The 69,065-nt window shown below is 46.9% G+C and overlaps 1 protein-coding gene and 1 long non-coding RNA gene across 2 annotated transcripts; one reads left to right on the top strand and one right to left on the bottom strand.

The window, feature by feature from the left end:
* The first annotated feature begins 17,963 nt into the window (after positions 1 to 17,963).
* LOC309515077 lies at positions 17,964 to 22,506 on the top strand. Its single transcript, XR_014212237.1, has 2 exons — positions 17,964 to 18,714; positions 19,346 to 22,506. It is a non-coding gene; the product is annotated as an uncharacterized lncRNA (long non-coding RNA).
* On the bottom strand, positions 21,339 to 55,970 carry AQP1 (aquaporin 1 (Colton blood group)). The gene is made up of 5 exons (XM_082192626.1): positions 55,953 to 55,970; positions 55,403 to 55,855; positions 25,509 to 25,673; positions 23,655 to 23,735; positions 21,339 to 22,795 (listed from the first exon to the last, which is right to left on the bottom strand). The coding sequence occupies exons 2-5, from the start codon at positions 55,793 to 55,795 to the stop codon at positions 22,622 to 22,624; spliced, it is 813 nt and encodes a 270-aa protein (XP_082048752.1). The 5' UTR covers positions 55,796 to 55,855; positions 55,953 to 55,970; the 3' UTR covers positions 21,339 to 22,621.
* Positions 55,971 to 69,065: the final 13,095 nt, after the last annotated feature.

Raw genomic sequence — 69,065 nt, 5'->3', positions numbered from 1 at the left:
AGGACTCTTCACCGGACACCAGCGGGGAGAGCACGGGTCCTCCGCTACCCACGCCCACCCTGCGCAGAAGACTTCCGCACAGAGAGAGTAGGAGGAGACTGGGTGTCAAGCAACTTTTATGTTGGAAAAGATTTAAGAAACGCCCACTGACGGATTCTGCTAGCGACTAAGGCAGCCACGAATTGAAGGGCTGTCCAGACAGAAAGGTTTAACAAGGCAACATAACCAGGAGAGGCGGCAACTTACGCATGAGCAACCCCATACCCATTACAGTTTCCCTTCTTTTTTTAAAAAAAAATCTTTTTATTAATTTCCGTTAACCAGTCAAACACAAACAACAACAAAATGAAACGAAATCACCACAAAAAAGAAAAAGAACAGCAAAGAGCACCAAACAAATAATTGACTTCCCTCCACCTCGGTTTTGGATTATATAACAAATAATTTTTCCCCACAGTTTCGATTTATAACATCTGCGCGTCGAAGGGTTATATTGAACCTACTGTGATATTTAAATTTCTTACTTCTACTTCAATATATGTTAGAAATTTATTCCATTCCTTAATAAACTTTGTATCTTTCTGGTCTCTAATTTTTTGTGTCATTTTTGCCAATTCTATGTATTCAAATAATTTACTTTGCTACTTTTTAACAGTTGGTATGTTTGTTGTCTTCCAGTTTCGTGCTATCAGTATTCTAGCAGCTGTTGTTGCATATTGAAATAATATCTGATCCTCTTTCTTAATTTCGCCTCCAATCATCCCCAAAAGAAAAGCTTCAGGTTTTTTAACAAATGTGTATTTAAATATTTTTTTTAGTTCGTTGTAAATAAGTTCCCAAAACTTTTTTTCACAAGTACACCACATATGGTAGAAATTTCCTTCCTTATTTTTGCATTTCCAACACCCTTTATCTCCAGTCTTGTATCCAAGTCCTTTTTGATTTCTTTCCAGGTATTTGTGTAATTGTTCCCTTCAAAGTCCACAATTCTATGATTCATAAGACCAGCTTAACTCAACAGGCCTGTGTTCTTCAGCCTTGGTTCCCTGCACAGACACTCCAGGCAGCCTCCTCGAGTGGCAGAAACACCATGATAATCACCTTGAATGCAGCAGCCAGACTGGTGACTGGGAGCAGCCTCCGAGACCATATCACACCGCTCCTCAAAGACCTACACTGGCTCCCAGTATGTTTCCGAGCACAATTCAAAGTGTTGGTACTGACCTTGAAGGCCCTAAATGGCCTTGGTCCTGTATATCCAAAGGAGCATCTCCACACCTATCATTCAGCTCAGACATTCAGGTCCCGCTCTGAGGGCCTTCTGGTGGTTTCCTCTCTGCGAGAAGTGAGGTTACAGGGAACCAGACAGATGGCCTTCTTGGTAGTGGCGCCTGCCCTGTGGAATGCTCTCCCTTCAGATGTGAAGGAAATAAGCAGCTATCTTCTCTTTAAAAGACATCTGAAGGCAGCCCTGTTTAGGGAAGTTTTTAATATTTGATGCTGTATTGTTTTTAACACTTGATTAGAAGCTGCCCAGAGTGGCTGGGGAAACTCAGCCAGATGGGCGGGGTATAAATGTGGAGATGCTCCTTCAGGTATACTGGGCTGAGGCCATTCAGGGCTTTAAAGGTCAGCACCAACACTTTGAATTGTGCTCGGAAAGGTTAACCATATTGATTCATATGCTGTTAGTGGATTCTTGCTGTTGTCTTGTTGGGCTGTGAAAGGGAGCCATACCAGGGTGAAGGCGTCTTCTATTTGTCCCCATGTCAGTTTCAGTTTATTGCTTATTTTTTCTAATAAGGCTGTTTCCCATACTCTTTGGTACCATTGGCCCATGCTTACTCCGGACAGGTTTCTCCAGTGTCTGGCTATGACGTTTCTGGCTGCTCATTTGAGAGACTAAGGTCTGTTACTCTTAGCACAGAAACGTTTGTTGGCCACGACCTACTTTATCAGGTGCACAAAGATGGAATCAGTAGATCAATTCTGGGGACGGATGGAGCGTGAGCTTGCAGGGCACAAATTCATCCAGATATTTGTTTGTCTGGCTGACATGATTAGAGGGTTCTTCTTCTGTCAAAAGCACACATCCCCAGAGTTTAGCTCATGTCGTCTACTAGCAGTAACTTTCAGGAGTCTCATCTTTCGTGCTTTTCAGTGAGGGTCAACATCTGCTAGCTCATAGGCCAATGGCTGCTGTCTTCTTACACTGAGTTAGGCCATTAATCTAGCTAGCTCAGTACTGCAGGCACTGACTGGCAGAGTATCAGGAAGTGGACGATTTTCAGTCCTACTCAGGAGATGCCAGACATGGAACCTGGGACCTTCTCCACACAGAGAAAAAGCTCCTTGGAGAAAAAAGGTGTGATGTAGATGCAGTAAATAAAATATATATACAAATACAGTCGTACCTTGGATCCCGAACACCTTGCGACTTGAACGTTTGGCTCCCGAACTCCGCAAACCCAGAGGTGAGTGTTCCAGTTCGCGAATGTTCTTTGGAACCCAAACGTCCTGATGAGGCTTCTGCAGCTTCCGATCGGCTGCAGGAGTTTCCTGCAGCCAATCGGAAGCTGCACCTTGGTTTTCGAACATTCTGGAACGGATTCCGACTTCTGAAACGGATTCCGTTCGACTTACAAGGTACCACTGTACACACAAATGCGAACACATGTATTTGATAGAATTTCCGCTCCGTAATTGCAGTCATGGGATTGTTGTCTTTCACATGACGGTGTATGTTTTGACTCCACAGAGTGGGAAGTGACGGAGACAGGATGTTTGTGTTACTGCGTTCCGTGAAGTGGGACTATTCTCCTTTGTTCTTTTCCTCTTTGCTGTCTGATGCTAGAGAGAGAGGGAGCCATGTTGCAGTGCTCCGTGTGTGTTTATATGTAAATAAAGTAGATTAGCCAAAATGCTGAGTTGCTGAGGTGTGTTACACAAATTGCGCAAACTCTGTGGATCCCCAAGTGTGCCGGTGTCTGCTGGCATCGGTCGCTGTGATGTTCGGGCTGAAGAAAGCTTTAGAAGCTCCCGAACGAACGACCAGGAGGGAGGGAACATCCCAGTCGGACATTTGTCTCTACCAGGTCCTACTCGAGTGTAGGCTGAGCTCCTGACAGTATTGCCTACTAATCGTACAGTTAAAGAATTGCTCAATAAATTACAAGTGTAAATAATGTTGTCAGAGAGGCGTGCCACAGACCTGTACCGCTGAGAGAAGCCTGCTTTTGCATTCGGATATGAACTCCATGGGATGCAGGTGGCGCTGTGGGTTAAACCACAGAGCCTAGGACTTGCTGATCAGAAGGTCAGTGGTTCGAATCCCCACGGCGGGGTGAGCTCCCGTTGCTCAGTCCCTGCTCCTGCCAACCTAGCAGTTCGAAAGCACGTCAAAGTGCAAGTAGATAAATAGGTACAGCTGCAGCAGGAAGGTACACGGTGTTTTCGTGTGCTGCGCTGGTTCACCAGAAGCGGCTTAGTCATGCTGGCCACATGACCTGGAAGCTGTCTGCAGACAAATGCCAGCTCCCTTGGCCAGTAAAGCGAGATGAGCGCCGCAACCCCAGAGTCGGTCACGACTGGACCTAATGGTCAGGGGTCTCTTTACCTTTACCTTTATGAACTCTGCAAGACAAGCTTTGGAAAGCTTCTGGAACGCTGACTCCATTCATATCCTCCTTGTTGGTTCGTGCTATGAAAGTACAGCTTGGTGTTCCGGCTAATTTGTCCCTAACTGGAGAAGCATGAATATTGCTCTTCCTAGAAAATAGAAGCCTGTGGCCAGGCAATTTATTTTATTAAGCCTTAATTAACCAGACTCGAACTACGTTGGAAACTTGGTGCATGAAATCTCCAGCTAACCATCGAGTTCCATTTCTGTTTTTCAAAAGAAAAGAAAAATGGGGGAGAGAGGAAGGAGAAAAACAAAAGGCTAACGCTACCTCCAGGAAATCCTAATATGGCTTGAATCATTTCATTATTCCTAATGATACTTGGGAGTGATGACTTGGTGCTTAGCGGAAATGTACAGATCTTGTTTTCAGCTTGGGAGATGAACAACAATATCAAAGGTCCAGGCATTTCTGGCTGGGGACTGAAAAGCCCCATGTCAAGAAACACTGCCTATTTCCCCCCTCAAATCTGGAGCAAGTACGCAAGACAAGGTTGTGGAGTAAATAAAAGCCAGTTTTTATTATAATTCTTAGAGGGCTGGTGCCAGCCCTGGATTCCCCTGGATTCATACCCTTCAAGTGTCCCTATTTTCCAGGGATAGTCCCGGAATTATAGAAGCCGCCCCAGTTTCTGATTTGATCCTGGAATGTCCCAGTTTTCCTTTTTCCTCTCTTCCACATCTCGGAGCACAATTCAAAGTGGTGCGTGGGTGTAGGTGCAAAAACGGAGTCCTGTTTCTCCTGAAAAATAACATTCCTGCACCAAATGAAGGAAACGGTGAAGCCCTTCCTATAATTTTGAAGGAAAATGTCACCAATCCACCTTGTATTCTTTAATTGCAATGCTTCAACAGCCAGTCGTTTTTAGGAAACCCATGGAGTGTCTATTCCTTTCTTGTAAATGGAGCCTTACACTGACTACCGAGAAGTTCCACTGTATTCAATGGAGCTTACTCCCAGGTAACTGAGTAAAGACTGAGCAGCCTTACACCGCAATCCTAAACATCTTGACTCGGAACTGAGTCCCACTGAGTTCAATAGGATTTACTCTCTGGTACAGGCACCCCCAAAGTCGGCCCTCCAGATGTTTTGGGATTACAATTCCCATCATCCCTGACCACTGGTCCTGTTAGCTAGGGATGATGGGAGTTGTAGTCCCAAAACAGCTGGAGGACTGAGTTTGGGGATGCCTGCTCTGGTATGTTCCTGATCTCACAGTTTCTGTTGTTGTTGTATCCCGCCTTTTCCCCTGACAGGGACTCAAGGCATCTTACTGCTCAATTCCCCCCCTTCCATATAACTGTTGAAGGTATTGTACATGATCCCCTCCCTCACACATTTTTTCTTTACAACAACCCTGTGAGGTACGTTCGGTGGAGTGGTTGCTATTGGCTCAAGGGGACCGATGTCAATGTGTATATGACGTCCATGTGAGATCAAACACGCGAGAAGCTTCCCGATAGAAGAACAGGATGTCCCTATTTTCATTGGAGAAATGATAGAGTGCAATCTGCACTGTTTGCAAGCCATCCACCAGTTTAATTACAGTCGTACCTTAGTTGCCGAATGCCTTGGAATCTGTACGCTTCGGCTCCTAAACAATTGAAAACCGGAAGTGAGTGTTCCGGTTTTCGAACTATTTCCTGAAGCCGAATGTCCGGTGCGGCTTCTAATTGGCTGAAGGAGCTTCCTGCAGCCAATCAGAAGCTGCGCTTTGGTTTCTGAAGGTTTTGGAAGTCGAACAGACTTCCAGAACAGATTCCATTCAACTTTCAAGGTATGGCTGTACCTGAAATTCCTCCAACATAATACTGCTGTGAGTGAGTAGTCAACACCTCAAAAGATTCCATAAACGGTGTCTCTGGGAATTTTTACACATCACTTGGGAAGACAGGCGAACTAATACCAGTTTACTGGAAGAAGCAAAGATCACCAGTATAAAAGCAATGATTCTTCAACATCAACTTCGTTGGACTGGTCATGTTGTGCAGATGCCTGATGATCATTTTCCAAAGCAACTACTCTATTCCAAACTTAAAAATGGAAAGTGTAATGCTGGTGGTCAACAAAAGAGGTTTAAAGACTTTCTCAAGGCAAATCTAAAAAAATGTAGTATAAACACCAACAATTGGGAAACACTTGCCTGCGAGCGCTCCAATTGGAGAACAGCCTTTCCCAAAGGGGTCATGGGCTTTGAAGACCCTCCAACTCAGGATTTAAGGGAGAAATGTGCTAGGAGGAAGGCACACTTGGCAAATCCACACCATGATCAACTCCCACCCGGAAACCAATGTCCCCACTGTGGAAGGACATGTGGATCAAGAATTGGCCTCCACAGTCATTTACGGACTCACTGTTAAAACCATGTTTATGGAAGACAATCTTACTCGGCTACGAGGGATTGCCAAAGAAGAAGAAAGAGGAGCTGTGGGTGAGAAATTATAATGACCTGGTCTCGTGTCCCCTGCCACTGCCACCAACGCTGCCATTAGCACTTTGGAGGGGGCACTTTGACAAGGAGGATCCCCTTGCAGGAGAGCTGTAGCTCAGAGGTAGAGCCTCTGTCTTGCATGGAGAAGTTTCCAGGTTCAGTCCCCAGGAAGGACTGGTGATTTTCCCTGCCTGAGATCGTAGAGCACCTCTGCCAGTTAGTGCTGGCAGTGCCTCTATTCCAACCATGGAAGGCTTAAAAATGGTATTCCATTTTCAAATGCTGCCTTCACCCACCGCTGCCACATAGAAATCCTCTGCAAGAAGAAATCTAGTTCCTCAGGAACAAAGATTCGATTGTGGCTCTCAAGGAATTGCCGCACTCCTTCTTTGTGCTACACCAGAGGCAGGAGGCATCATTCTTGTTTTCTAGTGTAGCAGGGCTTTCAGAACTGCATTTCCGCACCTTTCTAAGAAGCCCTACCATTTTGGTGTATGGGTTGTCCCTCACCCAGCTGCATGCAAAGGTAAAGGGACCCCTGACCATTAGGTCCAGTTGTGACAGACTCTGGGGTTGCGGCGCTCATCTTGCTTTATTGGCTGAGGGAGCCGGCGTACAGCTTCCGGGTCATGTGGCCAGCTTGACTAAGCCGCTTCTGGCGAACCAGAGCAGCGCACGGAAACACCGTTTACCTTCCCACTGGAGTGGTACCTATTTATCTACTTGCACTTTGACGTGCTTTCGAACTGCTAGGTTGGCAGAAGCAAGGACTGAGCAATGGGAGCTCACCCCGTCGTGGGGATTTGAACCGCCAACCTTTCTGATTGGCAAGTCCTAGGCTCTGTGGTTTAACCCACAGCACCACCCACGTCCCTCTAGCTGCATGCAAAGGACTGGCCTATTTCTTCTCTCTGTAGCCCAGCTCTATTGCATGGAGTGGTATCTTGCCAGGTGTTGTTTCCCCAGAAAAACTGGGGTTCTTACCCAAGCACCTTGCAGGCTGTGCTGCTGAATGAACACCATTTCTGCAGGCCTAGCCACGGCCCTGGTAATCTCTCAAGCAGCATTGTTTGGCTTAGACAAAACAACTGGTTCATTTTCGCCTCTCTCTACTTTCACTGCAGCTGGAGCTGATCTGATTATTCCGTAACAGATGCCCGTCTAGCCTTGCATATTTTTGCTCTGGGACTGATTCATTTCCTTTCCTGGCAGGCTGGATCCATTGCTTAATGTGCTCAGTTCTTGCAGAATTATGATGGGCCTCTCTCTCTCTCAGACGTCTGCTCTGATTTCTCCCTGCTGCCTTGTAAAGCCGTTGCTCAGACTTCTCTTATCGACACCAGCGATTCATTGATTCCGTCCCTTCCTGGGTGCTCTTATATTAACAACTGGCGTCAGCACCGTGCCAGAAAAAACCATCTCCAGCCTTTTTCTTCCACTCATTACTTTTACGGAGAGCTGCCTTACACTGAATCAGACCCACTGATCCTTCCAACTCAGTTTGGTCTACAATGACTGGCAGTGCCTTTCTGGGTCACATGGAGCCCAAATGGAGGCGCTGTGGAAAGAGGAGCAACCAATTTTCAGGCCTAAAAGTGATGGATAAGGGGGATCACTGGTGCAGCTCAAATTAAGGAGGCGCATTTGAAGATGGGAAGCTCCTGAGTAACAACCTAGAAGCTCCTGAGCCGACTGCCTGGCTATTGTTGACTCCACCCCCTATTTATGCAACTGGCTTCACCTCCCAGCAGTGTAAATTGACTAACTGAGGCTGGACGTGAACCTCCAAAGAATAACACTGAGAGGCAGACTAGCCCATACAACAGGTAAGTTCCCTGGGATCTGGAGTGCCACACGTGACCCCGCAAAGGGCACTGTCAGCGCTGCCTCAGGTCCTAGCTCACAGAGGACCGACGCCAGTTGCTCTTTATAAACAAACGTCTTTATTGTGGTTCATTGTTGGTTTGACATCCGTGGCGCGCAGCGCTACGTCTGAGTCCTTAGACCGGCGAAGCTCCGTCTGACTCCTCCCCGCTCATACACCAGTTCAAGACCCGAGCTTTGCCCCACCTTTTCCTCTCCTCTTTCTGCTCCTTTCTCCTCCGGGTCCTCCTGCCCTCTGGGGTTACCTCCTTCCTACTTTCTTCGGAAGCGGATTCTTCTGACTCCTCCCCACCCTTCCGGCGGGCTTTAGGACCTGGCTCCCAATCCTGGTTTTCTGCTGGCCCGCGCGCCTCCACATTTGAACTTGGCGCGCGCGCCCAGCTGCCTACTTTCCTCCTAACGGCTACACTGCTCCCCCCACTGCTTTCTCCTTCAGGGAGGCTGGCCGGACCTGCTCTTCCCTCCGCCCCTCCACTCTCTGACGGAGGCGTGGTCAGTCCAGCCTCTCTCTCTCCTCCTGCAGGAGGCTCTTGTGTTAACCCTTGGGATTCTTCCCCCCCCCCCCGCTACGCTCTGGTGGGGAAGCTACTCCTGATTTCCAGCTGCCGCTTGGAGACTCCCCACTGGCCCCCCTTGCCCTGCCTTTGGGGGCCCCCTTCTGGGAATCCTCTGATTCGCTGGAGAGACTCATGGAATCTCTCTGATCGCTGGCATACCCTCCTGAACTCCCCTCAGATTGTTCCCCTTCGCTCTCCATCTCCTCCTTCCCCTGTGGCTCAGCCCCTGAGCCCATGACAGGCACCCACAGTGCAAAGTGTGAGTGCTCATTACTGGACTGCCTAGGTTATTGAATGGACCTCAGAGCAAGGTCTCTTACCTTTGTACAGAATAATAATAATAATAATAATAATAATAATAATAATAATAATAATAATATTATTTTTTAATTTATACCCCGCCCTTCCCAGTTCAGAAAACTGGGCTCAGGGTGGCTAACAACAGATTTAAAACACTTAATTGATGCAACAATAAACAGCATAAAATACAGTATAAAACGTGAATAATGAATTCAGAATTCAAAAATCTATTTAGGGGGGGCTAGCTGGCTAAATTAGTCCTATTTGGGCTATTTGGGCTAGCGGGGAAACCAGGGATCCAGAGCAGGTAATCTTCATAAAAAGGGGGGGAAGGACGGGGGATAAAAGATCAGGCTTAGTTCAAATTGAAAGCCAAGCAGAATAGCTCTGTCTTACAGGCTGTACAGAAGGAAGTTAAATCCTGCAGGGCCTGGTCTCATGGGAGAGAGCATTCCACCAGGTCGGAGCCACCACTGAGAAGGCCCTGGCCCTGCTGGGGGATAATCTGACTTCCTTAGGGCCCGGGACCTCTAAACTATGATTATTCATGGACCTTAAGGTCCTCTGCAGGGCATACCAGGAGAGGCGGTCCTGTAAAGAAGGCAAGCTTCTGCCCACAATCACATAGCCATCTCTCTATCCTGATAAGCAAGGGACGTTATCAGAGTTCAAGGGCACCTTGCCAGTGAGGGGAGGGTTCTGAGGGCCAGATACAGAGATGTGGAGGGCCACAATGAGATCCTGGGCCAGAGGTTTCCCACTCATGGTCCAAAGGTAGGGTAGAATTGCTGCAATTGTTACAAGGCACAAGGAGGAGGTGTTTCACAGCTCCGGGAAGAGTCTGAAAAGCAATTTGCAGATAAGTTCTCTCCCGCCTGCTTGTTCACATGCTGAAGAATGCAGAGGATAGACTTGGACGGCCGAGAGAAACACGGTTAGCTCCATTTCTGGTAACGGAAGCATCCCAGCTCTGAGGAGGTGTTTTCCCATGTGAGACATGGCCTGATGGATGAAGGCAAAATATTATTTATCTGCGTTAGCCTCTACCTTACAATGGCATCTTCCTCCTTCAATGAACCAAATACTGCAAAGTTTTCCAGTGCAGGGGCAGGAATCATCGAAGTGCAATACATTTTTCACAACAAGAGGATCCTTACAAACAAATTTCAGGCTCTCATTTGGCTAATCTTAAGTAGTGCAAAGATTTTGCACGGTTGGTCTTTCTATTTAAATGCTTTGAAAGCTATGGACGGCATCCAACTAGGTTTTGCTCAGAGTAGAACCATTGGGCTAGGATCTCCATTACAAGGCGTCTACTTTGAATGAAACTTAGTTGAGGCACCACCCAACGTTTCCGAGTGAGCAACGTAGATATCAAAGAGCAGGGAAGAATCTCAGAACAACAACAATAACCCCCCTCTCTTTGGATATTGGCATCTAGAAAGGTGTGTGGGCATAATATGGGCACTCTTGAACTTCTGTTCCGTTGAGTCTTTGAAATGTCAAGTGACCGAGTCAAATTCTTCATCCGTTTGGCTTTCCCTTCTTGTGTCTGAGGTGATTTTTCCCCCCTACGAAGAAGGAAAATAAGTTTTCTGTACGGATTAGGAACCAACCCCACAGACCGCCTCTCGAAACAGACGCCAAAGAAAGATTTCAGAAATGGCAGGGATTGGCAACAATTTCTGCCTGGAAGAGAAAAGGGAGCCAAAGGGATTGTTTTTGTCTTGTTTTGTTTCGAAGGCACCAAGATCTCCCTAGGAAGCGTTGAGCTTTTTCTACTCCAGAGGAAAGTCAAGGCTGCTTGGTTATTCACACTCTTAGGCCTCAAAAGGGACCTTTTGTGCGGTTTTTGGGTTTTTTTGTTTGCTTTTTTAGAGAAGTTTCTTTCCCAAAGAATTTCCCTTCCACAAAGTAACTGTGCTGATTTCAGTTTGGGTAAGTCCCAGAGAAATTAGGCCACAGTCTGGCAGCCGGCCCATGTCTTGGCACACTCTGCCATCCACTCTCCAGCGTTCAGTAAGAGAGGCAAATATTTGGTTGCTGGGGCTTCCTATTACCTTGTACCTGGTTAAAGTTTGTGTGCATTAACTTCAGAATAAGTTAATAAGAATAAGTTAATAAGTAAATAAATAAATAAGTAAATAAATAAGCCAGTGTGGTGTAGTGGTTAAGAGTGGTAGACTCGTAATCTGGGGACCTGGGTTTGCGTCTCCGCTCCTCCACATGCAGCTGCTGGGTGACCTTGGGCCAGTCACACTTCTCTGAAGTCTCTCAGCCCCACTCACCTCACAGAGTGTTTGTTGTGGGGGAGGGAGGGAAAGGAGATTGTTAGCCGCTTTGAGATTCCTTCGGGTAGTGATAAAGCGGGATATCAAATCCAAACTCTTCTTCAATAAGACGCTGGCATGTCGGTCAGATTGCTACAGTTCGTAATACAACAGGTACTGCGCTGTGAAAGGAACAACAAAAAACAGGACAGAAGCACTAGCATTATAATTTGTTTGTTGATTATGAAAATATTGATATACCCCTGTATCGTGTATATATATATATATATATATATATATATATATATATATATATCTCACAGTGCTTTGAAACAATATAAAAACGTAAAGCCAAGCAATGATATCATACAAAGTTAAAAACAAGTTAAAAGCAAAAGTATATATTTTTAATTACTTTTTTATTCAAAATTAAAACAAAACATATTATCCAGAAACATATCATGCTTATTTCCCCCCTCCATTTTTCCTCCCTCCCCCCACAGAACCGACCCACCCCCACCCCCCGACTTCCCTCAGTTCCAGTCTTTGATTTCTCTAAAAATGCTGTTTTCTGCATGTTACTCAGTTGTATGGATCCTCAAACTATTTAGCTGTTAATTATCAATGAAAAGTTTGTGAATGTTTATTCAAAACCAGCCAAGGAGTCCAGTTCGCTTTGTTGCGTCTTCAAATACTTTGTAAAGGGGTTCCCATTCATCTTTAAAGTCATAGTTATCCTTGTCCCGTAGATTGTACGTCAGTTTTGCCAGTTCTGCAAAAAGATATTTTAAAGTAAACATCAATAAGCCATGTTGGGGGATGCATTCACAGGGCTGGCAGAATGGAAAGGTTTTCAGCAGGCATTTAAAAGTTGGCATAGAAGGCACCTGTTGAATATCTAGTGGCAGAGAGTTCCACAGGACTGGGCCAATGACGCTAAAGGCGCCATTTCTCATTGTTGTCTAGCAAGCCTCCACAACCAAAGACACTCCTGCAGATGATCTCAGAGACTTGAGCTGAGGTGTAAGGGTTCAGGTGGTCGCTGAGGCACCCTGGACATAAGTTGTTTGGTTTATTAATTAATACAATTAATACCTTGAGCCTGGCTCAATAGTAAACGGGCAGCCGGTTCAGCTGTTTTAACAAAGGGGTCCCACGTTCTCAACCCGAAGCAGTCTGGCTGCAAAATTCTGTGCCCGTTGGACTTTGCAAACTAGACTCAAGGGCAGCCCCACAAATAGTGCATTACAGTAATCTAGCATCAAGGTTCGATCAGGAAAACTAATGCAGTATTCCTCACATCTGAATGTACCTGAAAACATCATTAATCAGCCTGGGAGGGAAGTTTTAAGAAAAACAAACCCTGAGCTTCCTCTGATACTCCATTTGAGCCAAATTTTCACTACCGCCTCAGTCCTTCATTCTACACCCTTCCCAATTGTACGTGGCCAAAAGATGCATTTTCGGCAGACAGCAGTCAGTGTTCTGCAGTAGTCAGTTCTAAGCAGAGAGTTGCAAACACTTCCCAGAAATAGCCTTGAAAAACTCCACATCTCTGCCAAGCATGTTTTCCTCCATTTTCCCTGTGCCGTGAGGGAGCTTTTTGTCTTCCAAATGGCAAAGAGAATGAATAAATCCTTCCTTGTTCCATCTGCATGCATTATAGAAGCTGGTCAGCAAGTATTAAAAAGCCTGTGTGTGTGTGTGTGTGTGTGTGTGTGTGTGTGTGTGTGTGTCAAGTTAGCAACAAACAGGAATGGAGCAAGAATTCTCTTTGGTCCACATGTTAATGTGAACTTGCCTAATTCATGCCGCATGAAACATATACAGTGGTACCTCGGGTTAAGTACTTAATTCGTTCCGGAGGTCCGTATTTAACCTGAAACTCTTCTTAACCTGAAGCACCAATTTAGCTAATGGGGCCTCCTGCTGCGCCACCGGAGTACGATTTCTGTTCTCATCCTGAAGCAAAGTTCTTAACCTGAAGCACTATTTCTGGGTTAGCGGAGTCTGTAACCTGAAGCGTATGTAACCCAAGGTACCACTGTATGTGAATTCAAAAATATTGAGGGTTTGGCTTGTGCCTGACCTCTAGTGGGTGTTATACGAACCCACTCCCCGTCTCTGCTTAAAGTGAAACATGGGGAAGGATGCAAAATATTATGATTTGAAGGGTTTTGGGGAGAGAGCCAGAGTTTTGTTGATTATAGTTAATAATTGCCAAAAGGTTAGAAAAATAAAAAGGGGAAAGAAAGGAAATGGGAGAGAATGAATCGATGACAAGGACATGCGGGGAACAGAAGAGAACAAAAATAGGCAGATCCATCTATTCCCTGCTGAGAACTTGTTTCTTAAGGTTTTTAAGATCCTGTCTTTAAAATGGCTTCATTTTAAAGTACAGTGGTACCTCGGTTTTCGAGAGCCTCTCTAGTTGGACGTTTCGGAACTCGAACGCCAAAAACCGGGAAGTAAATGCCTTGGTTTTCGAACAGGCCTTGGAAATTGAATAGGAAACGCAGCTTCTGTTTTGAGTTTTCCATATTGAGGCTTCAATTTTGAGGCTTCTGCTTTCAGTTTTTGGTTTTCAAACATTTTGGAACTCGAACGGACTTCTGGAATGGATTATGTTCAAAAATTGAGGTACCACTGTAGCCCTAATTAAACATAAAGTCCTGTCTGCATGATCTCCTACTCCCCATTCGTTGCTGTGCTGGTCCTGGGGGTAACCCGTGAAATGCAGTCCAGGACCGGAACAGAATCTGAAGGATCTGCTGGGAGTCAGTCACAGGGCCAAGGCAGGATACGAGGCAGGAAACCAGGCAAGGACAGGTACAGGGTCTAGCATACAGCAGTGTTACTCCCGCAACCTGGGGCAAGGTCCGACAGCCTTTTATCTTTGTCGGGGTAATGGCCGGTCCTGATCTCTCAGCGACTCACCTCCCTGTCTCGCCCGAAGGCGAGCACTCCTCCTGCGAGTACTCAGGTCTCTCCTTCTCTCAGACCTCAGTCTCTGCAGCTCAGGAGATGTTGGTGGGTTACTAGACCCAGAGGCCACCTCAGCCTCCCCTGACCAAACCGGTAGTGGAGCAGCTGTAAGTGATGGCCTGGCTGAAGGCAACGAGGTCATCCCCGCATCTGGAGCCAGGGCAGGCTCAGGCCCCTGACTCGGCCCAGCTGGTGTTTGTTGCAGGGGAACCTGTGTAGACTGGGACTCTTCAGGATCAGGCCCCAGACTTGGTTCAGATGATGCCTGCGGCAAAGGATCTGATGCAGACTGAGTCTCCTCTGGTTCTGAGTCCGAGCCCAAGTCCCAGGCCATCACAGTTGCTGACCTATTCTAGGGCAATCCATGGCCCCTGACTCGGTTCAGGGCACAGGTTGGGCTGGGGCTAGAGTGATCCAGCCTGAACCAGGGCCCAACCAGTGACACATGTCTGCCCAGTCGTGCTTCCACACCAGTCACGTGATGTGTGCGAGATCACGGAGTCCCAAAGACACTATTTTTTTTCAGGGCGAGCATGGTGCCCCAAAACACACATTTTGGGGCACCTCATGAGATCACAGCCTCGAAGAAACAGCTTTTTCAAGGCGAGATCTCGTTGTGAAATTCCATGAGATCACAGTGCCCAAAATGGCCACCATGCTTTCGTGCGATAAGAACAAGCTGTCCCAGTTTTCCCAGGCCACTTGCGGGGTAGGGAGGTCACTTTGCCCTTTGCCATTGTTGGGTCCCATCTGCCCTGTAAACTGGAAGCACAGTGATGGTTCAAGCCCAAATCAGCTACGATTCGTAGTCCCAAATTCTGCGCTAACATCGGCATGTATTGTGGTGCTCTGGCCTGTCACAAAATCCACCAGTTGCTTGGAGTTCCACAATATCCTGTGTAGCCTGCCAGAGATGTGTCTGTGTGTGTTCCCCATGGAGGGACAATTTGGAGATCATTGCACGGCCCAAGATTTCAGAAGAGCGAGCTGAAATTGGAACTGTGCTGGCCTTTCCCTTCCCATGTTTATAGACTGGAAATTTATCAGAAATACATTTTTCAGACACCATTTCCTGCTTTTCATCTATTCTGGCTGGCAACCGCGTTTATTCGTTGCAATTGCGGAAAGCACAGCTTTGTCTTGTCCTTAGCTGGAAATGATATCAGAAACAAGAATGATAGCAGGTCAAACCAGTACAAAATTTGCAAGACAATCTTCCCAAGAATATAAGGAACTGCTTTATATATTCTCAGACTAGCTACTAGCTTCTCCAGCTGCATAAGCAGGAACTCTCCAAGGTCTTAGCCAGCCAGAGGCACTGTCCCAAAGGCCTTCAATATAAGCCAGATCCAGCCATTCCTTTTTGCAGCATCAAGCAAGTTGGGGAAAAAACATTTTTTTTCCCCAACTCCACCTGGGAGCAATACACTACCCACAGAGTGCATTCGTCTTGGTGGGTCATGAATAGGGATCTGTCCATTTTGGTTTCCCTCCATTGCACCTTTATCCTCATCTTAAATTCAGTTTTTCACCTTTCCACATCTGTTGGTGCATTTTTTTTCGTAAGGGTCTCCCCATTTGCAGAATGCTTTCCCCTACCTTAGGACGAAAATGTTTCTGTCAATTTTTTGCTTGTTCTTATTTTCTAATTTCCCCCTTCATGGATCACTGCCTTGTCGTGGTGAAGGGGCTTGAATAACTCAGAGAAGCTCTGAGCTTTGCCATGCAGGGCCACCCAAGACAGACAGGTAATAGCCGAGAGTTTAGACTAAATGTGATCCACCTGGAGAAGGAACTAGCAAATCACTCCAGCATTTTGCAGAGAAAACTCCAAGGACATAAAAAAAGGAGAAGCTTTGAGAAGGAAGTGAGAGTTTCCAAGGCATGCTCTGGTTCATGGGGTCACGCAGAGTCAAACACTACTAAGACGACTAAACAATTTTTTTTGTAACTTTATCCTGTGAACTGCCCTGGGATCTTTGGATGAAGGATTGGAGGAGGAGGAGGAGGAGGAGGAGGAGGAGGAGGAGGAGGAGGAGATGGATGAACTTGCCCATGTGAAGACCACCTGGTGGAAACCCTTACACATATGGTTCTCAATTGTAAACTATATGCTGATCTCCGTCAGCAATTTCTAGATCAACTCTGTATCCCCAAATGGAAACCAGATTTGGAGGTCATACATTTTCTATTACTGGGGAATGATCAGGAGCTCACCAAGTTAGTGGCTAAATATCTCTATTTGGTTTTTTGTCGTCGAAATACACTGCAGACATCTGATCTCCCTGGAGACCTAGAGATGTGACGATAGACTGCCTTGCCTTCTTTCTTTTAGCAAATGTTTTGTACCACTGGGAAGTGGTAATTCTGCATTGATTTGTTTTGGATGTATGTATGTGATGCCAATAAAAGGTTTGATGATGATGATGATGATGATGATAGTCCACACTGTCTACTCTGACTGGAAGTGGATCTCCAAGGTCTCTGGAAGAGGACTTGTCATATCTGCCAACTGATCATTTTAGCTGGAGTTATCAGGGACTGAAAACTGTGACCCTCTGCATGCACAGCACGTGTCCTGCCAACGTACCCCATAGAATCATAGAACTTCAGGAATCTCAGTTAAAACATCCATGACAGATTGCCACCCAACCTCTGCTTCAAAACCTCCAAGGAGGTCTACAATGTCCCAAGAGAGTCCAATCCAACAGCTCTTAACATCAGATAGTCCTTCTTGATATTTAGTCAGAATCTCCTTTTTTGTAACTTGGATCCATGCGTTCGGGTCCTACCTTCTTCATGTGTTTAATGAATTCTTAATTTGGTTCTGTTCTGATGAGACCCACGCTGGGATTTATATGCAAATCTTGGAGAACCAAACCAAAGGCCATTCTCTCCCCCCTCCCTTTCTTTTCAGTGTCACAATTGTCTTTGTTTCCTCACTTCCTGGTTTTATCTGAGTCCAACACGCAAGGCTGCCAGAGGACAAAGAGAAACATAAGCCCCTTTCCCCCAAGCGGCAGTGTTATGAAAGATGATGTTTCATTTCAACAAAAGAACCGGTGGGCAGCTGTTGCGTATCAGGAAGACAATGGGAACTTCCTGCCTAGTGGGATTCATTAACACTGTTGTTTTCAGGGCACGCAAGGCTATTATTAGCGCTGTCAAGCCACCATGAAGCTGTTGGGGGGAGACCTGCGCCATCTTACCTACAAAATCAAGCTCAATTCTGCTGCGTTTCCAACAAAAGCCACCTGCGCACAGCTCTGATTAGCTAGCCTCTGTGACATCATAGCGCCATTTCCCCCACTCCCCTGAGTAAGTTGTCTTTTTTTTATATTAAAAAAACCTCTTTGAAAAGTTGTAGCTGCGCAACAAACTTTACTTGGACTTTTCAATGGTGCCCCCCCCCGTGTGTGGAATGCTGTCTCTAGGGAAATGTGCCCTCCCCCCACGACAACGTTGAGACATCTTAGTACACTAAGGCCTTTGGTAGTTAAGGTACCCAATTCTGTGTTGCCCATCTTTTGGTGGGATTGGGTTAGAGCTAGCTGTTGGCTGTCTTATTGTGGCATTGAACTTTTTAGGAATAATAATAATAATAATAATGAATTTTATTTATACCCCGCCCTCCCCAGCCAGAGCTGGGCTCAGGGCGGCTAACACCAATAAAATCACAGTAAAAACATAATAGGGGGGGAGGGGGGATTAAAATTCAGGTTAAAATGCAATTTAAAATGCAGCCTCATTTTAAAGTAGCCAATAAATCAAGGCCATAAGGGGAGGGAAACATAAGGGTCAGACCGAGTCAAAACCAAAGGCCAGGCAGAACAGCAGGCCCTGCGGAAAGATGTCAAGTCCCGCAGGGCCCTAGTGTCTTGTGACAGAGCGTTCCACCATGTCGGGGCCAGTGCTGAAAAGGCCCTGGCCCTAGTTGAAACCAATCTAACCTCCTTGAGGCTCGGGACCTCCAAAGTGTTGTTATTGGTGGACCTCAAGGTCCTCCGCGGGGCATACCAGGAGAGGCGGTCCCGTAGGTACTTGGGTCCTAGGTCTTGTATTGTACTTTCCGATTTTTGTAAAAAAAGGCTTTGTATTTTATAAGTTGCTCTGTGGCAGGTCTGGTTCAGCTGCAGGTCAGCACGGAGACTGAGAGACGATCAGTAAAGTTGATTCTTTATTCAAGGAAACAGAATACAAACAGAGAAACTTATGGGCAAGACCGGCAGGTGCCATAACCTGCTTCCCCCTATCTCTTCTTGGTAGACGTCCCCACTTTGTATGCAATCCTGCCTGTGTGTGCTGATTCCTGGATGTAAAGAAGACTGCTTTATGGGGATGCAAGACAGCAATTGGAATGAAGCCCTACTTAACAAACAGTTTGACTCCTGAGGGCTTCCGTACATCGCAACAATGCGATTCAGCATCTGGTCCAGCATATTGTTCTCAATGCGGCCAACCAGATGTCTGTGGGAAACTAAGAAACTGGACATGAATGCAAGGATGCTTTGACCACCTGCGATTCCCAGAAACTGATACTCAGAGGCATATTGTCTCTGACAGTGGAGGTAATATATATATATATATATATATATATATATATGCAGGTTTTGGTGTCTTCGGGTGTCTTCCCGTGTAAGAGTCGGGGTGTCTGTGCGACGTTTCGACGAGGTCTCACTCGTCATCTTCAGGCTGGTGCTTTCGGCTTCTTGTTACTGGAACAGAGCAGAATCTGGTGTTTGAGTTCCTATAAATACTGTTGAGGGGTGTGGTGTATAGCCTCCAACGTTCTGGGCAGAGAGGAAGTTCCTAGATTAGTGTGCCTTTTCTTCTTTTGTTCCTTAATTACTTGAGGGATATCTTGAGTGATTTCATGAGTGATATTCTGAATACCACTGGGTGGGTCATGAAATCACTCAAGATATCCCTCAAGTAATTAAGGAACAAAAGAAGAAAAGGCACACTAATCTAGGAACTTCCTCTCTGCCCAGAACGTTGGAGGCTATACACCACACCCCTCAACAGTATTTATAGGAACTCAAACACCAGATTCTGCTCTGTTCCAGTAACAAGAAGCCGAAAGCACCAGCCTGAAGATGACGAGTGAGACCTCGTCGAAACGTCGCACAGACACCCCGACTCTTACACGGGAAGACACCCGAAGACACCAAAACCTGCATTCCTGTACCCGTGAAAATCTACGAAAGCATATATATATATATATATATATATATAGAGAGAGAGAGAGAGAGAGAGAGAGAACTATTAACAGCCTTGTCCTCCATACATTTGTTGAATTCTCTTTTCAAGTCTCTTTCAAAGTACGGCATCCTGTGGCAGCGAGTTCCAAAGTTTAATTATATTCTGCATGAAGACGTACTTCCTTTTATCTGTACTGAATCTACCAACATTCAGTTTCATTGCATGTCTGAGAGTTCTAGTGTTGTGTGTGTGAGAGAGAAATATATCTATCCATTTTCTCCATGCGTAATTTTATTAAATTCTACCATGGTTGGCAATCCATCTGTCTTGGGAGACAGTGGAAGTGTGGGGCTTCAGAGATGAAGTCAAGCCATTGGAGAGTTAGCATGTTGGAGAGTTAATAATAATAATAATTTATTATTTATACCCCCCCCAATCTGACTGGGTCTCCCCAGCCACTCTGGGCGGCTTCCAACCAAATATCAAAAACAATACAGCATCAGACATTAAAAACTTCCCTAAACAGGGTCGTCTTCAGGTGTCTTTTAAAAGTAAAATAGTTGTTTATTGCCTTGACATCTGGTGAGAGGGCGTTCTACAGGGCAGGTGCCAGTACCGAGAAGGCCCTCTGCCTGGTTCCCTGTAACCTCATTTCTCGCAGGGAGGGAACCGCCAGAAGGCCCTCGGAGCTGGACCTCAGTGTCCGCGCTGAACGATGGGGGTGGAGATGCTCCTTCAGGTATACTGGACCGAGGCTGTTTAGGGCTTGAAAGGTCAGCACCAACACTTTGAATTGTGCTCAGAAACATACTGGGAGCCAATATATATGTGTTGTCTTCTACTATCCCATCTCTTAGTCACCTTTTCTCTGAACTAAAAAAAATCCCCAAGGCCACCATCTTTCCTCCTAGGGGAGCGACCTCCCGATATGGGTGTTGTGACGGTTATGAAGATTTGAGTGTTTGCTAAACTGAGCCAGAAAGGTCAAGTAAAATAGTGCCAGAGTTAAACTACAGAGAGTTTGAATCAAATTCCCGCTTTGCCATATAGCTCAGCTCACTGGGTGACCTCGGAACAGTCCCTATCACTCCATCTCGCCTATCTAACAGGGCTGTTGTGAGAACTGAACTACTCCAGAATACCTTGGGAAATGGATGTTGCTCTTGAAAGAGAGATAAAGGAAAAATTATCACCGTATCTTTTTCCTGGTTACTGCTGTACTGCTGTTTATTGAGGATTTAAGACTGAAGTGTGTTTTTTTCTGGGAGGAAGAATCTCCAGTACATTCTTCTAATTTAAATTCATTTGTAGAAAACCAGTTCAGATTATCCCCATTTATTTTTTCCTCCAATATTCCTAATCCGGGATAGGATTGCATTTTTCGTTGCTGGTGGGATGTCAGCATGGGGGAGAAAGGTTTCACAGGTCCTTATAATATCAATGGAAACAATTGGTCCTTTTGAGTATTAATCACTTTCAATTTTAACCTGAGGATTGTCATTTGTCCAGTTTTAATTTTAATTAATTTTAATTAATTTTGGGATGCATTTTAATCAATCGACTGCTTGTTTTTATGCATATTGTATTATTTATATGATTTTAGCCACTCTGAGCCCAGCTCCAGCCGGGGAGGGTGGGGTACAAATAAAAATTTATTATTATTATTAAAGAAACTTGCAAATCTAATGAGTTCAAGCTAATGCACAACATCGTTACTATAAAATCCGCCCACAAAATTTTGATACTTTACGTTAAGTATCCCTCAAAGCAAACTTTTGAACAATAAAAGAATTTGGAAGTTTTTCCTGATTTGAAATTTGTGAAAAATTGTGAAAATATTTGATTTATTCTTTAGACATGTATTCTCTGGCCCCATTCTGATGTTTTGGACTACAAATCCCATCATCCGCTGCCATGTTGATTGGAGTTGATGACTGATGTCATCCCAAAGCAGGTTGGTGGGGGCGCGGCGGGGAGCTGATTTATAATATGGGTATATACAGATACAGTTTACATACATGCAAAACTATAAGGTGTAAACATTTATTGGGAGTCGGTAGCGTTTTTACATGCGGCAGAATTAATGGTGCGTCATGAAGAGGAATGCGTGTTAACAGACATGAATAAACCTGGGCTGACATTAATTACATACAATAATGTTTACTGGCACAGACCACCGGGCGATTATCCTGCACAAACCTCATTGGGAATATAGGGGAGCTTTGAAAAACCAATTGCATTAACCCCCACTAATTTCATTAACGCTTGACTTGGGAATTTCCTGGTAGCTGGTATGCTAGCCTTTGATCTCCAGGGCAATCGGTGGGCCAGGTGACAAAAATTATACCTGGCCCCTGCCAACTTTCCGTTAAGGTGTGGCTTTGAAAATAAATAAATTGCCAACAGATGTCTACAAAGGGGAAGAGAAGTCCTTTCAAGTTGTAAGAAATAAGAGATATTCCATACTTTAGCCTTATGCCTCTCTTTTGGATTTTGTATGCAGCGACATGCATATAATATATAAACGCATATTATTTGTAAGTAAGATTATGCACCTAAGTAACACCAGGGCTTTTTTTCAGCTGGAACTCACCAGAACTCAGGTGGGTGCCATTGCCATTATAAGAAAAGAAGGGAGGTGTTCATGAGTTCATGAGTTCCAGCACCTCTTTTTCTGGAAAAATAGCACTAAATAAAGCAACTTCCTTCTGGAGCCTGTTCTTAAATGGGTCTGCATGAGATTTTTAGAAAACAACAAACCACTTCTGGTGCCTCAGAGACACTTTCTAGAGATAGGCACAATCTGCAGCATAAAAAAATTGGCCCTCCGTATTCAAAATCTTCTTACCAGGCACTTCCATTTACTTTTTTTTTTCATTTCTAGAATTTGGCAGGTGAAATCTCTTCAGATATCCTTTTCTGACTGCCTGTAGGCTGTTTGTGTGGGCTTCATTGCAATATGCCCATCAAACTGCAGGAGAAGCCAGTCCCTTTGGATTAAGAAATCTAAACTTGGACTTCCAGAATCATTACTGCAAATCTTCTCCCTAGCTCTTTCACACATATATAGTACAAAATATAGTCATCTCCTTCCCACCCACCCGCCCCATCAATTTTGTTTTGTCTCACTGTGCAGCCACAGATCTAAAAGTCTGGAAAGAGTAGGCACGAAATAAGAGAAGGAAAACTCTAATGACTTATAAAATTTTTGGGAAGAATCGCTTGTTGCTTTACAAAGAGTCTATAATACTGATAAAAATCTTCAGAGATTGGTTTTGTTTGTCTTCTTTTTCTTCCTGTCTCGGTTCGCCTCTATTTTGGTTTCATCTCCACCCTGGAGTCATCAGCATCGAGATCGTATTCTTCCACCTGGCCACTGGTCCAGACCTTCATGCGATCGGTTACATCGCTGCTCCTAGGAGCCAGGATGAAGTCATAGATGAGGGCGGCGCTGGCCCCTCCAATCAGCGGGCCAACCCAGAAAATCTGAAATGCAAGGCCAACGGAAGACGCGTTTGACAGAGCAGTTCACAAAGAAACATTGCCATTTTGCCAGCAGTTATTTCAGAGGCATAAGCAATTGTCACATTTCCACCCCCTCCCAGTTCATCATTTCCTAGCAGTGAAGAGAGGTCCTCAAACTGTCTCCACCCAAGAGAAGATTTTTAGAGAAGAAGATGAATAGTGCTGTAGTCAATAGGCGGTGTAATGTGAGCAGGAACTAAAGTGATTTAGAACTGGTTGTATACAGGTGATTAGTTCTGGGTGAAACTAGCAGGGTAAAGAAGCTAAGAAGATCTGATTAGTTTTAGTTTTGCCCATAGCTTGGTAACAGCACCCTGCTAAGTTATTTGCTTCCCTTTTTAATCCACTCTGTGTTGTTGTTGTTGTTGTTGTTGTAATATTGCAAACGAACAAACAGGTGTGTCTATTCCAACTCTCCTCAAATGCAGAAATCACAGATAAATAATCCCTGAGAGATGGCCTTCTAACCTCTCTTTTAAACTGCAATGAAGCTTTCCAAGGCTGTCCATTCTACCGTCTAACAGCCAGAACGTTCTTCCTAATGTTTAGTCAGAATCTCCTTGCAATTTTAATCCACTGGTTCTGGTCTCATCCTCTGGAGAAGCAGAGAGCAAGTCTGCTCCACCTTCAGTGTGAAAGCCCTTCAGATATTTGAAGATGGGTATCATATCTCCTATATGGGCAACCCACAAACAGTAGGCGGAAATGGCAACTGACAGTCGTAGCAGAACTCTCCTCTGCTTGCAGCACATACCACAAGTAGCATATACGGTACCTCTGCAAACGGGCACCCATTTCAGTGTTAAGACCTGAAACTTACCCAGTGATTGGTGAAGTTAGTGGTAATCAAAGCGGACCCGAAAGATCTTGCAGGGTTGATTCCACAACCAGTATAGTCAATCTAAGGTGAGTGAAGAGAGAGTGACAATCACAAGAAGGCAGGTTTTCTATCAGGTATTGGCAGTCTGTTGAGGGACCCTGTCTACCTCCCAAATGCAAGTGGGTAGCTAATTCATATCCAGTTGCATGTTGAAACTACTTTCCCACATTTCCAGTGAAAAAGATCTCAGGAAGCATCCCTCGAAGAGAGCATCTGTCAGGCTTCGGGGAATCGACTTCCTCCCCCATGGCCATAAATGAGCAGATCAAACAAAAGGGACTTCTTACCAGTTAATTTCTTTAATAAAAAGCGAATGACAAAGGAAAGCATCTCACCAGAATGGCAGTGCTCCCAGTTAAGGTCACTCCTCCCTCCGTCCCTATTAATCTGCGTCACTCCTACATCTTGTAATCTGAGTTTGTAGCCTCTGTGCTTTCTGTTCTGACACTTTCTGAGCTCTCCGGGAGTTTGGGGAAGGGGGGTGGATACTACCCAGAGACTGTGAATCTGTTAACTCTCTCTCTCTTCCAGTGTTTCTTCTGCTAGCTGTTCCCCATCCAGTATTTCCCAACTTCTGCCTTCTGAACTATGCCCCTCTGCAAACCACTTTTCCAAATCTATACTGTCCTCCTGCTCCTGGGAAGATTCAGGATCAGGATCAGAAGGAGGGGGGTGGCTCCCACCATTCTTCCTCAGTGCAGCCCTCCTCAGCACGGTTCCTGACAGCATCCATTGTGGAGGCAGTATACCTCTCTACACCCAATTCTAGGAATCACAGGTGGGGAGAACACTGTTGTATTCAAGTCCTGCTTATCAACTTTCATGGGCATCTGACTGGCGGCTGTGAGAAGAGGATAATGGTCTAAGTGGGATCCTCTTATGTGTTTAAGTTTGTCAGGACTCGGATATGGATCAGCAAGAGGTGGGCATCACAGTGTTCTTCAGACCAATAGGTACCTTCTATGCCATTTTATAACTAAACCCAGAGCAGAAGAGTTGTGTGTAGGTGGCAGCACCCATGAGCAAAAGGCCATTCTGGGGGAAGAGACCTTTGGATCACCACCTCCATCCCTGCTGATCCTGGTTCTATATTCTTTACTGCATCCTTTTTTGAATCCAACTCAAGATGAACCTGTGTCCTGCTTTGCAGAGGACCTCTCATTTGTTAAGTATGATTGTTTAACTGCACACTGAAGTGGGAAACAGCTCTGTATAACTCTGTATTTTGTGCTGCTAAATAAACAGCATGGAAACTTCCACTGTAGCTGAACAAAGGAGAATCTAACAGGCAAATGATGAACTGTTGATGTATCTCTGCTACTCTCTCACGTGGTGTTTAACTTAGATCACACACGAGGGGTATTCAGTTGCAAATCTCCATTTTGTGTGAGTTCGTCTTGGTTCTCTCTCAAGCCACCAAAGAGGATGGTGTGCTAAATATCTCTCTTCAGGAGGAAAAAGGCTTGAATGCAGGCTGTGTGTGGAGAGACCTAGTTTTGTTTTCAGCTCTGTTTGAAGTAACTGAAGTCATCTATCCAAAGCACCTGGCAGCAGACTAAGTTGGCACAGAAGTCCCCGGCAACTTCCCCTATAGCAAGATGCAGTTCATTTCTAAAATCGTGTCTATATGCACAACTTAGCATATGCAGGCTTTATGCAAATGGGCAGCTTCTTCTGCCTGTGTGTGTGTGTGTTATGCATTTGCTAATCCTCGGCAGTTCACAAGCAGATACCCTAATGTGCTTTGCAGTCCCAGAGACTGCAAAGCGTTCCCTGATTCAAGTTTATACTCACAGCAAGAAGATGCCCCAGGGCCACTGAGAGGCCAATGGCCAAGGGTGCCGATCCAGTGACGTCGGTCCTCCTCCTATCTGTCGTTGCAAGCACACAGAGCACCAACTGCAAGGTAGCAATGATCTCGATGCCAAGGCCTTGTCCAGGATTGATTCCATTTGCCAGCTGTGAAAGGGCAAAGCCAAGAGAAGGAGAAGTTATTTCTTACATGCTGAAGGAGGCAATATTCTACCTGCGAATCCTGTATCTGAGATGGAGAATTTCACACAAACAACTGTTCAGTATTAGGGTCTCCTTCACAAAAGCATTTTGCCACTTGATGACTCAGAACCCAGAACTCCTCTGTGTGAGCAGGGCCAGTCCAAAGTTTAGGAGAAATATAATAGATCTTACGGACAATGGATATTATAGGTTAGAACCTAACAAGGAGAACCTGAAACAAACAAACAAAGTTTATGTGCAGGCTGTCCAAGCCAACATAATTAAATAAGTCTGCCACCAACATTTCCAAATTGCCTGTCCTTGACTGAAGAATCTATCAGCTACCCAGCCATGGCTGTTTGGGTAGGAAATGCAAGGATATGCAAACAGACCTGGGCAGATAAACAGTGGACAGACTAAATTAAAATGATGTAATTTAAAACTCGCAGCACATCATTGTGCCCTTATTTTAATGGCAGTCGCTAGAAACGTTAGTGTGCTTCTGAACCAATGACTGCATTTAGAAATCTGAAGAAGCACAGATTCCAAAGGACAGTCTGAGTTCGAAACTCAAGAAAGCATTCACTCCCTACTTAGGTTTCTCACTCCCTCACTCTGTAGACCAGACCAACAATTAGGGATGGGGAAATCTGTTTTGGCTTCTATTGGTTTCTCATTTTCCCTCTCTTAATTTCAGTTTTCCACATTAGTTTGCTTTAAAGAGAGAGAGAGAACCCTCATGAAAATTCATCAGTATTTTAGGGCGAATTTTTCCTATCGTGCACTTTTTTTTGCGTGAGATACACTGTGATGGGTTTAGGGGTTGCTCGTGCGTAAGTTGCCGCCACTGCTGGCGAGATTACCTGGTTGAACCCTTTCTGACTGAACAGCCTCTAGCATTGTGACTGTCTCAGTCGCTGGCAGAATCCGTCAGTGGGCGTTTCTTGAATTTCTTCCAGCACAAAAATTCTTTGACGCCTAGTCTCCGCCTAGTCTCCCTGCACGGAAGCCTTCTGCGCAGGGAGGGTGTGGGCAGCAGAGGACCCGTACTCTCTCCGCTGGTCTCCGATGAGGAGTCTTGGAGCCTCCTCTCCGATTCCCCCATCTGCCCCCCTTCTCCACTGGTGTTATGCTGATTTCCTTCCCCAGCAAATGGGCTGCCCCTCTCCCTACTGGGACCCTCTCCGGCATCCCTCTGGAGCCTTCCCTCCGCCTCTAGCTCCGATGGCAGTTCCCTGACATACACATATATATTTTTGCAATACACAATCCCCTAATGCAATGCAATTTATGTATGCTGTTTTCACAGACAGGTGCACACTTCAGCTCAGTGTATGCACGTTTGTAAACCTTACTTGGCTGGAGGACTGCATTGCAAAATTCAGAGAAGCGTTTTACTTTGTGTGTTGCTTCCAGAACTGTGAATTAGGTAGGGTCACATTTAAATGAAAACCAAAACAAATTTCCCATCTCTACTTGCAACAAGTGGTGTGGATTGGCATGAACCTACAGTTTGCACTGTCCAAAGAGGAAAAGTAACAAGTTCACAGTCCCAGTTGTTGAGAACAGCATCCTGATCAAAACAGAATTGGGTGATACAAGATAGAAGCATGAACCCAGCCAACCAGATATGAATTGCTGCTGTTGTGGCTTGCACCAACTTGTCCAAGTGGTACCTTTTCCTAGGGAAGGTGTTAATTGGAACTAGACATCTGCTCTCTGATATAAAAGGTCATCTGTATCTGAGAGGATAAAAGTCAGCAGCAAACATCTAGCCTTCATTTTTCAAAGGGAGGGAATGCCTTCAATGTTCTGGATACACTAAAGCTATTTCTTGGAAATTTTCAGACTATGCAAACTTATATTCAATGCACTTTTCTAGATAAATGAGCCCCCACTTTGTTAGTACATTAATGTCAATTTTTCCCGCATCTGAGGATAAACACCCTGCTTCTGGTACTCCTTGATTTACTTCGGGAATGATCTCAAACTCAACAAATCAACTATGGAAAATGCGATGTGGCAAAGCTTGAGAATGCACAGCTGTGAATGTGTGCATTTCACTTCGAGAAGTGAGGACAGCAGATGTTCACTGTGTTACGAAGCAATTCTACACATGCAGATTCTTGGAAACAGCAGCAGCCCTGTTCTCATGCAAAAAAATGGCATTGTGTGAATCTGAGAAGCTGTATAGGAGCTTCCTAGGAGATTTGGAGGAGACACCGTAAAGTTATTATTAGGAAACCGCCCATTTCGTTCCCCTCTTTCTTCTCCAAATTTTCATGGCACAGCAAAGGCCACAACCAGTTACACAATAAGACAATAAGAAGTGGGAAACGGCTCAAGATATTATTGAAACAAGCTGATAGCACAGTCTATCGCTACATCCAGGATTTTATTTTACAAAGCCATACATTACAACAACATGTTGAACTCATCTTGTGCCCAGTCTGGGATAGGAAAAGCACAGGAAATCGTGCTCAGAAAAACTTGAAAGTAATCTGTTCTCCAAAATTTGAAGCGCAATTTCCTGGAGATAAGTATTTGCTGTGGCTTCAGAGAAGACTTTAATGCATGGCTTTTGGGTAGAATGCTTTGCCTTTCAACATTTGCTGGTTTCTTTCATGTTTTCGGATCCACTCATATCTAGAGCCATCCTCGTCTCCCGCTGCCTCGCTAACGATACCCATACACGCGCTTAGCGGAGCCAACACATTTGGCCATCATTTGCAGTCTGCTCACAGAAAGCTAGCCTCTCAGAGAAAACACTAAGGTAGAATCTCTCTCCTGAACATCTAGTTTTTGGTTGTTTTAATACAGAGAAGCACCCCGAGATGTCAGCCTCTAATATGGTATAGAACAGACCCAGGTTTACCACATCATAGAAAACTAGGTCATAAAGTCCTGGACAGAGGATATTATCTCCTAATGAAAACTTTGAAATGGCACCCTTTATCTGTCTGTCTGTCTGTCTGTCTCCCAAAACGACTTACAAAAACGGTCTAAACATTAAAGTCAATTAGAACGGACAAAATCAATAAACACCTAAAACCCAATTTATACAGGTTCTACAGATCCTGGTGCCCTTCAAATTAAGGACAAAGGGCCTGGATAAAAGGGAAAGCTTTTAACCTGTCACCTAAAAATAGTTGAGGATGGTGTCAGGTGTGCCTCCCTGGAAGGAGAGCATTCCACAAGTGGGGAGCCACCACAGAAAAGGCCCATTCTCATGTTGCCACTCTCAGGACCTGCCATGGAAGGGGCATATGGAGAAGAGCCTCAGTTGATCATCTCAGGATCACATTCAATTCATGTGGAGTGAGGTGGTCCTGGAGTTATTGGGGTCCTTAGCCACCTAAGGCTTTATAGGCCAAAGCCATGAGTTTGAATTCTGCTCAGAAACTAACCTGACCTTTGTGTTATGGTTGCATAAACCAGCTCTGGCACATGTTGCTTCCATAACAGGAGACCCACTTCCAGAATTTTAAGGAAGCGTGAGAGTAATGAAGAGAGAATGTTTCATATCCATTGCTATCTCGCTTATATAAAAAGAAAGAAACAGGAAATTGAACTGGATCAAGGTAAACCAGCCGACATTCTTTCCCAGCAGCTAGATATCCTCTGCCCCTGTTAGATTATCATTGTTATTTTTACAAAGGGTAGCAAATGGGACGGGGAAGATTGTTGAACACGGCAGGAAAAATGATGCTATTTGTTTGTTATGCAAGAGGATGCCATAGTGTGCAAAGCACGGTCCCTTACGATCAAAACAGCCTTTCATTAGGTAACAGGATATCTGCGATTAAATTCGTTTTTGTATAAACTGGGATTGGCTGGTTCATCACACGCACACAACCGATGGAGAAAACACTATGAAAATCTGCATCAAGAATCTATAACAGAAAGCCCACCCCGGCAATAATTTCAATTGCATGCAAAATATGGCCATGGTGCATTAAAAACTTTGAGTGTACTCATAAAACTTCAGTAAACCAGAATGTAAAAGGTCGCAAAAGGAAATGTTTGGACAGGGTTATTAAACGTCTATAAAACTGAGCTCTAGCAGATGTTAAAATCTCCCTCGGCTTGCAAAGCTAGCACGCCACGGAGAAGCTTCTTCTTCCTTTGACGGGTTGCACGTGCAGGAAGGATTTAAGGATGGATAAGGCTGGCCTAAGACATTTTGGCGTCCGAGGTGAGCCCTAAAATGGCATCCCCACCTTTCCTCACCAGGGAAGAAGGGGTCATGGAAGATCTACATCAGGAACAGGGGCAGGGGAGAGGGTTTGACACCGGGATCTGCTGTCCTATTGGATCCTGTTGCCTGAAGCAGCCACCTCACCTTGCCTTATGGCTCTGGCCTTACGAATTTGCAATTCCCACATGCAAATCAGAGGTCAAACCACCCCACTAGGACAGTACTACCAACCTTACTGTATGCTTGTGAAACATGGATCACTTATGAACGCCCTCTACAACTCCTCAAAAGATTCCATCAACGGTGTCTCCAAAAAACACTTGGGAAGACAGGCGAACTAATATCAGTGTACTAAAAGAAGCAAAGATCACCAGTGTGGAAGCAATGGTTCTTCAACTTCAACTTCGTTGGACTGGCCATGTTGTGTGGATGCCTGATTATTGTCTTCCAAAGCAACTACCGTATTTTTTGCTCTATAAGACTCACTTTTTCCCTCCTAAAAACTAAGGGGAAATGTGTGTGCGTCTTATGGAGCGAATGCAGGCTGCGCAGCTATCACAGAAGCCAGAACAGCAAGAGGGATTGCTGCTTTCGCTGCGCAGCGATCCCTCTTGCTGTCCTGGCTTCTGAGATTCAGAATTTTTTTTTCTTGTTTTCCTCCTCCAAAAACTAGGTGCATCTTGTGGTCTGGTGCGTCTTATGGAGCGAAAAATATGGTGTACTCTATTCCAAACTTAGAAATGGAAAGTGTAGTGCTGGTGGTCAACAAAAGAGGTATAAAGACTCTCTCAAGGCAAATCTTAAAAAATGTAGTATAAACACCAACAATTGGGAAAAACTTGCCTGTGAGCCCTCCAACTGGAGAACAGCCTTTACCAAAGGTGTCATGAGCTTTGAAGACACTCGAACTCAGGACGCAAGGGAGAAACATGCTAAGAGGAAGGCATGCTTGGCAAATCCACACCATGGTCAACTCCTGCCCAGAAACCAATGTCCCCACTGTGGAAGGACATGTGGATCCAGAATTGGCCTCCACAGTCACTTATGGACTCACTGTTAAAACAGTGTTTATGGAAGACAATTTTACTTGGCTAGGAATGATCACCCAAAAAAAAGAAGGGGGAAGAAGAAGAGGAACAGGGTCATCTGGGCCCCATGAATTCCATACCATCGGTTGGCCCTTTCTTACATACCATTTTGCGAGGACCAATCATCAGAATCAAGGAATCAAACATTTCATGGCCTGTACCACTCCAGGCTTGAGGTGGGTGGGACTGGGTGACAGTCCGCATGGAATCTATTGCTCTGTTTCTGAAGTTGAGCTGTGATTCCCACATTGCAGGGGGCAATCTGGAGTAGATAACCCTTTGGGTCCCTCCCAAATCTGCAATTCTATGATTCTACAAATGCCACAGTTTCTGCAGCAGAAACAGCAGATGTGTCAGCAGACTCAAGCAAACTCTAAAGTTTGCAGAAGTTCAAAATACTTTTGGGAGGGGAACTGGGGGAGGGGTGTCTAAAAACAGCCTAATGAGAACGGAGCATATTCAGGACATACCAAGTGCTGATCGTTTAGGGACAGGGGTGGAGAAAAGTATATTGAACTGGAGACCACCCCAAAATCCATCGCAGCAGGTGCCCCCTTGTTTTGCCCCCAGGGAAAATTTGAAATGCGTTTTGACATTCTTCCAAACCCAGAAGTAGCGACGTTTCTAATTGGGGTTCTGTAAAAGCTTGGAAGGACTTCTCTATTTCAAACTGACACTCCTAACTGCATTCCCCAGTAGAGCCCAGTTCGTGCCATCAGCAACAGCAGGAGGTAGAGCTTTCTCTCCAAGTTTGCACCACTTCTGGGACTTCTTTGCCTATGCCCCGCAGAGGACCTTAAAGTCCACAAATAACAACACTTTGGAGGTCCCGAGCTGCAAGGTGGTTAGATTGGTCTCAGCTAGGGCCTTATCAGCACTGGCCCCGACTTGGTGGAACGCTCTGTCACAAGAGACTAGGGCCCTGCGGGACTTGACATCTTTCCGCAGGGCCTGCAAGACAGAGCTGTTCCACCTGGCCTTTGGTTTGGACTCAGTCTGACCCTTATGTTTCCCTCCCCTTATGGTTTTAATCTATGGGCTATTATTAAAATGAGGCTGCATTTTAAATTGCATTTTAACCTGTATTTTAAATTGGGGGTTTTCCTATTATGTTTTTACTGTAATTTTACTGGTGTTAGCCGCCCTGAGCCCGGCTCTGGCCGGGGAGGGGAGGGTATAAATAAAATGTATTATTATTATTATTATTATTATTATTATTATTATTATTATTTAGCAACTAGCATGTCCGGGGTGGGGCTTCTTGGGGGGGGGGGCAAGCAAGCAGCCCCTCACTTTCAGCCTCAGGTGGTCCAGTCCTTGTCAGAAGAGAGAGCATGTCTCATTCCTCAGCCAACCTCAACTGACAACAAACCGGCAGATCCCCCATAATTCTAGAGCATGGCAAGAAACCAGGAATCATTTTTGTGTGCCTTAGTTGCAGGTGGGGGTAACAGACTGTAAAGAGAAGAATTATGGTCCCCTTTAGCTTCAAGGTATATAAAAAGAAGAGTATTATGAGCCTAGCAGACAGACAGCAACTCTCTGTATTTCTTTGGGTCTCTCATTCATGGTTGCCAGCGCAGAACCATTCCGTTTGCTGAGTTGTCTCGTTTAGAGGATGCCATTGTCTCATCCCTGTGGGAATGCTTTTCATGGAGGGAGGCGAAAGACAGATGGGAATAAATCAGAAAGGCTTTGGACATGGCAAACTAAAGGGTGTGAGTGGGTAGGTTTAGCAAGACAGTTTTCAATAGGATGGGTTACAATAAATAAACCATACTTTAGAAGTTTACAGTGGAAAAACACAACCACAAAAGGAAAAGTGTTCAAGAAACCAGCTGAACTGCATCTCAGGAGAACAATGCAAGGAGTTTGATTCTCGAGAGAAGCTGTAAGACGAAGGAAACTTAAAGTGTGGTCTGTGAATTTTGTGGGCTAGCAGTTCCAGCTCGATCCTCCTTAAATTTTCTCTGCAAGGCAGATGTTACACTGACAACTCGCCCTGCACAAACACAGGAAACAGCAGCAAAGTTTACCACAAGCGGTTCATTGTTTATATCATGGGTAGGCAAACTAAGGCCCGGGGGCCGGATCCAGCCCAATCGCCTTCTAAATCCAGCCTGCAGACAGTCCGGGTATCAGCGTGTTTTTACATGAGTAGAATGTATCCTTTTATTTAAAATGCATCTCTGGGTTATTTGTGGGGAATAGGAATTTGTTCATTTCTTTCCCCTGAAATATAGTCCTGCCCCCCACAAGGTCTGAGGGACAGTGGACCGGCCCCCTCCTGAAAACGTTTGCTGACCCCTGGTTTATATGTACCAAGAGGTGATGCACCATCTGTGTGGCAAGCTGAGTTGGGGATCATTATGGATCCCAGAATGCTATTGGGGAAAGCAAATGTGTTGCATGGGGTTTTGCCTCAACTGAATTAATAGTTGGATCATGGAACAAGCTTCTGTCAAGAAACAGGGCCCTGTGTGGCTGTTATTGGAGAGGATGTTCAAATCACTTGCAGCCACCCTGGAGGGGGTCATGCAAATGAAGTCATTTGCAATGACTTCAGATCGTTGTGAGCAAGTTTAGCCCTCTGCCCAAAAGGATCCAATTGACGTCTCCCAAATAAACAAATGGTTGCCATGGGCAACACTATGTTGGGGAAATAGAGGAGGAGGAGGAGGGAGGGAAGGAAGGAAGAAACACAAGAAGAGTCTTGCTGTAATGGGCTGAAAAGAGATTGAGTCCACCATCTTTAGGACCATAAGAAAACTGCCTTCAACTGGGTCAAGCCATTTGTCTACCTAAGTCAGGGACACGGGTGGCGCCGTGGTCTAAACCACCGAGCCTCTTGGGCTTGCCGATCAGAAGGTCGGCAGTTCAAATCCCCACGACGGTGGGGTGAGCTCCTGTTGCTCTGTCCCAGCTTCTGCCAACTCAGCAGTTCGAAAGCACGCCAGCACGAGTAGGTAAATAGGTACCACTGCAGCAGGAAGGTAAATGGAGTTTCCGTGCGCTCTGGTTTCCGTCACGGTGTCCCGTTGAACCAGAAGCGGTTTAGTCATGCTGGCCACATGACCTGGAAAAGCTGTCTGTGGACAAACGCCGGCTCCCTCAGCCTGAAAGCAGAGATGAGCGCTGCACCCCATAGTCAAATTTGACTGGGCTTAACCATCCAGGGGTCCTTTTACCTTGTCTATCTAGCTCACTATTGTCTATGCAAACAAGCAACAGCTTTCTCCCCAGGGGTTTAGAGAAGTGCTGGAGATTGAAACTGAGATCTCATGCATGCAAGGCAGAGATGCTAAACCAGTGCCAGAGCGTGTCCTCATGGTTCCCAGGGTGTTTGTGCACCAACATGGCAGTGGGGTGGGGTACAGGGGACGATATGAGGAGGGGGCAGTGGGGCAAGCACTTGCCCTTTCAATCTGTCCAGATCAGACAGAATCAGTCCAGATCACGCTGCTTTGCGAGGCTGAGATGTGGTGTTGGATTTGCAAGGCAGTGTGGGGCTGGCATGTGGAGCAAAATGCATCCTTGAAGAAATTTCACCTGGGGCAATGGCCCCCCATTGCTTAATCCATGCTTAATTAAGTGCCATTTTCGCTCTATAGGAACCACCAGACCACAAGACGCACCTAGTTTTTGGAGGAGGAAAACAAGAAAAAAAATACTCTGAATCTCAGAAGCCAGAACAGCAAGAGGGATCGCTGTACAGTGAAAGCAGCAATCCCTCTTGCTGTTCTGGCTTCTGAGATAGCTGCACAGCCTGCATTCGCTCCATAAGACGCACACTCATTTCCCCTTACTTTTTAGGAGGGAAAAGGTGAGTCTTATAGAGCAAAAAATACAGTAAGTATTTCTATTGGCCCAGGCTGAATCTCCTGCCAGTGTGTGTGTGTGTTTGGGTGACCCAAAGTTTTACTATTATGAAAGAGGGGAAAGGGGGAAAGTAGTAGCTGATGAAGCTGGAAGCCGAAGCGTTTTGCCACGGGGAGAAATAAATTAAAACTCCGCTGATCTCAGCAAGATAGGTAAAGATGCAAATACTAAAATAGGCACTTACTCAGAAAGCGATTTAAGAACAGCAAAGGGGGAATATGAACCGCTCTCCACCCCCAACTTTTCCTTTTTTGAAACAGAACCACAATGGATTGCTACCAAACCAATGTTAGGAGAATAAATGTCATCACCAAGGACACGGGTGTGGCAAGCGAAGAAACGAAGGGGAATGTATCCAGGGAACCTGCAGATGGAGAAGCCCCATCAATCAGGCTGAACACCCTTGTTTGTCCCAAATTTGCCATGGCACCCTAAGTGACCACAACTGTGTGTGTCATCCGAACGATGGATTTCAGCTTGCTGCATAAACAATCTTCCTAACATAGCAACGCTTGCCGGGGTTTCCTGTGGCTCTGTGCTGCATTCAAGTTGCTACATCAGTGGCTCATGCTTATCAACAGGGGGGCTTGTCCATTCTTCTGTTTGCCCTGCTGTTTCCCCTGGGAAAACCCACAGATCAGTGCCGAACCAGAACAAATAGCAATCAGGTTTTCCGTGAATTGCTGTTTCTTCCAATTTAGCACTAAAGAGTGGGTTCTCCGGGGGAAAGTGGTGAGGCAAAGGCAAAACACTCAGCCCCGTGCTTTCATACCCTCCAACATTTCTCCAATGAAAATAGGGGTGTCCTATTCAATAATAATGACGTTGATAATAATAATAATACAGTGATACTTCAGGTTAAGTACTTAATTCGTTCCAGAGGTCCATATTTAACCTGAAACTGTTCTTAACCTGAAGCACCACTTTAGCTAATGGGGCCTCCTGCTGCTGCCACGCCGCTGGAGCACGATTTCTGTTCTCATCCTGAAGCAAAGTTCTGAACCCAAGGTACTATTTCTGGGTTAGTGGAGTCTGTAACCTGAAGCGTATGTAACCTGAAGCGTATGTAACCCGAGGTACCACTGTAATAATCTTTATACCCCATCCATCTGACTGGGTTGCCTCAGCCATGCTGGCCAGCTTCCGACATATATAAAAACATAATTAAACATTCAAAAGCTTCCCTATACAGGCCTGCCTTCAGATGTCTTCTAAAGGTTGTCTAGTTACACATGTCCTTGGCTCAGGGGTTGCATAACTCCATATACGCCAATATTTCTCCGATGAAAATAGGGATGTCCTAAGGAAAAGCCAGACATTCCTGGATCAAGTGAGAAACCAGGGCAGCTTCTGTAAATCTGGGACTGTCCCTGGAAAATAGGGACACTTGGAGGGTCTGTGTTTTCTAGGCACGGTCCAATTGTGGCCTTAGCCTGCTTTTCCCCACCCCACCCCAAACAACAACAAAATCCCTCATACTATTAGCGTTTCCTAATAGTTGAAGGAGTTTCCCAAGCCTGTCAGGGCATCCTCAGGGCTGGAAATACACACCATATATTTACATAGCTGTCAACTGTCCCTTATTTGGAGGGAAAGTCCCTTATCCCAGCGCTGTGTCCCGCTGCTGTCCCTTATTGATGATGTCCCTTAAATTTCCCAGGTTTCAAAGGAAGCAGCTCCTCTCCCTCCCTCCCTGCCAGCCAGGGAGGAGGGAGGCTCCAACTGTGTTGTTTGGCTGCGTTGCTCACCCAATAAGGAGTCTAAGAACGACTGGGGGGTAGAGCTTGCATGCCTTGTGCCGATCAAATCGGTCGCGTTGCCTGGGGACTCGCCTTTGCTCAGCGCTTCCCAGCGGAGAGGTGACGGTGGTTTTCCTTGCTGCATCCCCTTTGCCGGGTTGCTGCGCTGTGGGAACCACCGCTTGAGGCTTCGTTTGGCTGCTGGTTGGGCTTTCTGCCTTTGGCTTGGAGGGGCTCAGAAGTTGAACATACCCGTGCCTGGAAAATCCCTTATTTTGGCTGCTGATCCCTTATTTTTGAGGCTGCTGGTCCCTTATTTTCAAATCTGTAAGTTGACAGCTATGTACATTTAAAGCACATGACTTGCCACAAAGAATCCTGGGAACTGTAGTTTTTTTAAGAGAGCTGGGATTGTTGCAAACTACACTTCCCAGGCTTCTCCCCCATGTGTTTTAAATGGGCTTTAAGTGTTGGGTGTGCACTTTCCCTACCTCTTGGCACCTCCCGCTGCGACCTTTTCTCACAAAAGCATTTGAAGTGGGGTGGATGGGTGGGAGACCCAACTCTAAGAGGCCAGTTGGAAGAGAGACTTAGCTGGAAGAGGAAACAAGTAGTTTTACTCCATTAACCGTGTTTGCCAGCTTAGGCATCTCAAGGAGCCAAGCCTTTTAAGTGTTGACACATTCCCCGACTTTTAGCTGCTGGCTGAGAACCAGACGCTTTTGCCACTCAGTTCGCTGAGATCTGGATCAAGGCATTTTTAAAAATGCAGTCATTCCAGTAGTAATCCTGCCTTGATATCAAACACTTAGGGAAACACTTAGGGACGGATCCGTTCACCTTTCCCTTGGCCTCTCCATCATCCCTGGCCCAGATTGCTAAGTTAAAACCCTTCCGCTGGCACTTTCAAAGGCTTCCTCTCCTGTTTCAGTCTGGAAGGCAAAGTTTCGTTTGGCAAGCAAGAGTCTCAAGAAGCTTGTCCAGTCCTCCATCACCATCCCTGACAAATCTTTAGCCAGGATCCCAGCTGTGCACGGTTACCTGTTTGGTGGGAGAAAGGTGCTCCTGATCTGTTTAAAATTATAGAATTGTACCTTTGGAAGGGACTCCAACGGTTATCTAGTCCAGCCCCCTGCGATGCTGGAATCTCAGGTCAAGCATCCATGACAGATGGCCACCCAACCTCTGCTTAAAGACCTCCAAGGAAGGACAGTCCCTCCTAAAGGTAAAAAAGGTAAAGGACCCCTGGACGGTTAAGTCCACTCAAAGGCGACTATGGGGTTGTTGTACTCATCTTGCCTTCAGGTTGAGGGGGCCAGCGTTCATCCACAGACAGCTTTCCTGGTCATGTGGTCAGCATGACTAAACCACTTCTGGCACAATGGGACACCGTGATGGAAACCAGAGCGCACGGAAACACCATTTACCTTCCCGCCGAAATGGTACCTATTTATCTACTTGCACTAGTGTGCTTTCATACTGCTAGGTTGGCAGGAGCTGGGACTGAGCAACGGGAGCTCACTCTGTCATGGGGATTCGAACTGCCGACCTTCTGATCAGCAAGCCCAAGAGGCCCGCAACCAGGACCATCTATTAAGATAATCCCATTTATCTGCTTGCACTAGTGTGCTTTCGAACTGCTAGGTTGGCAGGAGCTGGGACTGAGCAACCAGAGCTCACTCCGCCGCAGGGATTCGAACCGCCGACCTTCTGATCAGCAAGCCCAAGAGGCTCAGTGGTTTAGACCACAGCGCCACCCGTGTCCTACCTAGTCTAGCATCCTGTTCTCATAGTGGCTAAGCAGATGCCTGTGGTATTCAGAAGCTTTGCTCCCTCTGTCCATGGAAGCCCAGCCCAACCATCAAGGCAAGCAGCCACCTGCATCCCTATGACAGTCCCCAACCTCTCAAGGAATACCATTCCACTGTCAAACAGCTCTTGCAGGAGTTACTCTTTATTTGTTACTGCCACAATTGTTTCAGAACAGGATCATACTAATTCTCCTTTATTGGAGGATTTAAAATAGAGGTTGGATGGCCATCTGCAGAGGTAGAGTTAAGACCAGTTCTGCCAACTGGACCCCAAGACAGGGTGTTGTTCTTTCTTGTATCCAAAAATGCAAGAAGGGCTTTTACACTCGCCAGAATCTCGGCTCTGCCCTAGCTGGCAGTGGCGTAGCGTGGGGGGTGCAGGGGGGCCGGCCGCACTGGGCGCAACATCTGGGGGGGGGCGCACTTGCACTCGCAGCTCTCTGCCCCTACCTGGCTCATTCACTCTCTCTCAGTTAGGGGGCGCAAATTACTTGCCTTGCCCCGGGTGCTGACAACCCATGCTACGCCACTGCTAGCCGGTCCTGGAAGTATCCTTTAAAAACGTCTCTGAAGCTCAGAGACTTTGCGCTTGTTTATTGGGGGAGATAGGAAGCCCAGAGCACTTGTTCTTTAGATGTCCCTTTTATGAAGTGGCACGTAGTGAGACCATTGATCCCCTGCTGGTGAGGCTTACTGACCTCCCAGAAAAGCAAAAAAAATGACCTTCTCCTGTTAGGCAAAGATCATAAGACGACCCGGATGGTCGCCACATTCTGTGTACAGATCTGTAGGCACAGACCATCCCCCAACCTAAACTAAATCTCTGCCCCAAGGATCCTACAATCAATATTTAGCGCAGAGGAAGCAACAGGTGAAGAGAAGAGAATCAGAGCCAGGGCTGCAGAGGGGGAGAATTTATATATTTGTTTGTTTTCTTGCATTTACATTCCACCTTTTCTTCCAAGGGTGCACACATGGTTCTTCCTCCTCATTTTTAATTCTCACAACAACCCTGTGAGGTTGGTGAGGCTGAGAGGCAGTGACCGGCCCAAGCATCACGGCCAAGCGGGGATTTGAACCCGTGCCTCCCAGGTCTTAGTCCGACTCTCTAACCACTACACCACCACTGCCTCTCATGTGTGGTTATTTCAGCTAAATGCCCTTAGGCTTGGTTACAAGTATGGATGCTTGAGGGATTTGATCCTTGCTGAGTCCGTTCTGAGTGATATGATCAACACCTCCCAGACTCCGAACTGAGACTCTTCCAGCCTTTGCTTCTCCAGATTTCTACATCAGATGGTGATTGTTCTTTTTGAATGTCGTCTTGAGAATTCACCAACAAATCTTTCCTAATATACCCATTTCCCCCCTATGCAATTTCATCTGAGATCTTCGCTTCTACAAACCAGTTCCCCCTAATATACCGTATTTTTCGCTCTATAAGATGCACCAGACCACAAGACGCACCTAGTTTTTGGAGGAGGAAAACAAGAAAAAAAATATTCTGAATTTCAGAAGCCAGAACAGCAAGAGGGATCGCTGCGCAGTGAAAGCAGCAATCCCTCTTGCTGTTCTGGCTTCTGGGATGCTGCGCAGCCTGCATTCGCTCCATAAGACGCACACACATTTCCCCTTACTTTTTAGGAGGGGAAAAGTGATTCTTATACAGCAAAAAATATGGTAATGCATTTCTATATGTTGCTTTTGCTATGATATGCATATCTATGGACAATTTGCCCCACTTTTTGGGTACACATTATTTGGGTGGGGAACTGATCACAACATTTGCAGAAGTGCAAATTCCCAAGGCAAGCTGCTTTGCCGGTCAAATACTGCTTCGGAAAGGCAGAATTAGTAGGCTTGCACTGAAATGCAAACATAGCAGATTTCTCTCCCTTCTCAGCTGGGATGTATCAAAGCAGGAGAGCCGAGATAAAAAGCCTTGGATGTAAGAATGGAGAGTATATAGTAGATCCAAGACTGAACTGGAAGTCAAGGCCCACGTGGTGCATGCAATGAGAGGGGATGGGGGAGATTTTGCCAGCACAGTCCTGGATAGATGTGTGGGAAGACAATGGAAGGCCACAGCGGAGAAGATTTCAGTGGCCCATGTGCCAGACAGGATGAGAGAAAACTGCTGGGTTTTGCATCGGCATGCACCGCAGACCAAGGTGGGTGAGGATTTATAGATATGAGGTTCCACAGTGCCATAATCCGCTGCTGAGATCTCAGGAGGCCTCCTTCCTTTGCAGTTTTGGCAGAGATTGGAGCACGGCAGGCGTTTCCCATCACTGTACCTCCCTGCCAGGAAAAACTTGAATTATTGCGTTCCTGCCCATCATGCATCAATTAAAGGTGCAATGGTTAGAGCAGAAGGGAACTACCCTGCTGAAAATGAACTAGGCTTCTCCTTCTGCAGTAAGGGTACACTGTTGGGCGGGGTAGAAATAATGAAATTATTATTATTATTATTATTATTATTATTATTATTATTATTATTATTACTTTCTTACTGAGTCACCCTGCAAGGCCAAGATTTCTATTACATGCCTACCAATGAACTGACAGGATCCTGGCACTTGGCATCAACCTCACAGAACTTCACAAAGCTCGATCTGTCCCTAGATCCTGTGTGAGGCTCCCTCGCCTATTATAGGCATCAGCTCTCAACACTCCCTGCGTCTCCCTCCAGCCTCAGCACTTGGAATGTTTGTGAAGATTCCGTAGCATCACAGCTGCTTAGGCAATGGCTACAGGAGACAGCTTTGGGTTTTTAAATCACACACCCTTTCTACTTCTCTCTCTCTCTCTCTCTCTCTCTCTCTCTCTCTCTCTCTGTGTGTGTGTGTGTGTGTGTGTGTGTGTGAGAGAGAGAGAGAGAGAGAGAGAGAGAGAGAGAGAGAGAGAGAGAGTCTTTCTCTTTCTCTCTTGGTGCTGCCTTCAAGCAGAGTTCCGGAAAATCTACTTCCAGCCTGCTCTGCTATTGTTGCATTTCTTTCCCATGCAGACATTCGCTTCCTCCTATCCCTCCCTTTCCTACAGCACCAGTTCTAGGCTTCGTAAACTTCCTCCCCTTTTGCTCTTGCTGAAAAACAACAGCTGCCGCCCTACCCATTTCCATGGAGACCCCTTGCATTTTCCCACCTCTAATGCAAAGCATATGTCAGAGGGAAAGGGAGTATCTCTCTGTGTGTGCTCATTAGACAGTGCATTTATTTTTCCAACCTGGCTGCTGAGAACAGAGGTATATTGCCATTCTAGAAAAAGTGGCTTCATTTTATCTGAGACCTGCTGCATCCACTTAGTGCTGCGTCAAACAGCTCAGCCGTGCATAATGAGCATGTACCATGGTAAAAAGGTAAAGGTAAAGGGCCCCTGGAGTGGGATGCGGGTGGCGCTGTGGGTTAAACCACAGAGCCTAGGGCTTGCCAATCAGAAGGTTGGCAGTTCGAATCCCCGTGATGGGGTGAGCTCCCGTTGCTCGGTCCCTGCTCCTGCCAACCTAGCAGTTCGAAAAGACGTCAAAGTGCAAGTAGATAAATAGGTACCGCTCCGGCAGGAAGGTAAACAGCGTTTCTGTGCACTGCTCTGGTTCGTCAGAAGCAGCTTAGTCATGCTGGCCACATGACCCGGAAGCTGTACGCCGGCTCCCTCGGCCAATAAAACAAGATGAGTGCCGCAACCCCAGAGTCGGTCGCGACTGGACCTAATGGTCAGGGGTCGCTTTACCTTTAAAGGGCTCCTGGACAGTTAAGTCCAGTCAAAGGCAACTATGGGGTTGCAGCGCTCATCTCACTTTCAGGTCAAGGGAGCCAGCGTTTGTCCACAGACAGCTTTCCAGGTCATGTGGCCAGCAGGACTAAACCGCTTCTGGTACAACAGAACACCATGACAGAAACCAGAGCACATGGAAACGCTGTTTACCTTCCCACCGCAGTGGTACCTATTTATCTACTTGTGCTGATGTGCTTTCAAACTGCTAGGTTGGCAGGAGCTGGGACAGAGCAACGGGTGCTCACACCATTGCGGGAATTCGAACCGCCGACCTTCCAATCGGCAAGCCCAAGAGACTCAGTGGTTTAGACCACAGCACCCCCCACGTCCTACCATGCACCAAGAACCTCGTTGGGTTGCCATATGTCCTCTTTTCCAGGACACGTCCTTTTTTTCACGGGTAGAGTCACCACAGTTAAAAAGCAGAAGCTGGCAAATGTGTCCTCTTTTTTCCCTCTTCAAAATATGGCAACCCTAACTTATGGAACTCACTGGCATTGGATGCTGTAAAGGCCTGCAGCTGCTGAAACGCTAATTCGTGAAAAATACATCTGTGCCCCCTGGACGATTGCCCAGGAGCGAAGGCAACTGCTGGCGGCTGCTGATAATTGAGGCATCCGCCCCACTGGGCTAGTTGTAACTAAGATGGGAGGCCGATGGAGGCTAGCTGAGACAGTGGCGTAGCATGGGTTCTCAGCACCCAGGGCAAGGCAAGTAATTTGCGCCCCCTAACCCGTGGATTTTAGCACTCGAGTCTCTCTTCCGCGCGCCCCCGGTGTTGCGCCAGGTGCAGCAGGCCCCCCTGCACCCCCCACGCTACGCCACTGCTCCCACCACAAGTCTTCAGGACAGCCATCCGAAGGCTGGCCCGGGGAGAAGGTCTCTCCGCCCCACCGCCAGGCTTCGGAGCAGCCTTCCGAAGTCTGGCGCAGGGAGAAGGTCTCTCCGCCCCACCGCCAGGCTTTGGAGCAGCCATCCGAAGGCTGGCACGGGGAGAAGGTCTCTCCGCCCCACCGCCAGGCTTCGGAGCAGCCTTCCGAAGGCTGGCGCGGGGAGAAGGTCTCTCCACCCCACCGCCTGGCTTCGGAGGAGGTCCGAGGACAGTGGGGTTCCTGCTTCCTCGAGGAGGGCCGGCCAAACGCGCCCCCCCAAATGTTGCGCCCGGTGCGGCCGGCACCCCTGGCACCCCCCACGCTACGCCACTGAGCTGAGAGCACACTGATTAGTAGGCCAGCAACCCATTTTCCCTAATAAGGTTTTCTTCATTGCCTGCAATGGAGACAATATAATAATAATAATAATAATAATAATAATAATAATAATAATAATAAACCTTGCCCATATCAAAGTATTTGCACTCCCTGGGAAGAACAGTTGGCTTTCGAACCGCTCTGGGAACTGTAACTCCCTGAGGAGAATTTGGGGTCTTCTAACAGATCTCAGAGGGATGCGGGTGGCGCTGTGGGTTAAACCACAGAGCCTAGGACTTGCCAATCAGAAGGTTGGCGGTTCGAATCCCCGTGACGGGGTGAGCTCCCATTGCTCGGTCCCTGCTCCTGCCCACCTAGCAGTTCAAAAGCACGTCAAAGTGCAAGTAGATAAATAGGTACCGCTCCAGCGGGAAGGTAAACGGTGTTTCCGTGCGCTGCTCTGGTTCATCAGAAGCGGCTTAGTCATGCTGGCCACATGACCCGGAAGCTGTATGCCGGTTCCCTCGGCCAATAAAGCGAGATGAGCGCCGCAACCCCAGAGTCAGTCACAACTGGACCTAATGGTCAGGGGTCCCTTTACCTTTATGCTTCTCCCAGAAGACCACTCCCCACCAAAGATGGTGATCCCTAGGAAAGATCCTATCCTGTATACAGCCTCCCAATGAGGCAAGATCTGTTGGATCTGTTGGATGGTGGCATCCTTGGTTTTGAAATGTCTTCCTTTGAATGATCGACGGAAACCCTCATTTAGCTGTTTCTCAAAGGCATGTCAAAACTCATTTGTTCCAAGCCAGTGTTGACGTGAGTTCATGGATGAATGGATGCATTTATGTTTTAAGATGCCCTAGATCAGCCATCACAGATACTAATACTAAGCTCTGTTCTCTGAGTCTGAATCCTTATGCAGCAAAAAGAGGTGCCTTGCGTACACAAGACGAAGGGATCAGAAAGTTTAAGGGATCCTAAGCTTTGCAGGAAAAACAAAGAAACACGCCAATGAAATATGAGTGGCTCAGTGGCCACAGAATGGTGGGTGTCTGTTGGGTGGAGCTGCAAGAATAGAAAACCAGGGAAGCATGGAATAGGGTGGCTTGAACCCTGAACAGAAGCACTTCAGGCTGCAACATTTTGTTGCAGCGGGTTATACAGATTCAAAGGCTTTACTGCTTCTGTTCATTAGTTGCTAAGGCTTTTAGAGAAGCATCCTCTGTGAGGTGGAAGGGGTGGAAAGAAAAGTATAATTCAAAGTACATTATATTACATAATCTATAACATTTTTTAAAAAAGTTGAAAGAGCTAAAACATAGAAATTCCATTTCAGAGACACTGTAACTCCAGTGCCTGAATGCTTGCAGATTCTACAAACTTGGGAATATCCACATCTTCCCCCGCCTTGGATTTTTCTTGAGACATCTGGCTGGCTCATTTTGGCCAGATCCACTCCAGCAGTTCTTATATTTTTAAGTTCTTGCAAGTCTGTGGAAACTTTAAGGCTCCGGGGACAGTTAATAATATAGTTCGAAACCGTATAAATATAGAGTGGGTTGCAGGATTGCAGGCGGAGGTCTGTAGAGACCTAGGAGGGAGGGAGAGGATGGGGGATGGGGGAAGCTGGACCTTTCATATTCAGGTAAAGAGCTGACAGCTTGATGCCGCGAGATAATTGGGCATGTATTTTTTCTCCCCGGAGAACCACTTTTAGCACTTCTGTCCGTCCCTTCATGCGGGGATAATGCAGTTGGAGAGATTCCTTTGCCCTTCCCCTAAAGCAAATGCGCAGGGTAATTTTTGTTGAGACCCAGCAGAGTTTCAGCTCCTACAGTCGTTTTAACATGTCACATTTGCAATTTTTATGATGTTCTTTCTAAACCATTTGAAGCCGTAGCCATAGCTACCATTCCCCAAGGTCCCTGGGAAGAGCGGTTGGTTTTCGAACCGTTCTGGGAACTGTAGCTCCCTGAGGAGAATTTGGGGTCTCCTGACAGATCTCAGCACCCTTAATAAACTACAGTTCCCAGAAGACTTTGTGGGGGAGCCAGCCCTGCTTAACGTGGTGTGAGACTGTCTTAAATATTTGGTGCCGATGGGACCTGGAAAGGGAGGGGTTTATCCTACAGCCCCCTAGGTTTTCACCTCATGTGACATTTGGAGCTAAGATGACCGCTCCTCCTGAGGGAAAACATCTGGGAAATGATGGGTCTCGACAAAGTTATCCAGGGACAGCCTCGCCCACATGGGCCATGTTCACATGTTACATTTAAAGCACTATGACCCCACTTTAAACAGTCATGGCTTCCCCCAAAGCTGCAGTTGAAGGGTGCTGAGAACTGTTAGGAGACCTCCTATTCCCCTCACAAGGCTACAATTCCCAGAGCGACTTAACAATAAATCGCTCTTCACGGGGAAGTCTGGGAAATGAAGTTTTCTGAGGGGAATAAGCAGCCTCTTAACAGCTCCAGCACCTGTAACAAACTGCAGCTCACAGAATTATTCATCAGGAGCCATGAGTGGTTTAAGCGCTTGTTGTGAATTTGCCTCACTCTGGCTCCTTTCTCGCTCCCTGAGTTGGCTTCAGCCCTGTCTCCCATGCGTGGCCGTGACTCCCAGTTTGCATCGCTCAAGAAGAAGAAGATCAAACCAAAATGATAAAAGAGCAGAAAATTCAGGAGAAACGAACCCTCTTCACACAAACGCTTGGTTTTCGGAGCTTTCTCCATGCCGGGTCTACGGAAGCTGTTCAATCAAATTCCTAAGGAAACCATTTTCCTGTTCCATCCTGTGTTCATTGCTCTTGGAGGCTAATGTCCCCTCAGCTGAATTACAGATTTGGCGTAGGACATTTAATTATTGGCGTCGGCTAAATTTAAACCCCACCGGTCTACTACCCTTAGCAAGATTATCCCGAGAGCACTTGGACGAAAACTGTCAACCGAAAGCTTTACTTTTCTGGTTTATCACCACAACCATTATTAGCACTGGCCTTCAGTAAAGCAAATAATTTAATTAGACAGCGCCTATATGATACTGAGCGACAGAATAATTTGGCCACGATAAGGACATTTGGTCCACGGTATGATTATGTCCCACCTAGTCATTTTGACACGTCGGCACGCTATTTGCAAAATTAAATCATTCCAAAATACAGACGCGCTCTGACTTACGCGAGATTAAATACACAGTGGTACCTCTGGTTACGTACTTAATTCGTTCCGGAGGTCCGTTCTTAACCTGAAACTGTTCTTAACCTGAGGTACCACTTTAGGTAATGGGGCCTCCAGCTGCTGCTGCACCGCCGCCACATGATTTCTGTTCTCATCCTGAAGCAAAGTTCTTAACCCAAGGTACTATTTCTGGGTTAGTGGAGTCTGTAACCTGAAGCATCTGTAACCCGAGGTACCACTGCATTGCCTTTTAGCTGTACTTGAGGGTCGATTTCAAAAAATCCTGCTGGAAAAACGGTTATTTTCACGTGGAGATGGCAGTATTGAATCAGTAGCTCTTGGGCTTCTAGCTTGCCTTCTTTATAAAGATTTGCAGAGTTATTACCCCTCGATTACTATCCATATCTGGTCACTCAACCATTGCTACTTACTTCTGGCAGATCAAAATAATCAGGTGACAGCAAAATCTGCAATTTTTTTAGCAGGGGCAATTAGAATAGTATCTATTATTTGATTATTGATGTAAACCCCTACAGCAGGCATAAGCAAACTCGGCCCTCCATATGTTTGGGACTACAACTCCCATCATCCCTAGCGAACAGGACCTGTGGTCAGGGATGATGGGAATTGTAGTCTCAAAACATCTGGAGGGCCGAGTTTGAGGAAGCCTGCTCCAGATGTTTTGGGTCTACAACTCCCATCATCCCTAGAGAACAGGACCTGTGGTCAGGGATGATGGGAATTGTAGTCTCAAAACATCTGGAGGGCCGAGTTTGAGGAAGCCTGCTCCAGATGTTTTTTGGTCTACAACTCCCATCATCCCTAGCGAACAGGACCTGTGGTCAGGGATGATGGGAATTGTAGTCTCAAAACATCTGGAGGGCCGAGTTTGAGGAAGCCTGCTCCAGATGTTTTTGGTCTACAACTCCCATCATCCCTAGAGAACAGGACCAGTGGTCAGGGATGATGGGAATTGTAGTCTCAAAACATCTGGAGGGCCGAGTTTGCCTGTGCCTGCTCTAGAATGTATTTTGTATTGGTAAGTTTTCACCTCTGTCTTCAGTACGTTGTATTTTATTTTATTTCTGTGGCTAGTGGCTGGTGCAAATACAGATTCTTCTGAAAGGGAAAAGCTGTCTCCAAGCTGAGGAATCCCAGAACACCAGAGGGTTTTTTTATGACGACTCTGGGGAAGCCGTGCTCCCTTGGAAACCAGACCACACATCTTTAATAGCTCTTGTCAGCTCCTCCAACTGTTTTCTGGAGGACACAGCATCCCTTGGCATCGCGACCAGCACGGTCTTTACCTTCTTTTTTGCTGCGTGGGCCAGTTCTACAGCGGTGGTTTCGGAGAGAATGAGCAAGCCTCCGTTTTAGAGACCGATTCTGAGCTGTTTCAGGTTAATGGGGGTGGCAGGAGGGAAGGGGGGGGAGGGAAATTGACTTGAATCACATTTAAAGGCAAACCTACCTAAATGGACACTTTTTTGGGGGGGGAATACACAAACCAAAACACAGCCATCCTTCCATAATAATAATAATAATAATAATAATAATAATAATAATAATAATAATTTTATTTATACCCTGCCCTCCCCAGCCAAGACTGGGCTCAGGGCAGCTAACAACCAATAATAAAAACAAGTTGATTAAAATGCAACTTTAAAAAACAAGATTAAAATACAACATTAAAATGCACACTCATTTCAGTAGAAACTCAAATCAAAAACTTTTGGGGACTGAAAACGTTAAGTCTTCCCCAAGGCTAACTATCCAGACTGGTCCTACATGGGCCAGAAAAAAGCCAGGGAAGTCCCCAAATAGAAGTTCCATCACAGAAGGAGAAAGGGGAGGGAGAAAGAGGGGGAGGGAATCAATTCAAGCTTCATCAATTTTTGCAATTTTGCAATACCCCCAGCAAGTAATGTGTACAAAGGTGAATGTGCTGGGGGAGAGCAGGCATAACAAATGCACATTGCAGGGGAAATGTCAGGTGAAATTGCTTTGCAAAAAAATGAATTGCACACAGTCGATAATCAGGAAAGATCTGGACTAAAATGCTTGTGAATTTTCACAGGGACTTAAAGCGGAATGTTGTAAATTGATGTGGGGCTATGGAGAACTGAAGACAGGGGAAAGGAGAAACCAAAGATTCGCCCGTCCCTAACTACAGTTCCCATCAGCCCCTGCCAGCATGGTCAATGGTCAAGGGTGATGGGAGTTGAAGTCCAGTTGACAGATTCACCCCGCCCTACACAGCAGCTCAGCCTGTCATTTCAGCGGGCTCTGCTTCAAAGTAAGCAGGCTTTCATATTTAGGGCAGCAGTGTAGTGTAGTGGTTAGAGCCTGGTCCTGAATGGAGTAACTGTGCCCCTGAAGGACCAGATGCGCAGCCTGGGAGTCATTTTGGTCAAATCTGTATCCAGGGCAGCTGTTTACCAGCTCCGTCTGGTACACAGGCTGAGACCCTACCTGCCTGCAGACTGTCTCGCCAGAGTGGTGCATGCTCTGGTTATCTCCCGCTTGGACTATTGCAATGCGCTCTACGTGGGGCTACCTTTGAAGGTGACCCGGAAACTACAACTAATCCAGAATGCGGCAGCTAGACTGGTGACTGGGAGCGGCCACCGAGACCATATAACACCAGTCTTGAAAGACCTACATTGGCTCCCAGTATGTTTCCAAGCACAATTCAAAGTGTTGGTGCTGACCTTTAAAGCCCTAAATGGCCTCGGTCCAGTATATCTGAAGGAGCATCTCCTCCCCCATCGTTCAGCCCGGACACTGAGGTCCAGCTCCGAGGGCCTTCTGGCGGTTCCCTCACTGCGAGAGGCCAAGTTACAGGGAACCAGGCAGAGGGCCTTCTCGGTGGTGGCGCCCGCCCTCTGGAACACCCTCCCATCAGATGTCAAAGCAATAAACAACTACCTGACATTCAGAAGACATCTGAAGGCAGCCCTGTTCAGGGAAGTTTTTAATATGTAACATTTTAGTGTATTTTTCATCTTTGTTGGAAGCCGCCCAGAGTGGCTGGAGAAACCCAGCCAGATGGGCGGGGTACAAATAATAAATTATTATTATTATTATTATTATTATCATTATTATTATTATTAAGCGTTGGACTAGGACCTAGGCTACCTCACAAGGTGTTGTGGGGATTCAGCGAGGAGGGGGCTCAAGTGAGATGTAAACTGGATTGGGGCCCAGCGGGGATATGACGCTACAACTTTTTAACCTTTGTTGTGGTCCCAAGCTGTTGTTTGGGTATTGAAAAGACTTGTAGGAGCCAACTCCTAGGGGCTGAGGTGCCTTCACCGCCGCCCCCCAAAAGATGGCCATTGCCATTCAAATAGTGTGTGTGCCATCATGGGATCGATTATGTGGGGTGAGGTTTAGCTGCCCCCCCCCCATATTTTAGTCAAGTTGACACCCCTGTAAAGTCTTTCACCAGCACCAGAGGTCTTGTTGAGAGTTTAGGGCTAATAATAATAATAATAAAATAAAAATTATTTATACCCCACCCTTCCCAGTTCAGGAAACCGGGCTCAGGGCGGCTAACAACAAATTTAAAACAATTGATGCTACAAAAAAAGCATAAAATAGGGTATAAAGCATAAATAACAATAAAATCAAAAATTAACTTAGGGGGGAAATCCATCCAATAAACATTAGATGATCACCAGGGCTAGCTGGCTAAATTAGTCCAGCGAGGAGACCAGGGGAAAATTAGCTGTGGGATCCCAGAGTGGGTAATCTTCATAAAAAGGGGAGGGAGAGGGAAGGAAGGGGAATAAAAGATCAGGCTAAGTTCAAATTGAAAGCCAGGCGGAATAGCTCTGTTTTACAGGCCCTGCGGAAGGAAGTTAAATCCTGCAGGGCCCTGGTCTCATGGGACAGAGCGTTCCACCAAGTCGGAGCCATCACTGAGAAGGCCCTGGCCCTGCTGGAGGATAATCTAACTTCCTTAGGGCCCGGGACCTCTAAACTATGATTATTCATGGACTTCTCTGCGGGGCATACCAGGAAAGACATTCCCATAAGTACAAGGGCCCTAAGCCACAAAGAGCTTGATGAAGAAGATCTCTCAGCCACAGCTGATAAGGCCTTAGAGCTCACCCCTCATTGTGCCCAAAGCAAAAGAATTATCAGTGAAGATTAATTTCCTCCTGAGGATAAAAGCTTGTGCGATTCTGAGGAAAGCAAAACAAGTGTTGATAAGACCAGAAGCTTTTCTGATCTCACCAGTATGGCTCACTGCAGGCTGTGGCTCTGTGGTTTGCAAGTAGAAGGTTCTGGGTTCAGTTCCTGGTATAAGATGGTGGGGGCTCCCCATCTTAAATCCCAGAGAGCTCCTGCCAGCCAGTGTAGACTCTACTGAGCTGACTCATTATAACATAGCTTCCTATGTTCCTGGGCGTTGGCTGAAACTCTTTCTGATTCATCATGGACATTTGTGGTTACCTTCTATTGAGTCAGGCGGTCGTTCCGCTAATTTATTTGCTGATTTACTTATACAATTTGCTGGCCGGCCCTTTGTTTTTCCAACTTGGCTTGCAAGAGAAAACTACTTTTAGAAAACTGACAATAAAGAATGAATAAAAGCAGCAGATGGATAAAAATTCTAGGTGTTGCCTGTTCTAACTGACAGGTGGGTGTTTTCCAGGGTCTCGGGGTCAAACTGCACTTCACATTAATTGTGTGGAAGCAATTAATGTGCCTTTTTATTTTTTAAAAAAAGTAGACGAGGATGGGGAAGAAATTCAGTTTGGTATTTAAATTCGCACTTTCCAATACCAATGCCCAAAATGAGACTCAGCTGTCCGAAATTTTCCCTTCTCTGAATTTTGCAATGCAATTCCCCCAACAACAAAAATATGTGCAAGAAAATGCACTTATTGGAGAGACACGTTCGTGAAGATGCGTGTATTTGGTGAAAATCACATACAAAAATGCATTAAATTTAGGGGTGTGTGCAAAAATGTGTAGATTAGGAGGAACGCTCACTAAAACGCTGGCAAATTTCCGTGAGCGCTTTGGTTTCGTTTTGAACAAAGGACAAAGCGATATAGAAAAGTGGTAAACTAGACTCAAGGCTAGGAACAACGAATGGAACTGAAATTAATATTATGATTGTCATTGTTGTCATTTGCATTTATATCCCGCCTTCCTCTCTAAGGACCTCAGGGGGGTGTCCATACTTAGTTGTAGCCCATCAGCATCCCCTAGCCTTGCTGTACGCCTACTACGAGGGGCAGGCTCCTTCCACACACCCTTGCGCGCCCCCCCACAATTTCTGACAGCCCTCCCTCGAAACCTATGAGCCCGTCTGCAGCAGCCGCAGAGAGGGAGGGGGCTTGTTTAAGGCAGAGTAAATGTTTAAAAGGTCTGGAGCAGTAATAATAATAATAATAATAATAATATTTTTTATTTATACCCCGCCCTCCCCAGCCAAGGCTGGGCTCAGGGCAGCTAACAAGCAATAATAAAAACAAGTTGAATAAAGTACTGCTCCGCTGGTGCGCTGGATGGAAGCCAGCTGGTGGGAGGGAGGCGGCTGGGACGACCAGACGCTGCAATTTTCTGGAGAGCTCTCTAAGGCTCCAAAGGGCATGTTTAAGTGGAGTTGGGCGATACTCTCTGTAGGTCTCTCTCTCTCTTTTAACACACAACATTCCAAGGCAAGTTGCAGCTTAGTGAAAGGTGGCTGAGTGACTAGGGAGAGGGTCTTTAACCCTCCCCCTTGTCCTTTTTCAGCTTAAGGTTCCCCCCTCCTCCAGCTGATTTTTGGCCCACGGTGGAGACGCAGACAACATGCTATGACTCTAAAGGTAAAGGTAAAGGGACCGCTGACCGATAGGTCCAGTCATGGCTGACTCTGGGGTTGTGGCGCTCATCTCGCTTTATTGGCCCAGGTAGCCGGCGTACAGCTTCCGGGTCATGTGGCCAGCATGACTAAGCCGCTTCTGGCGAACCAGAGCAGCGCACGGAAATGCTGTTTACCTTCCCGCCGGAGTGGTACCTATTTATCTACTTGCACTTTGTGCTTTCAAAGTGCTAGATTGGCAGGAGCAGGGACCAAGCAACGGGAGCTCACCCTGTCGCGGGGATTCGAACCGCCGACCTTCTGATCGGCAAGTTCTACACTCTGTGGTTTAACCCACAGCGCCACCCGCGTCCCAGTTACTATGACTCTGGGCCTCTGGAAAAAGCAGCTTCGGGACATGGGCGGGACCCACTCCTTCTTTCAGCTGCTCCCCCCCCCCGTGGTGGTTGAATGCTGCCTTCCACCCCACACTTCCCACAAGTATTAATGGAAGAAGCAGCTCGTAACTGGGTTTCCGGTCCTAGAACAGTCTCTCCCCCAGCCTGGTGCACTCAGATCGACATTGGACTACAACTCCCATGGTCCTTGTCCATTGACCATGGGAGTTGTGGTCCAATATCGATCTGAGTGTGTCTATTGACCATGCTGGCTGGGAGGTTCTAACAACAGCGGAGGATGCCAAATTGGAGATGGCTGTCCCCAAATCCAGGGTAGGTATAGGAACCTGTGACCCTACAGATATTGTTGGACTGTAACTGCCAGCAGTCCCAGCCAACAAGGGATGATGGGAGTTGTAGTCTGGCAACATCTAGAGGGCGTTGGTTTCCCTGTTCTAGGAGATGATCCCTATCTACTTCGAGAGATGGGTCAGCTCTCAAGAGACAACTGTAGCAGTTATCCCTTCTTACCACGCGCAAGGGGTAGAGCATGACCAGTCGGATTGCCTCCAACAAATGCCAGTGTTCCTGTGGTTCTCCTTCAGTCAGCAAAGAGCAGGATATACCTGGGCTCAGTGCTCAAATGCCTCTGCAGGTGTGGAGTACAGGTATTATGTAGGCATGTACCCCATGTACCCCAGGACCAAACCCACTGCTTCCTCCAATGTTGATCACCTGTTTTGAGTGCCAGCAAAACTGGAGCCAAACCAGAGCACGCGAAGCATGCTCAGAGGAGCCTCCAGGTTTGCAAAAGGGCAGGTGATCTTTTAAAGAATAAAACGAAAACATGGAAAGAGGAAAGAACACAACAAAAGCAAGGCTAATGAAGATTTGACACGCTCAGGGATCACCAAAAGTCAAGAACTGCTGAGTTGGAAAAGAGCGACGGGAAGCCAAGAAGGTAGAGTGAATTGGCTTTAGCCCCTAACAATGGAAAGGCATGACTGGGACTCTGATTAGGAGCAGTCCTGTTAGGGGTTAAGGATATACTGCAACTTTCTGTTGCAGCTCCCACTTGTGGAAACTTGGCAGCATAGGACCGGAGGAACCAGCCACTGCTGTTACTGTTCTGGGTAAGGAAAATGATGCCTCTGGCAGAATTCTCCCTTCTGTGCCACTCTTAAAGATACTTCAGCCGACTTGAACTCAACACTGGACAGCCCTACAATGGCTTTGGTGACACTGAATACCTCCAACATAGTAAGCAACCAGAGAAAAGGATAAGAAATACACAGTTGCTGACGATTACAAGATATGCATGTGGCGGCAAAGGCTAGGGTTGAATCCTTAGCTCTCCAGGAGTTAGTGCTTTTCACCAGTAAATCCATTCGGTCAAAGCCCACGCGAAGCAACGCCTAAGGGGTTTTAGCCAGACTGAAAGGAGCAGGTGTCTCCCACTTCCTGTGCTTTTCAGAATAGCAGCTACCAGGCAGAAAATCAACAGGTGTGTTTTTTTCACCCTGGAATGAAATGCTGAGATGGGGAATTGGTTACCACCAGCAGCTGAAATTTCTACCTGCCAGGAAGCTATTTCCAAGAAAAACCATGGAAATCCTGAACACCTGTAACATGGTCTTCAAGGGGAACTCTCATTTTGCATCCATCCCATCTGACACTCCCATTACATTTGTCTCCATAGTGTGTGTGTGTGTGTGTGTGTGTGTGTGTGTGAGAGAGAGAGAGAGAGAGAGAGAGAGAGAGAGAGAGAGAGAGAGAGAGAAAGAAAGAAAGAAAGAAAGAAAGAAAGAAAGAAAGAAAGAAAGAAAGAAAGAATCTTAATGGGATTGTCAATGTTCTTCTGGCAGGGCTCTTTGGCCATTCACAGCTGTGTGTGGAAATTCCCACCCAGTGTGACCAGCCACAGAGATAGCCAGCAGAACTGCCAAGCATGGAACCTTCCTAAAAAAAGAGAGAATTTGTCAGCTGCTTCTCCCCAGATACCTTCGTTCTGCAAAACCCATTCGCCTCCCTTTGCATCTAGCCAGAACGCACGGCACCTGCCGACCCCTGTCCTGTTGCAGAGAGGGTAGAAGCGAAAGGGCCCTGCTGGACCAATGAAAATAAAAGCTGGCCACCTTCTGGAACATCTGCTACCTTTGCCACCTTACGACTCCAACATCCCTGGAAAGAGACCCAGCAACCTCCACACCCTTTTAACAAGTAGCTCTGGAAACCAGTGGCCAAACATCTGGACTTTTGAGGCTATTGGTTTTCTTGAGGGTTTTTTTTTTGCCAGTTTTAAAAATTGATTTCTCATCTTTTTTTAACAAACTGTGACCAAATTAGTACAAATTTTATGCAATTTTAAAAGCTGACTTCCCACCCACCCCCCGGTTGATCCTTCTATTTTTCCTCCTTCCTTTGCTGTTCCTAAGTACAATAAGATCTCCAACTTTCATTTCAATACTGCATCCCTTCTCCCTACACATTCACCTGTTATCAATTTCTGCTATGTCTTTATAACCTGCCCCCAAAGCAGCTGAGTAGAGCAAATCTCCTTTTGTGGTTTTCTGGAGCCTTAACCCGCAGACAGGTACAGGTACAGAGGAAGTTTGGGATGGGTCGCCTTACCGCATTGAGCCCCAATGAGTTGTCCGACAGCCCGGACGTGATCCCGGAAAGGATGGCTGTGGCCACGACTGCCCCCAAGCACTGGGCGATAATGTACATGACGGCCCTCAAGATGCTGATCTGGCAGCTGAGCAGGAGGCCCAGAGTCACGGCCGGGTTCAGGTGACAGCCGCTGATGTGCCCCACGCTTTGGGCCATGGTGGCGATAGAGATCCCGAAAGCCAGGGAGACTTTCACGTTGTCTTGGACCCGCGGCACGGTGTCGTTGGCGCTGGGGATGGGGAAGTTGATGCCCAGCGCCGCGCCGATGCTGATGAAGATGAAGAGGCTCATGGCGAAGAACTCAGCCACCACCGCCCTCCAGAACTTCTTCTTCTTGAATTCGCTGGCCATCTCTGCCCTGTTCCCTCTTGCCTTCTAGCTCACAGGCTTCCTTGCTGAAGAGAGAGGAGTCTGAGGGAGGAAGAGAGCGCTCCGGTTATTTATAGGGCTTTGGGTGGTCTGTAGGAGGGAAAGGGGTGTTGTACAAAGGGAGGAAAGGAACATTGACAATTGATGCTGCCTTTGGTACGGATGCAAGGCACCACGAGTTGCCTGCCAATTTGTTTCTTCCCCCCTCCCTCCTTCCTCCACCAGCTTCCTCCGCCCAGGCAACTTCTCTGCCTTCCTTCACAAACTCTGCTGCGCTCTTGTTCCCAAGTGCTTTTTAAAGGCATTCTCACTGCAAGAGCCGTGGGGAGGGTTTGTCTGCAGAGCTGCTAAGATCTTCGCTGCGCTCTCCAGATAGCGAGGGAGGCAGGAGGCAGACCTGAGCGAAAGCTCTTACCAGGCTTCTGAATCTCTCTCCCCTTCCATCCCTCTTTCCCTGCCTTTCTCTCTGAACTAACTGGGTCTCTTTACATGCTCAGGGGCTATTTATTCTCCCCTTTGGTGAACAAGGAGGGATAGCAAATTGAATACTAAGAAGAAAAGTTTAATTGCTGCAATAAAAGGGAGTGGAAAAATCAATTTCACATTCCCCCACCTGTTATCAACCATAAGGGTTATAGGAGTCCATTGCGCTCTATGGGGACTCAGGTCTTTCTAAAATTTGGGTTACACAGTTTCCAAGGTAAGTGGTTTTACTTATGCTAAAGAGCTGCAAACAGACTTGGCAGTGCCTGCTTCGTTTATTCAAAAAAGGTTATTACGATTAGCTTCCGATCCCAACTAGGGATGGAAGCATCTGCAAATTTTGGTCCCCTCCGTTTCTCATTTTCCCAGCCTTAAATTCAGTTCTGCCCCAAGTTTGGATATGTTGTTGCTCTTGTTGTTTGTCGCATGTATATCCCACCGGTTTCTCCAAGGAGCTTGAGAGGGCATTCGTGGTTCTCTCCTGCCTCATTTAATCCCCACAACGACCCTTTAAGGTAGGTTAGACTGAAGGGCAGTGACTGACCGAAGGTCACCCAATGAGTTTTATGGTTGTGTCCTGGTCTCCCAGATACACACACACACACATTTCAAAATCCTCATGAAAATTCGCCATCATTTCTTGTGTTCATTTCTCCTAATCAATACATGTTTGCATGCAGTAATGATTGACACAGATTTTTTTGGCAGCATTTCCCTCTAATATCAGACTTTTATGGTACATTGTTTCCCCAAATATGTTTGCTTTTCAAGCACACTTTCCCTTAATAAAATAAGCACGACTTAGAGAATACACAAAGTGTCGAATTTTTTATTTTTTGGGGGGGAACCATTCTTTGCTGAGAGAACTGCATTGGAAAATTCAGTCAAGTATGAATTCCGATGGATGGTGTTCTTCCTCACATTGTTTTAGAATGTACAAATTGGATAAAATTGCCTTCGGATGAGAACGGAATTGTATTTTTCCTCATGCCTCACTATGTATGAAACTTTCTATGAAGCTGTGCTAGCTTTAGCCAAATTCATTCCTTCAAATTCCTCACATAGCTGGAGCAGAACCCTTCGAGATCATCTCAAAAATTATCTCAAGGAGAAAAGTTGATGACAACTCTAACCTTGTATATGTACATGTATATGTATGTTTCCGAGCACAATTCAAAGTGTTGGTGCTGACCTTTAAAGCCCTAAACGGCCTTGGCCCAGTGTACCCGAAGGAGCGTCTCCACCCTCATCGTTCTGCCCGGACACTGAGGTCCAGCTCCGAGGGCCTTCTGGTGGTTCCCTCACTGTGAGAAGTGAGGTTACAGGGAACCAGGCAGTGGCCTTCTCGGAAGTGGCGACCACCCTGTGGAATGCCCTCCCATCAGATGTCAAAGAAATAAACAACTATCAGACTTTTAGAAGACATCTGAAGGCAGCCCTGTGTAGGGAAGTTTTTAATGCTTGATGTTTTATCGTGTTTTTAGTATTCTGTTGGGAGCCGCCCAGAGTGGCTGGGGAAACCCAGCCAGATGGGCGGGGTATAATAAATAAATTGTTGTTGTTGTTGTTATTTCTCCTTACCTTTCTAATTATAGAATGGCTTAGGCTTGCAATCCTATACCTACCTGGGAGCAAGTCCCAGTGAACTCAATGAAGCTTACTTTGCAGTAGACACATACGGCCTTGCACCGTCAGGCTCCCAGGCACTTACCAAACCCATGTCTAGCTCCACTTCTCAAAACTGATGTACCTTCAGGAAACCATTGCTAATGGGAGGATTAAGAGGCCTGCATTGAGGTTTTCTGGGCATTCACTAGCAAAGATGTATAGAATCCACACACACACCCTGTGAATCTTAAAAGTTCTTCCCTGAAAGTGTCCTCCCAACTTCCATTGAAATTTCAGCTTCGGCAGCGTTCAGTGACCATCCAGATTGTGCTGGATGAGATGAGAGAAAATTGGGTTGCTTATTTACCGTATTTTTTGCTCCATAACACTCACTTTTTTCCTCCTAGAAAGTACAGGGAAATGTATGTGCGTGTTATGGAGCGAATGCCTACAGATGGCGGGGGGACCCCCTTCCTTCTCTCCTCCGTGGCTCGCTTTGCTCACTTTGAAACAGCAAAGCGGGAGAAGAGTCGCTGAGTGGGGAGAAGAGAGGGACAGAGAGCCTGGTTACAAAGCACAGATCCACATGGATCCTCAGGATTTTTGCACTGGGTCACCCCAAATTCACCATCAGATCACATAGCATGTCCATGGCTACAGCTTGCACCAAAAAAATCACGCACCCACTGTTGCCTGGGGCCGCAGTGGTGCAAAAACGTGGTTACAAAGCACGGGTCCACATGGATCCTCAGGATTTTTGCATTGGGCTACCCCAAACTCACCATCAGATCACATGTCTGTGGCCACAGCATGAACCACAAAAATCATACATCCACTGTTTCGTTTAGAATATTTTTTTTCTTGTTTTCCTCCTCTAAAAACTATGTGCGTGTTATGGTCGGGTGCGTGTTATAGAGCGAAAAATACGGTATTTCATAGATGGAGAAGAGTTGAATTTGACTTTCCCCAGTTTAAACAGCAGCTGATGGAGGAGATCCCCTGATACAAGAAGCGGCGGAGAAAGTTGATGGGGCGCCTGGGGCGGAGCCCATGCCCTGCGCCCAGGGGCGGGGCCAGATATCCATGGGGGCGGGGCCAGCTGCCCATGGGGTTGGGGCAAGTTGGAGCAGGATGCTACACGGGGCCTCCGAGGAGTCTGCCTGCTTCCTCCCCCTCAGCCACCCTACAGCTGGGGGGAGGCAGCGGGCGGACCGTTTGGGGCAGCGCGGAGCCTGCGGGCACACAAGCCATTGCGTCACTCCCAGGAGAGACGCGTGGCTCGGGTGTGGTGCAGGCCCCGCGTTGAGTGCCGCCCGGCAGTTTGTCACCCCCTCATTGGCAGCACCCAGGGCAGCCCACACACCCTGCACCCCCTTCCTCCGCCCCTGGCTACAAGATCCCCAATAAAAAAGTACCACATTTTTTGCTCTATTAGACGCACTTTCCCCCTGCTAAAAAGTAAGGGGAAGTGTGTGTGCGTCTTATGGAGGCTCTGCTCAGCGCTCCCTTTAAAGAGCCACGTGGAGCGTGCCCTTCTCCCTCCTCAGGGAAAAGCCCCCAAGAGCCACCCACACGCTCCATGTGCTCTTTAAAGGGAGCGCGGCTCTTGGGCGAGCCGTTGCTGTGTGCAGTCTCTCCCAGGCAGGGGATGAAGGCTTAGTTGCACACAGCCTCGGGGAGGCTGCTCATGGCTATCCCATAAGCCAGGACAGCCAGCAGGATCGCTGCGCTGCGGTCCCGCTGGCTGTTCTGGCTTCTGGGATTCATAATATTTTTTTTTCTTGTTTTCCTCTGCCAAAAACTAGGTGCGTCTTATGGTCTGGTGTGTCATATAGAGCAAAAAATACGGTACTTATCCGTGCGGTGTTTTGTCAAACTATGGAACTCACTGCTGGGGGAGGCAACTTGGGCGGCTTTGAAAGAGTTACAAGAAAGGAGATTCCAGCTAAAGATCAAGAAGAAGTTTCTGATGCGGGGAGCTGTCAGTCAGTGGAATAGACTCCCTCGGGAGATGGTGGGGTCTCTTTCATAGGAGCTTTCCCAGCAGAGGTTGGGTGGTCCTCTGTCATGGATCCTTGAGATTCCTGCATTGAACAAGACGATCCAACTCTGCAAGTCTATGATTATACAGTCGTACTCTGGATTCTGAACGCCTTGGCTCCCAAACAAATAGGCTCCCGATCAATCGAAAACCAGAAGTGCATGTTCCGGTTTTTGAACATTCTTTTGGAAGTCAGACATCCAACGGGGCTTCTGATTGGCTGCAGGAGCTTCCTGAAGCCAATCAGAAGCTGTGCTTTGATTTCTGAACGTTTTGGAACTGGAATGGACTTCTGGAATGGATTCCATTTGGCTTCCAAAGTACGACTGTATGATTTTACCTCCAAATCTGGGGTCAACACACTGGCTGCCTTTACCTGTGCCATTATAATATATTGCATTCCAGGGAATTTAGAAGGAAGATGGACATGGCATGTTGAATAGCATCACTCAGGGCAGGAGGTATGGTGTGTGCTTCAGAGCAAGGTGATAAGGAAGCATCAACTTCAAGCCTTTCTCTCTCTTTTTTTTCAGTCTCACCAAGCTGGGGCCGTGGCCAGAGAAGTGGTCTGGGATGAAGTTGGGTCAGCCATGCTCAACGGAATGAACAAAGTGATATGTAAACATCTACCTTGACACTTGATGCTAAAGAGTATGCACACAGAGACCTAGGGACATGGGTGGTGCTGTGGTCTAAACCACTGAGCCTCTTGGGTTTGCTGATCAGAAGGTCGGCAGTTCAAATCCCCATGATGGAGTGAGCTCCTGTTGCTCTGTCCCAGCTCCTGCCAACCTAGCAGTTCGAAAGTGCAAGTAAATAAATAGGTACCGCTACGGCGGGAAGGTAAACGGCGTTTCCGTGCACTCTGGCTTCTGTCACGGTGTTCTGTTGCACCAGAAGTGGTTTAGTCCTGCTGGCCACATGACACGGAAAGTTGTCTGTGGACAAATGCCGGCTCCTTTGGCCTGAAAGCGAGATGAGCGCCAAAAACCTATAGTCGCCTTTGACCAGTGGCGTAGCGTGGGTTGTCAGCACCCGGGGCAAGGCAAGTAATTTGTGCCCCCTAACCAGTGGATTTGCGCCCCCTAACCCTAACCCCCAGATGTTGCGCCCGGTGCGGCCGCCACCCCTGCACCCCCCACGCTATGTATGTGGACTGGACTTAACCGTTCAGGGGTCTTTTACCTCTACCTTTTACCTTACTGCAGCCTTTCTCAACCTGCGGTTCCCCAGATGTTGTTGGACTACAACTCCCATCACCCCTAGCTAGGAAGGCCAGAGCCCAGGGATAATGGGAGTTGTAGTCCAACAACATCTGGAGACCCACAGGTTGAGAACTGCTTCCTTACAGAGACCTAGCTGCATTTTAAAAAGGGAAAACCCTAGCCCATTCCATCTTGTGTGAGGAGGAAACCTCCAAGAAACAGCATGATGAGATCTTAGCAAAATCTGGAACAGCAGGAACCAACCTGGGACTAGCATGATCCCAGCCAAAAGTGCCTCACTGCGATTGCAAGATCTCACAATGCTCCTGTACTTCTTTACACAGCACATAGTTGAACTGTGGAACTCACTTTCACAGGACACACCAATGGCCACCAACCTAGAGGGCTTTAAAAGAGGATTGGACAAAATCACAGAGGGCTATCTATGGCTCTTGGCCATGATGGTTATACTCTGCCCCAACAGTAAAGGTAAAGGTAAAGGTAAAGGGACCCCTGACCATTAGGTCCAGTCGTGACCGACTCTGGGGTTGCGGCGCTCATCTTGCTTTATTGGCCGAGGGAGCCGGCGTTTGTCCGCAGACAGCTTCCGGGTCATGTGGCCAGCATGACTAAGCCGCTTCTGGCGAACCAGAGCAGCGCACAGAAACGCCTCTTACTTTTCTGCTGGAGCGGTACCTATTTATCTACTTGCATTTTGTGCTGTTGAACTGCTAGGTTGGCAGGAGCAGGGACCGAGCAATGGGAGCTCACCCTGTCGCAGGGATTCGAACCGCCGACCTTCTGATCAGCAAGTCCTAGGCTCTGTGGTTTAACCCACAGCGCCACCTGCGTCTCGCCCCAACAGTAGGAGGCAGTAAATGCTTCTGAAAAGCAGTTGCTGGAAACCACAGAAGGACAGAGGGCTTTTGTGCTCGAATCCTGATTGCTGGTTTCCCACAGGCATGTAGTTGGCCACTGTGAGAACAGGATGCTGGACTAGACAACAACAACAACAACAACAACAACAACAACAACAACAACAATTTATTATTTATACCCCGCCCATCTGGCTGGGTTTCCCCAGCCACACTGGGCGGCTTCCAAAAAAATATTAAAATACAGCAATGCATCAAACATTAAAAGCTTTCCTAAATAGGGCTGCCTTCAGATGTCTTCTAAAAGTCCGGTAGTTGTTCTTTTCTTTGACATCTAGTGGGAGGGCATTCCACAGGGTGGGTGCCGCTACCTAGAAGGCCCTCTGCCTGGTTCCCTGTAACTTGGTTTCTCGCACTGAGGAGGCGCTGGACCTCAGTGTCCGGGCAGAACGATGGGGGTGGAGACGCTCCTTCAGGTATACTGGACCGAGGCCGTTTAGGGCTTTAAAGGTCAGCACCAACACTTTGAATTGTGCTCAGAAACATACTGGGAGCCAATGTAGGTCTTTCAAGACCGGTGTTATGTGGCCTCGGCGGCCGCTCCCAGTCACCAGTCTAGCTGCCGCATTCTGGATTAGTTGTAGTCTCTGGGTCACCTTCAAAGGCAGCCCCACATAGAGCGCATTGCAGTAGTCCAAGTGGGAGATGACCAGAGCATGCACCACTCTGGTGAGACAGTCTGCAGGCAGATAGGGTCTCAGCTTCTGTACCAGATGGAGCTGGTAGATAGCTGCCCTGGACACAGATTTGACCTGTGCCTCCATGGACAGCTGTGAGTCCAAAATGGCTCCCAGGCTGCGCACCTGGTCCTTCAGGGACAGTGAAGATGTTCAGAATATATTGCCATACAGTTATTTGGATCAAGTCCTTCCTGATACAAGAAAAGAAACCGCAACAAAAGACCAGATAGAGCAAGAACCTAAGAAGAAAAGAAGAAGCTGCTGGGTCAGACCAATGCCCCACCTAGTCCAGCATCCTGTTCTCACAGGGGCCGGCCAGATCCCTGTGGGAAACCAGCAAGGAGACCATGAACACAAGAGCCCTCTCTCATTCTGTGGTTTTCATCAGCTGGCATTCGGATGCATTACTGCTTCCCTTCCATCTTTGGAGTGAGTCACTCTTAATGGCCATGGAGATTTAATCCAACCAGTCTGCTTTCCATTCGGGTCTTCACCTGTAGAATCATAGAGTTGGAAGAGACCACAAGGGCCATCGAGTTCAACCCCCTGCCAAGCAGGAAACACCATCAGAGCACTCCTGACATATGGTTGTCAAGCCTCTGCTTAAAGACCTCCAAAGTAGGAGACTCCACCACACTCCTTGGCAGCAAATTCCACTGTCAAACAGCTCTTACTGTCAGGAAGTTCTTCCTAATGTTTAGGTGGAATCTTCTTTCTTGTAGTTTGGATCCATTGCTCCGTGTCCGCTTCTCGGGAGCAGCAGAAAACAACCTTTCTCCCTCCTCTATGTGACATCCTTTTATATATTTGAACATGGCTATCATATCACCCCTTATCCTCCTCTTCTCCAGGCTAAACATGCCCAGCTCCCTTAGCCATTCCTCATAAGGCATCGTTTCCAGGCCTTTGACCATTTTGGTTGCCCTCCTCTGGACACGTTCCAGTTTGTCAGTGTCCTTCTTGAATTGTGGTGCCCAGAACTGGACACAGTACTCCAGGTGAGGTCTGACCAGAGCAGAATACAGTGGCACTATTACTTCCCTTGATCTAGATGCTATACTCCTATTAATGCAGCCCAGAATTGCATTGGCTTTGTGAACAATAGGAAACAGCTTTGTGAACAATAGGAAACAGCCTTAGGTTGAGCCTGACCAACTGCCCACTATGGGTCAGCAACCTAAGGCCCATGCGCCGGAAGCGGCCTATGGAGGCCGTCTAACCGGCCCACGAGCCATTCCTGAACTGAGCCGCCCCCTCAATGAGTCCCTGCATGCTGCGCTAAACCGGCACAGAGCGGCACAGGGACTCTCTTCTGCGGCTCCGGAAATCTCTTCTGCGCATGCCCAGATGCCGGAAATTGTGTCTGCGCATGTCGGCGGTCAAGGGACACGGGTGGTGCTGTGGGTTAAACCACGGAGCCTTGGGCTTGCCAATTGGAAGGTTGGTGGTTCGAATCCCCGCGACGGGGTAAGCTCCCGTTGCTCGGTCCCTGCTCCTGCCAACCTAGCAGTTCGAAAGCACGTCAAACTGCAAGTAGATAAATAGGTAGCGCTCCGGCGGGAAGGTAAACGGCGTTTCTGTGTGCTGCTCTGGTTCTCCAGAAGCGGCTTAGTCATGCTGGCCACATGGCCCGGAAGCTGTGCGCCTGCTCCCTTGGCCAGTAAAGCGAGATGAGCGCTACAACCCCAGAGTCGGCCACAACTGGACCTCATGGTCAGGGGTCCCTTTACCTATGTCGGCGGTGCTGGGAATCGTGTCTGCACATTCCCAGATGCCGAAAATCGCTTCTGCGCAGGCACAATTTTCAGCATCTGCGCATGCACAGAAGTGCATTCTGGCACTGTGCTTCGCCGGTCTGGCCCACAGAGGATCTCCGCCGGAGTGATCTGGCCCATACCCAGTAAGCCTTGCCAACTCCTGGTCTACACTGACTGACAGCGGCTCTCCACAGTTTCAGACATGGAGTCTCTCCCAGCCCTGTCCCAGGAGGTGTTGGGAATCAAACCTGGAACCTTTGGTGTGCAAGATAGAGGCTGTACCGCTGAGCCACGACCCCTACTCCTGAGCGGTGTGGAGCGGCAAAGGCTATACCACACCAATTCAGGATGCAGGCCAGCTCCACAGTCCTGTCCGCTTTTTCTCCCCTCCTCCTGTTTGTGTTTTTCAGGGAGCCTGTTCCAGATGAAACAAAGCCCTTCTTTGTATTTGGTGACCTTTCTGTTTCCTCTGTCAGTCCTTAGAACAGCTGTTCTCCCCATTTTTCTTCCTCTCCAGCTCTTCCTCCGTAGAAATTGTTCCCTGCCACCCCACTCCTTGTTCTTTCTTCTCTGTCCCTGCCACACCCTGTCGCCGTAACCCTTTCCCCTCCTGATTTCGGCGGTCTCCCATTTTCAAGCCTTCCCCTTTAATATTGGGGGTCTGGTTCTGGAGTGGACTGATCCCCCGCTATCCTAGAGGCCCACAAGGGAGGGACTCCTCCATCCCCCTTTAGCTCACGAGACACGTGGCAACTTGAAGGTCCCGTGTTGTGGCAGCATCTCTGGTGGACCATAAGCACACCTGTGAACACAGCAGAGACTAGAGATGCTGGGGAAAAGGAAGGGAAAAAGGAAGTTCCTGTGGTTCCCAAAGTACACTGTTGCCCAGGGATACCGAGAAGCATGAGAAATGATCCCCAGATTCCCTGCATGTTGACATCAACTCTCACAGCTTCTTCTCCTTTGCATAAGTCTATGTTCCTGGCCGCCTAAATTGGATTTCATTCAACAGACATTGTACCATGGCATGTACAATGGTACTTCAGGTTAAGAACTTAATTCATTCCGGAGGTCCTTTCTTAACCTGAAACTGTTCTTAATTTGAGGTACCACTTTAGCTAATGGGGCCTCCCACTGCCGCTGCACCGCCGGAGCACGATTTCTGTTCTCATCCTGAAGCAAAGTTCTTCACCCGAGGTAATATTTCTGGGTTAGTGGAGTCTGTAACCTGAAGTGTCTGTAACCTGAAGCATCTGTAACCCGAGGTACCACTGTATACACAAGGGGCAAATGTCAATTAGATGGTAGGATGATCTACCATCAGGCAGCTAGTTGCATCTGATGCAAAAGAAAACTAGTTTGGCTGGCCTTTGGGATGCTTTGCACCTGGAGTTGTTCTGTTGTTGTTGTTTAGTCATTTAGACGTGTCCGACTCTTCGTGACCCCATGGACCAGAGCACACCAGGCACTCCTGTCTTCCACTGCCTCCCGCAGTTTGGTCAAACTCATGCTGGTAGCTTCAAGAACACTATCCGACCATCTCATCCTCTGTCGTCCCCTTCTCCTTGTGCCCTCCATCTTTCCCAACATCAGGGTCTTTTCCAGGGAGTCTTCTCTTCTCATGAGGTGGCCAAAGTATTGGAGCCTCAGTTTCAGGATCTGTCCCTCCAGTGAGCACTCAGGGCTGATTTCCTTCAGAATGGAGAGGTTTGATCATCTTCTTGCAGTCCGTGGGACTCTCAAGAGTCTCCTCCAGCACCATAATTCAAAAGCATTCATTCTTTGCCAATCAGCCTTCTTTATGGTCCAGCTCTCACTTCCATACATCACTACTGGGAAAACTATAGCTTTAACTATACAGACCTTTGTTGGCAAGGTGATGTCTCTGCTTTTTAAGATGATGTCTAGGTTTGTCATTGCTTTTCTCCCAAGAAGTTGTTCACCTGTTTGTAAATCATAGCAGCTGCTTTCCACGGCCTTTGGAGTGTTGATGGCCTTGTGATCATGTGACTTGCCTTGCCCTCTTGCTGCTGGTCAGCTGACCTTGCCGGCACACCCCAACCGCAACCCCCAACCCCCCAGTGTGCAGGAAATGTCAGCATTTTAAATGGAGGAGAAAGAGATTACAGGACATATAGTGTGTTGGGCATGGTTCAGAAAAATATCTGGGTTCTAATCCCCACAGAGCTGTGGAAGGAAAAGCCAGAGGCTGAGGTAAGGTTCTGGGGCTGAAATGTGACCTGGAAGAAAAAATGCTTGATTCCTGCTTGAATTTGAGGTTGCAGTTATGGGAAAAACAAGACCTTTTTGGGTGTGCTCTGGTCCATGGGGTCACGAAGAGTCGGACACGACTAAACAACAACGATTCCTCCACTGTAGGCTCAGGTTTTATATATGGGTAAATAAACCATGTATCATAAGGACATCACAATCTCCACTGTCTCTCATTTCCTTACTCCTTAACTTAAAGAAAACAAAATTATTGTGGACTTTAGGAAATGTAAATTGAATATTCAGCCACTTATTATTGAGGGGAAGTGCGTGGACCAGGTCTCGGTGTTTCGATTTCTGGGAATGGAGTTGAGAGATGACCTAACCTGGGGAGAAAACAGCAAAGACCTGATGAAGAGAGCACAGAAGAGGTTATATTTTCTGAGAATCCTCCAGAAAAACAATCTCTCAAAGGACCTGTTGATGGCATTTTACCATTGTACTGTGGAGAGTGTATTAACTTATGGTCTGTGTGTGTGGTTTGGGAGCTGCACGGCCAGGGAAAAAACAATGCTGTCCAGGGTTGTAAAGACTGCGGAGAGAATAATTGGGTGCACTCTTCCCACCTTGGATTAAATCTATGCTGTCAGGTGCCATAAGAAAGCTGCAGAGATAGCGCAGGATAGTGCGCACCCCGGAAATGATCTCTTTCAGCTTCTGCCTTCTGGAAGAAGGTACAGGGTTACAAAGACCAGGATTAGCCACCTGAGAAACAGTTTCTACACAAATGCAATTCTGGTTCTAAATGCAGCATAAGGGGTCTCTATAGTATAGTGTATTTTAAAATAGGGTTTTAGAGGTTTTAGGAGTTTTTGAATGTTTTCTGTAGATTTTCAATTTCATTGTTCTGTATGGGACAATGACAATAAAGATATCATATATCGTATATCTAAAAAGAAGCATGGTATATGCCTGGAGCCCTGGAATTTCACATCGCTCAGAGACTGGAGTGGTGTTCAAACTGACTAGTATTGCCAAAAAGTAGAGAGCTGGGCAGGGAAATGGGCTGACTTGACTCAATTTACAAAATAAGTTTCCTAGGATGCCAAAGCTGAGATTTCATTTAAGAACAACTCCCCACCAACCCCAACCCACCCGCCCCCAAAAAGCATGCAAAATGTTTCCCTTTTGACATACTATGATCCAAGCAATTTGACTGCCACGGCTCTTCATGGGTCGCTTGAACACTTTTGCAAAACGTTTCGAAAGGGTTTTCCTTTCCTACTTTTTGAAATGCTGACATCTACTTTCTCAACAGAGTGGATCAAGGCAGAAACAAAAGCAAGCTCTTGGAACACAAAATCTATTCAAATTCAGCTGGCTTTGGGTTTTTTAAATAATAGTTGCATATCCTGTTTAGCTTCCATAATGTCTGCTTTTTAAAAAAGAACATAAGATGCAGCTGGATCCACATTCCACATCAGCAGAAGAAACTTTTAAGGCTGGGGTGTTGTTGTTCAGGGGTAGATTTCAACACAGAGTTAATCTGCCTTTGGACTATGCAGGAACTAAAAGAAGCGACAGGTACTTTGTCTGCTAAGGCAAAGGTCCTTAGCATTTATGAGAACAAGATTTTAAACAGTCCCAGTTTCATAAAAGACAAATAGGAATGGAAAGCAGCTGAGATGGGTATTAAAGGTAAAGGGACCCCTGACCGTTAGGTCCAGTCATGGACGACTCTGTGGTTGCGTGCTCATCTTGCTCTATAGGCCGAGGGAGCCGGCATTTGTCCACAGACAGCTTCCGGGTCATGTGGGCAGCATGACTAAGCTGCTTCTGGCAAACCAGAGCAGTGCATAGAAACGCTGTTTACCTTCCGCCAGAGTGTTACCTATTTATCTACTTGCACTTTGACATGCTTTTGAACTGCTAGGTGGGTAGGAGCAGAGACCGAGCAACGGGAGTTCACCCCATCATGGGGATTCAAACCACCAACCTTCTGATCGGCAAGCCCTAGGCTCTGTGGTTTAGACCACAGCACCACCCGCGTCCACTGAGATGGGTGTTAGGGTGCCAAAAAAGAGGAGTGCACCTTTGGGGAGGAAGTCAAACTTTTGGAAGGTTGCAGCACCTGCTGTGGCTGTAGAGACCGATACGGGAGGAACATGTTTTGTTGCAGCCGGGGCAGATGAAGGCGTCCAGTTGTGCTGCAGCAGATGCACCATGGCATTTCTTCTCTGTGGGCTCCTCCCAGCAGTCATTCCTCCTCTGGTCACTGCAGAGCTGGGACAGGGAGGGAAATGGGGCAAAGGGGAAATGGAATAATGGATGA

Source organism: Podarcis vaucheri (assembly GCF_965113315.1).
Source record: "Podarcis vaucheri genome assembly, chromosome: 12".
In the NCBI taxonomy this organism is placed as follows: domain Eukaryota; kingdom Metazoa; phylum Chordata; class Lepidosauria; order Squamata; family Lacertidae; genus Podarcis; species Podarcis vaucheri.
This window is presented reverse-complemented; position numbering and strand designations above follow the sequence as displayed.

Excerpts from the sequence above, each read along its gene's own strand:
- AQP1 (XM_082192626.1), bottom strand. The coding sequence starts at position 55,795 with ATGGCCAGCGAATTCAAGAAGAAGAAGTTCTGGAGGGCGGTGGTGGCT. Across the intron at positions 23,736-25,508 it reads CCCTGGGGCATCTTCTTGCT|ATTGACTATACTGGTTGTGG; the intron begins GTGAGTATAAAC and ends CACTCACCTTAG. Across the intron at positions 22,796-23,654 it reads CTAACTTCACCAATCACTGG|ATTTTCTGGGTTGGCCCGCT; the intron begins GTAAGTTTCAGG and ends CTTGCATTTCAG.